At 42.2% G+C, this 72,089-nt stretch overlaps 5 protein-coding genes across 5 annotated transcripts; 2 read left to right on the plus strand and 3 right to left on the minus strand.

Annotated features, from left to right (window-relative positions):
• Positions 1–12,626: 12,626 nt before the first annotated feature.
• On the plus strand, positions 12,627–19,505 carry LOC308282698 (stonustoxin subunit alpha-like; the record flags this gene model as incomplete). Its single annotated transcript, XM_080723086.1, has 3 exons — positions 12,627–12,711; positions 17,814–19,006; positions 19,440–19,505. 3 exons carry the CDS (start codon positions 12,627–12,629, stop codon positions 19,503–19,505), a joined length of 1,344 nt encoding a protein of 447 aa, XP_080579212.1.
• Positions 19,506–19,669: 164 nt separating this feature from the next.
• On the plus strand, positions 19,670–24,478 carry LOC308282699 (interferon-induced very large GTPase 1-like; the record flags this gene model as incomplete). Its single annotated transcript, XM_080723087.1, has 1 exon — positions 19,670–24,478. The coding sequence occupies one exon, from the start codon at positions 19,670–19,672 to the stop codon at positions 24,476–24,478; it is 4,809 nt and encodes a 1,602-aa protein (XP_080579213.1).
• A 22,562-nt stretch (positions 24,479–47,040) lies between these two features.
• On the minus strand, positions 47,041–48,354 carry LOC308282700 (tRNA dimethylallyltransferase-like; the record flags this gene model as incomplete). The annotated part of the gene is made up of 1 exon (XM_080723088.1): positions 47,041–48,354. One exon carries the CDS (start codon positions 48,352–48,354, stop codon positions 47,041–47,043), a length of 1,314 nt encoding a protein of 437 aa, XP_080579214.1.
• A 989-nt stretch (positions 48,355–49,343) lies between these two features.
• LOC308283260 (tricarboxylate transport protein B, mitochondrial-like) lies at positions 49,344–50,300 on the minus strand (the record flags this gene model as incomplete). Its single annotated transcript, XM_080723650.1, has 1 exon — positions 49,344–50,300. The coding sequence occupies one exon, from the start codon at positions 50,298–50,300 to the stop codon at positions 49,344–49,346; it is 957 nt and encodes a 318-aa protein (XP_080579776.1).
• Positions 50,301–54,659: 4,359 nt separating this feature from the next.
• LOC308283612 (NAD-dependent malic enzyme, mitochondrial-like) lies at positions 54,660–57,037 on the minus strand (the record flags this gene model as incomplete). The annotated part of the gene is made up of 2 exons (XM_080724075.1): positions 54,660–56,318; positions 56,948–57,037. 2 exons carry the CDS (start codon positions 57,035–57,037, stop codon positions 54,660–54,662), a joined length of 1,749 nt encoding a protein of 582 aa, XP_080580201.1.
• Positions 57,038–72,089: the final 15,052 nt, after the last annotated feature.

Consider the following 72,089-nt stretch of genomic DNA (forward strand, 5'->3'; position numbering starts at 1 on the left):
AGCACAAATTGGCCTCTACACAACATGTATGCAAAAGACTATATATGCAACAGACATAAAATACTGTGATACTATTCACCTGGACAGTTTATGATGCTGTACATGATATCATTGTAATCCTTGGCCATCACAACATAGGTGTAGACATCACATAGTTTGTATTATAATGCTTGGTTCAGGAGTTATGATGCAAAATACATTATTTGGTAATGTCGGATATTAAAATAGGCATCAAGGAGGGGCATTTTGGGGAAGCGGCTCCATATCAGACAATGTTCAGGGACCCAAACTGTACAAGTCTACCAAATTTCATGGTTTTATGCTTGTATCAACACCAGGCAGGATTTCATCCACCAACCTGCTGCATGAAAAGCATATGCTCTAACCACTACGCTAGACAGCCACAGGTTCTGTCAGTCATGTCTGTTAAAAATAAATACAAAAAACAGTTCTATGTAGGCGGAGTGCCACAGTATTTTATTGATTTTATCTTTCATATTTTGGACACTTGGGGTAAAAGTAATCTGAGTAAATGTAATCTGAGTATTTCTGAAATTTTCGAGTGATCGTATTTTCTTTCACTCAGAACAGAAAAATTACGGACGGTAGAGAAGGGCTTGTTTTAAACATGATCGTGATCTGGAGCAGATTACGAGATAAAAACACTTTTGTGAATTTCATAACACTGGCCTCTATAGGACTTCTCTTCAGTCGCGCCAGCCCCATACAGTTTAATATAAAACCTCATCAGACGTGTCAACATTAAATAAAGAGTCTGACATATGCACACGCCATGGGCATCCAGGATGTTAACATCAACTCAACCTTCCACATATGAGGCATAGGCACTAACCACTACACTATGGCTGCCACACATAATTGCCCAGTCATGTTTTAAAAAAAAGTTTCATGTAATGTACTTGACACACTGAGTGCCTTTTATTAAACAATGATTTAATAGCAGAGTGCCACAATATTTTAATGATTTTTCCATATTTTGGAGGCTCGGAGTAAAAGTAATCAGAGTAAATGTAAGCGAGTGTTTCTGGACTTTTCCTGCAATCTTATTTTATTTCAAAATGATATAGGGACTAGACAAGTAAAGCTGATTTATTTATGTCAGTTGAGATAAAGTGCTTCAAAGTGTCCAATAGTAACAATAACAACTACATTAATAAGACTCAACAATCATAATCCATGAGGCACAGCCTCACCATCAGTCCTCCTCATCTCTGCATCAAACTATTGTGACACTGCATTCCTTTCAATCCTGGCTGTCATGCCCTTAATTAATCACTCATCATGCACATAATTATCTGTTTGGACTATCAAGTCCATTGGTTCCATTGTTGGAACCTTAGACTTTCTCACCAATAAAGACTACAGCACCTGTTCACTTTCATGGAAACCACAACTATTAAAGCTGCGTTGACAAACTAGTTTAGCTGGTAGAACTTCTTGTGTCTTCAAGTAACACTGTCATCTGAAAAGCCATCTGTCAATAAATAATGTCAATAATATAATTCTTATGGAAAGGAAAACCTCAGAGAATAAAGAAAGAGTTCCTACAGAGGCACAGCTCTGAAGGTGGCTTGGCACTCCCTAACCTCAGAAATTATTATTGGGCAGCTAACATGCACAAAATGTTACTCTGGATACAGGAACCTACATTGGATTGGTGTGTACTTGAAGCCAATTCATGCCCATCCACATCACTCTTAGCATTACTCACAACCAAATTGCCAGTTCAACCTAAACACTTGGGTTCTCTTGCTCAGCTCTCATCGAAGGCAGTCGCACCTCTCTAGCTCTCTCTTATCTCTCCCTACCTCGTGTGTCTACCCGCTGCTTACGGAGAGTTTCTCCTTCTCATTGTCTTCGAAACTTGGAGCGTATCTGAACTCTGTCTCTACTCTCGCAGCTATTTGGACCTATTTGGAAGCAAACGTGGATCTGGTGAGCTATGCACTGACTGCCATGGATACTATCTTTTCATCACGAAAATCTGGTTCGGAGGAATCCAGTTGTCCCGACGGAACCTACCCATCGGGGTACGTGATGGACTACCGGCAACGGTGGAATATGATGTGCCTTACGTTTTTTTCCGTTGAGGACGTGGAAGATATTTATCTTTTCGCTTTTATGGTAACAGGGTTTCTGCTGATTGGCATGGGCATTGCCTTGGTTTATCGAAAAATCTGCAAGATGGGTGGACCCCCAGGAGCCCCAAAACTGCCCGTCATGATATTGGAACTGCATAAGGTTGCTTGTGCCCAGACTGTTGCGTTTAATGAACTCAAACGCGATGTTAACATCTTGCTGGAGCAAAACACCGCTATGCTAAGAGGGCCAAAACATGGACTTTAGAGGGAAATACTCTAACTCTCTGTATCCCCTCGCTCGAATTATTACGACCGGACTGGCACGACCTTGGAATACCGCACTCCTCCTGTGAGAGAGGAATCTGTGTTGTGTGCGCTCGCCCCCCCCCCCCCCCCCCCAACCTCAAGAAGGAAGACACTGTGAAAGAAGCCTTTCCCACCCCCACCCAACTCATGTCTACTCCCACCACGGACACCTGGTGTTTTGACTTTCGGGTTGGCTGGGCCAAGGACGTCTACATAGCTCTGCTGTGATATCGCATTGACACCAGCGAAAAGACATTTTGACCTAGCTACTATCTGGAAGCTTACAACCGGACTAACGCTAACACAAACACAATCGCAGACTTACACGCATGCACACACACAACCATTCACCTGCCTTCACCCCCCACCCCCCCCCCCCCCCCAATGTCTTGTCAGGGCCTCTTTTTTCTTTCTCCCAGGCAGTTCCTCAAATTAGTGGAACTGTATGGAAGCAATGTTTTTTTTAATAGCCCAAGCCTGCAACCCCCCATCACCCAAACGCAAAGCTTGTACTCCCCACTCCCAAATCCTTTTCTTTTTTTCAGCAAGAAAGGGCTATATTGGCAGCGCCGTGATATGGCAGCAGCCGTGCACCCTTAAATGCACAAATACATTTCGTTGTACTGTGAATGTACTTGTATGTGTACTGTTCTTTGTAAATGAGTTGATCGTTGACAAATGAAACTGTGCCTGCTGTACCTGTACTGTATTGTTACAATGACAAATAAACTCTAATCTAATCTAATCTAATCTAAACAATTCTCAGCCAACCCAATTGTTATCTCGACGTTGAGAATCTGGTCTCAATTTAGAGCTACCCTACGGTAGGTCTCATAGGAATATCCAATCATAGCCCTATTCAGAACAACCACCTTTTTCTCCCTCCCAACAATGATGCAGCCTATGCCTTGTGGCAGAGAGCAGGGTTAGTTAAGTTAAAGGATTTGTACAGAGATAACATATTTTGTAGCTTCAGTGAAATGTGTGAAAAGTTTAACCTTCCAAGATCTCATTTATTCCGATACTTCCAGGTTCGTGATTTTGTTCAAACATATAATACTTCCTTCCCAAATGCAATCCCCAACTCGCTAATTGACACAATATTGGACATTGCTAAAATTGGAAAAGGGCTAATCTCAAAGATTTATAGTTCTATTTCTAAATATACAGAAATTTCTTTGGACAAAATCAAAAAAGACTGGGAAAACGAACTAGGAGGGGTTATAGATGAGAATGTTTGGAAGGATACTCTAATGAGAGTGAATGATAGTACTTCATGCGCTAGGCTGAACTTAATACAATTTAAAGTTGTGCATCGCATCTACTTTACTAATTTTAAACTATCTAAAATATATCCTAGTGTCACAGACTCTTGTAATAGATGTCATATGTCCCCAGCGAACATGACACACATGTTCTGGTCATGTCCTCGCTTACGTGGCTACTGGTCTAACATTTTTAAACACCTAGCAGAAGCTTGGAACGTAGAGCTGTCACCGGGTGCAGAGTTGGCGCTGTTTGGAGTTGTACGTGATCACCAAATTAGAGGAAGTGGAATAAAGCAATGTCTTACATTTGCCTCTCTAAGAGCAAGAAGGAGGATTTTATTGGAGTGGAAATCATCTTTAGCCCCTAAAGCATCGATATGGCTTAAAGACCTCATGATGTATCTAAACTTGGAGAAAATCAAATTCAATTTAAGGGGAGCACCAAAGAAATTTGATCTGGTGTGGGGTTCTATGATTGAATATATAACTAAATTAAAGACATTGCAGCTGCCAACTCTGACACAGGGACAAGCTCCAAGCTAAGGTCATAGCCTACTTTAACTTGAATAATTATTATTATTATTATTTTTTACTATCTGGTTTGGTTTATTTCCATATGCGTAAATACACCATATCTGTGCCATATGGGGTGTGCCAGGAGGGATAACAAGGGTAAATGAGAGAAAAAAAAAAGAGAATAATCTTTGCAATGTAAGCTGTAGATGTGTATTGTTTGTAATGTGTTGTATGTTGTATATGGTATGTTGAAAGTGCACAGGAAAAAAAAACAAAAAAAAAACTTCTTGACACCCTATAAATTACAATTGCTCACTGTATTCATGTCAAAAAGCAATAAAGAAATTATATTAAAAAAAAATAATGTCAATAAAATAACCTTTTCAGTGTTGCAATGTGAAATGGTAGCACTGTCTATATCTATACCAATAAGATACAATCATTTAGATTTTTCTTTTACTTTTTTGATAAGGGTGTGTGGCACAGTGGAATAGTAGATGCTATATGTCACATCAAGAGTCCATTAGTACTGTATACACTTGGGGTTTGGCCTATTTGTTTTCCTGTAATAATATTACTGTGGTTGCTATAGCCAAAACACTATTGTTCTTGGTCCAAACATGTTTTGCTCGCAAAGTGAACCTGCTATTTGTAAACTTTCGCACAAACGAATTAAGCTTTTGGTCATGCTTCACACACTGTTGTCACTGTTGTCATGCTTCACATGACATCATAATTGCGACCGAAGGTCGCATTTACCCTGAAAAACCTTGTCGCTTGAGTGACCTTCCTTCTGTGACCTTCTTTCTGTGACCTTCCTTCTGTACAGGAAGTGATGTCAGTGTGATGTCAACGAGTTGTGACATCACTTCCTGTACGGGGCAGCTACACAAGACTAAAAAAGACTAAAAAAGAGAGGAGAAGGATACACAAGACTAAGAAAGACAAAAAAAGAAGAATAAAAAAGAAAAAAAGGAGGAGGAGGATAAAGATACCAAAAGGAGAGAGAAGAAACTGGGTGGATGAGGTACAATGTGCGATATCCTCCTCCGATCTGATACGGGGTGGCAGACTTAGATCACCTATGAAAGAATGTCCATCCACCTGGAGAAAAGAAAATGTAACAAGGAGGTGGCAACGGGGCGGCCAGATAAAGTTATTAGGCCTGGATCCGACTTTAAGTCGACGCACAGGATTCCAGAAGTGTAGCGCTTATTCACTTTTGTATCAAACCGGTACTCGAAACATACTTAGAATTTAACATATTTTCTAAAGTAAATATGGGGGCGGCTGTGTTAAGAACGTTGGGCATTTGGACCTATACATGGAGAAATGGAGCAAACCTGTTTGGCCTAAACATGGAGATGTGGAGAACTCTATATATGGAGATAGTCCAGTCCATCATGTCATGTGGGACTACCGTCATAGACAGTAGCCATTGTTAGGCCGGAGTCAATGGCTGTCTGTCTGACTGTCTGTACAGGAAGTGATGTCACATGACATACTTTTTATGCCCATATATGAGTCATTCTGTACCACATCTTAGAGCTTAAAAGTTCAGCCCGAGCCCGACGGGACCCGACGGGTCGGCGCGTTGGAAAATGGTAGAATGACACTGTTCTTAACGAATCACCAATATTGTATGAGGAAAAAAAGGCTGCTGCCGTCTGCATCATATAAGCTTGTTTAGAATGTCGGTCTTCGGGCTGGGCCGGTCTCCAATTGTCAATTATGTATCGGGCTTGGGCTCGGTCCGGGCTGAAATTCTCTAGGGCTGGGTTGGGCCGGGCTCACTTTTTTAGGCCCGATTTAAGCTCTATACCACATCTCCATGTTTAGGCAAACTCCACACAGAAAGGCCCTATCGCCCACACCCTAGGCGATAGGGCTAACATGAACAAACTCCCCCAAGAATGACAACAACTAGAATCGTCAGAGAAACGCTGTGGTTGGCCAGATGGTCAAGAATTGGCGCGACGCATGTCACCCTGAGGTTGCATGTCACCCTCAGGTGTCTTACTAGTATATAATACTAGTATGACGCCTCAGGGCGACATGCAGCGCCAATTCTTTGCCATCTGGCCAGTGATGTATATCGTTGCGGTTACCTGGCTAGCGGTTACCCACATATATGAAGATCCCTGGTACCCATATATGGAGATCCATGTACTGTACATGGAGATATGCTGTGAGAGCCCAAACATGCTTACTCAGTTATTTGTTATGTGAAAGTCCTATGATGTCTATGACATCTGACATCATACCCTTTTATGCCCATACATGGAGATCCCAAGTGCCCACATGTCCCTACCCAATGAGCAATTTGAGGGCTAAATTACGTAATTTGAACGTTTAAAAGTCAACTAGACGTCTAGCTAAAACTAGTTTATCAAGGGTTTAGATTGGCAATTTCTTTCAACGTCTATACATAGACTAGACATTGTATCATATTTAAATGGCTACATTTCGCCTTTAGCGGCCGCCGAAAGTAGTGAAAATGATGGCAGCCAGCAGGGTTTAAAAACACAATTTCTTGGTTTTGAGATCCTGTTCCCTACACGTTTTACCGCGGCTGATCGAATTTATTGCGCAAGTAAATGCTATTGGTGTTTAACATAGGTAGCCACCCAGGTTCGTACTTGCAATCATTTGGTTACCAGACCTGTACACTAACAACTAGACCATGGCCACTGATACAATCGAGGAAGTATCCTGCACTATTAGTATCTGACATATCGCCTCCAGCTGTTCGTTTTAGGTCGGTGCATTTTGTTTGACAACGCAAACTACTTTATATTGATGCATAGCTATAAAACGATTTTATTTAATCATTATCATTGACTAATTGTGGGGATGTGGGGAGACAGCCGTGTGTTTATGTGTGTGTTGCTGTGCTGTCAGAATGAATTATGTAACTCAGAGAAGTAATAGTATGCTGTCTAGTGTCATTAGTGCGAAATGCCGTTATTTAACGCTTTTTCTTTTTCTTTCATAATGACAATTAAAACGTCCAATAAACGTCTATTAGCAAGAAAACTTCTCATGAGTATATATGCCATTATTTAGCTATAACAGTGAGATCTAATCAATTAATCCATAATATTAGCATCCGATAATGAACAAATTTGCACAACATCGATATAAATGTTTAATGGTTTAAAAATCGTATAAACCAAGACGGTGAAATATGGTTGAACTATAAACGTATAAATCGCGGCTAAAACTAACTAGACCATATATTGATCATTGGCTCTTAAAATGATTTTAGTCCAATATTTGAAAGTCAGGTGTCTATATTAAATGTGTTTTTTTCATCGACTAGTGTAGAATAATGCATTAATTGCGATGGGCTAGATTTGGTCTATGTTTCGACCTCATTTCAACCGGTTGAAATGAGGTCTAACCAGAAACCAGACGGCTAGATGGGGTCTAGTGCTCACTGGGTAGTGCTGTGTTGTCCAGGTGGCCACCTCTCCAAGTGCCCACATGTCCCTAGTGGCCAGTTGTCCAGGTGGCCACCGCTCCAAGTGCCCACATGTCCCTAGTGGCCAGTTGTCCAGGTAGTCACCGCTCCAAGCGCCCACATGTCCCTAGTGGCCAGTTTTCCAGGTGGCCACCGCAAGTGCCCCCATGCCCCTAGTGCCCAGGTGTCTGTCTGTCCGTCCGTCCGTCCGTCCGTCCGTCCGTCCGTCCGTCCGTCCGTCCGTCCGTCCGTCCGTCCGTCCATCCTACCCTTTTATGCCCATACATGGAGATCCCTGTCTGTAGAACCAGCCACACAGATATGGGCTGTCTTGGCCATCTGTCTTGGCCATATATGGATTTTGTTAGTGTGGTATGTGAACAATGTGGCCTCCATATATGGGCATTCCCATATGAAGTCCTGTTAGATATGGGCTTAATATTGATGACATCAGGGAACACCATATTATGGGCATAAAAGGGATTCTGTTAGTGTGCCATCGCAGTGAAGCCAGAGCGTGATGTCAGAGCGGTTCCCCTGAAATCACTGTTGTGAAGTCACAGTGATGTGTCAGGGGAACTACAGTGTCAGGCGTGACCTACAGTTATACATGGATAGCCAGTTTTCATAGTTCACTGGTCGCAATATGTTAAGACAGAATTCAGTTCCCAGTGGATTCCTCACGACTGACGTGCAACCACACTTTCTAGGTGATCACTTGTCATTAATGTCCGTGGCAAAAATGTAATGACTAATACTATATTAACACTCCACAATCATAATCAGTGCAAACCCTTGATCCACAGCCTTTAGGGTCCACAATCACCATCAGACCTCCAGCTTATACATTTGCTCACCTCTTATCTGATTAAAGTGAGAGAGAGAGAGAGAGAGAGAGAGAGAGAGAGAGAGAGAGAGAGAGAGAGAGGCTTCCCCTATTGGAAGAGATTTCACACTGTAAGCTATAAAAGAAGCAGAAACCCCCATAGACGTGTTAGTCTGAGTATCCTGTCTCCAGACATACATTAAGATTTCTACATTTAAGCAGGTAAGAGACTTAGACTTCTTGTCTTTTATCCACATGTAGACAGTAAAGTGTGAATTAAGCTCTTCATTTGGTTAAAAACTGCAAATGAAAATTGAGATTGTTGTTTACACTTGTGATGTGTTTGCCTATAATTCGATTAATTGGTTACTTAAAGGATTGCTGGTGAAGTTACCGTAACACCTGTGTCTCAATGAAACAACTTCATTTTTGCACACACACATCGGTTGTGTGAAAGGAATAAAGATCAGTAGCCTAATAGACTGGGGACAAAATTAGGCTACTAATATTTATGCTGGAATTACATTAAATGTATTTCTACATTTAAAGTAGAAATACAGTACAGGCATGAAGGAATTGTCCCCACAATCTTCTCCCCTCCAATAAATTAACTCTCTTAAGTTGAATACATTACCTGTGTTGCACATTTGCTATACTTTACCAATATGACAGTTTTCACAAATGTTTGGTGAAAATGGTACAAAGATGTGTAAATCTAATCAATACTATTAACAATAATGAATTATTGTTTGCTTTCACTGAACAATCTTTTTCCATTTTAAGGTCTCCAGTCAAATAAATTCTGTTCAGTTACTACTATGACTACATACTCCCCCACCAATGCAAAATGGTTTAGTAAAATAAAATACGATTTTTTTTTACGGAAGAACAATGCTATTATGCATGAACTGTTACTGTACAGATACATTTAACTTTATATATACATCAGTGCTATTGAACACCCTTTAGGTCTGTGTGTGGGTTTCACAAATATTGAACCAATGACAATGAAAAGTATTAAAAAGTGCTTCAGGGCTCCAGTGTAGCCTGACAGCAAGTCGCAGGTTCGGATACCGTTCCCTGCGACCTTTGCTGCGCGTCACTCCCTTTGTCAGCTCTCTCCATGGCTGCTGTCATTCTCTACAATACCCCATCAATAAAGGTAGAAAGCCACCAAAAAAAGGTAGAAAAGGGTAAAAAACCTCCTAACTCAAAGAACACGTTCAAGTATCTGGCAATGTATAAAGTCACTGTACCAACTTTGATGAGGCAGTGTTTTGTTGTTTAAAAAAAATCCCCCTGGATATATATATATATATATATATATATATTAAGGCTGGGACTTTAACTGATTAATTGCGATTAATTAATTACAGAAAATTAACGTGATTAAAAAAATTAACGCATTTTAATCACACTTAGTTTTTGCACCACAGAACCTTAAGTTTCGGGCATACCGATCATAGCGATGCACCAACCAAGAAGAGACAACAAACGCAAAGGAAGTAGCCGATCAGAGCGCTTTGCTTGGCCCAGTGGATGCAAAATTTAGATAAAAAAAAACTCACTCGTTAATTCACTTGTACAACAAAATGTGTTTTACTTGAAAAAAAATGCTTCTCAGGTCAAATATCGATGTGCGATTAAAATGCAATTAACTCATTGAGTGCCTATCCCGAATTAGTTCGGGATATATGATCGTATCACAGGGTGCCTATCCCGAACAAGTTCGGGATATAAAAAAAAAAAAAAAAAAATTTGAAAAAATTTTTTTTGAATTTTTTTTTTTTTTTTTTGGACCCCATCAAATCTGGTGAACATGATTTCAATTGCGATTTTGCATGTTCCACCCCCATACAACCCCATCTAACATACAGGGCAGCCATTTTTGTTTACATTACATGTAAAACATAAGGGCGATTATCTCAAGAATGCCTGAACGGATTTCCAATCGGATTTTTTTGTTTGAAAGCTGTGAACAAACTGCACAAATCCACTCTGGATTGCATTGGATTTTTCAGAGCTCATTCTTCTCTGTTTTTTTCCCATACATGAGGTGTGCAAGGTTTAATCATGGCTAAGTTGACGAAAATAAGGCTTCTAAAATGCTTGGTAGCCAATAGCTAACTTCAAGCTAACTTCATCCTCTTCCCGTACATGCAGTCATGCACAAAGGAAAGTGTTCAGGCAAGTCATGGCTGCAGGGCTTCTGCATATACCAGCATATCTCTATGGGATTTTCTCTGGCCACTGGGCGCCCTCTAGTGGTGAAAGGGGTGGCACTAAATGAGTTAATTAATCACAGAGCCTGTAATTAAGTAGATTAAAATTTTTAATCGCATTCCAGCCCTAATATATATATATGTATATATATATACATTTCTTGTACACGCTGCCTGTACGCCAAGGAAATACATCCTTGAAAATGTGCTGTTTTGAACTATTTCACTTTTGATTGTATTATTAATGGAGTAAGGATTTGTCTGAACGTTTCTCCATTAATGGAGGTGAATGTTGTCAAAGTACTGATGTCAAAGTACAGGATAAGCATACGCATGTACTCAAGTACATTATTTATGTTCTCAATACTGACTTGTGAATGAAACACTGTGAAACACTGTCAATGCGTGAATAGAAGACTTCACATAGCTGTCTCCTTGTGAAATACGGCATGGCTTTCAGCTCATTGTTTGGAGCTGTGGTAATTTGTGTCTCACTTGTTTCCCCTGTATTCTTACGTTGCAGTTCTGGTGTCATTCTTACGCTCCAGAATCCAGACGTTCCAAGATGTAAACTCCAGTCTGTGCTTTAAGCGCATAAAGGTAAACCATTAAGGCTCATAGAGGTACCCATGAGTTTCTTGTTAGATTAAACAATTTAATCTGATTAAATAGCCAATCTACAAGCTCGGCAAGCTTGTAGATACATTTTGTTGATACATTCTAAACATTATTCTATACATATTTTGTATGAGTTAAAAAAGGGACCCCAATTTAAACCACCCCAAAGGCTTTCTAGTGGCCTACGCAAACTTCTAATAAAGTATTCAATCAAGGCAGAGGCACCCTATAGTAAACCCTGCTGTATGGACACTGATGGCTCGTTGAAGGAGGTCTCCCACAACCAAGGCCGTCATGTTTCAGGACTAGTGCGGCACAAGGCATTTAACAGGACTTCCCTGGCTGCTGTGGTCATGTTGCATGCACTGTCAGTGGTGCTTGACGCCTGAACTCATGTGCGTTTCCAAATAACGCGTCATGGACCATATTCACCTGGCGGCCATGTTTGAATTTTGTGTTGAAAACTGTACCTATACCGGGTGGCAACTGGGGTGGCATTTCATTGAATTAATGGCAAGATGACCACCATGTGAAATGGTCAATTGATCAGTGTGCTGAGTCTGACTTTATTTCCAATGTTCCACTGTCGGGCTACTTGCGTCGCCAAGGCGTTAGCCGGCAGACAAGGACAGTCTCACTGGAGACTGGACTTCACTCTAACTCAGTATCACATTGCACTGGGGACTTAAAAGTCCCCACTCCCAGTCAAAATAATAAACTGTGACCTGGAGGTAACTGTGATTAGTCCAATAGTCTCCAGTGAACGCAACTCTGGTCTGCCCCAAACCCCTCCTTTCCAAACTTTCAGTCACTCAGATATGTGTATAGTACTTTTTTAGATTTAAACTTTCCTCTACCCAGTTCTAAGATTACACTAATTAACTACACCTGCCCCTTTTCCAAAATTAGGTAAATCTCAATGATCTATTATAATGAGCAGTGTGAGGACCAATTATAAGAGATAAGGTTGAAAATCAGTGAAGTGGTCCTTTAACACTAACATACTCACACTACAAACATTCTTAGCTACTACATACTGTCTACCAACATAGCAAGCCCACACTGTTTCTTTAGGAACAGTATTTTCTGGTTACTATTATTATTATTACCCTTATCATTATTATTATTATTATTATTATTACCCCTACTACTACTATTACCACTGTTACGCTACTATTACCATTAGAAAAGTCACTAGAATGAAAGAACTGAATGAGAAGCAAGAGGCCGCAGAGCTCTTCAGCCACGATGCAAATCGAATGAAAGAACAAATCAATGTGAATTTCCTTCATTGCAGTGTGAGCCATGGCGACTATAGACCTGGCAGCTCTTGGTCGACCCTTCAGTCTGGGCATGCTATATGACTGTCGGCGAGATTCACTAGTCCCAGGTAAATTGTAATAATGCTCTATGACTGTCTGGTAAAGCTTCAAATGTTGTGATTGTAGGTCACTGGCTTTTACTGTTTACATAAATGGAAATCTATTCTTGCAAATATGAGTTTACACAAAAAAACTTGTGTATGACTACAGTAGGCTATATCAATCATCATTGTCTGCCATGGTGTTGACTCCTGTTGCCCTGAGTGCCCTCCACTTGAATTAGAACCATTTTAGTCTTTATAGTTATACTGTGAACGACCCTCATCTCTCCACAGCTACATATTACATTAGGTATGGGGAATGACCTGACCTCGCATGTTACATGGATAATAATTGTTTAAGACAGGCATAATAATTGTTTGCTGACGATGTTGGTAGGCTTACCTACAAGGCATCTCTGCCTGACGCATCTCTGACGGTGCCTAGTAGTGATGCGCGGGTCAGGTTTTTGAGCGGTGGTAGACCGCTCCATAGCATGGCCGTGTGTGTATCCGTGTATGTATCCATGTATCCGTGTATGTATGTATGTACAGTATGTATGTGTGTATGTAGCCTGAATACCACTGGTGGCCAGAGAGGGTGCTGCTGAGTCTAGCCTGATCATCAAAACTGCAATAGGCCTACACACACTATCTCTCTCTCACTCTCTTGCAAAATGCGGCCTCCACGCGCGCGCGCACACACACACACACACACACACACACACACACACACACACACACACACACACACACACACACACACACACACACACACACACACACACACACACACACACACACACACACACACACACACACACACACACACACACAGTAGTGCTGTTGCGTAGCCTCCACGACCACCGCTCAGTTCACACGGGTGTGATTTTTCATAACCCGCCCCGCAGCCCGCACGGAACCTAACCCACCCGCACCGCCCCGCAGAACAATATACAAATCAACGAATCCGCCCGCTCCACGACCCGCATTAAAAAAAAAAGATAATCCTCACCACAATAACTCGTCTTTATATACCGCTCCTATAAGTACCCAAAGTCTTTTTACAGAAAGGTCTACAGTAGCACAATATTGTCATAGGCTAAATAAACAAACATGTTGTTCAAAATGGGGTTCTTTACTATTATTTGACAGCAAAAAGACATGTTGGCTTTTCAAGTTTTGTGTCAATCATATTTATACAGCACCTCGCACTTCAGACAGCAAAACACGGACAATATCAAATCTAGTTGGTTATTGATTAATCACCAGATTCGAGAGATGGGGGCGACACGAGGTGAGTTGGTTCATTCAGTCAAAATCCATCTCACTTGCAAAAGTTTAAGTGAATTCCTGATCAGGGACACGCGCTGCGAATTGTTTGTGCATTCTGCTATGCTTGGCATGTCTGTCTGCATGTGTCAGCTAGCGTGTGTGCAAGGTGCAATACAGACATGTGGTTCGCGGCCCCAACAGGAGCTGAATTGGAACCAAGGACGGTCCTCGCACCAAGTCCAAGCCTCTCTGGCACAATTAAAACTTGCTTGCTCATGCTCAATTCAAGTGTCAAACCTATATGCCCTGATGAAGACCCCGAGAGGGTCGAAACATGTCTGCTTTTATTATTATGTCTTGAAATAAAGTACACTGCTTTTACGTCCGTTCCCCTCCTTTTTACTTTTTGAGTGCTCGGATCCTCCTTCTCTTTTTTCAAGTTTTATCCCATTGATCCTAGTAGCACCCACCACACGTTTTTAACTTTGCTGCTACCTCCTGAGCACCTAGTTTTTCTTGTTCTCTGCTTCAAGTGTCAAACCATTGTATTCTTATTCTTATTATTAGCCTACTCTTATTAAGAATAAAAGGCAAATAAGAGCAGGTGATAATTTTATTTATTTTTTGCACATTAGAGTGGTGATAATTAACCCGCCCACCTGCCGACCGCCAATTGAGTGTGAAATCTTGACCGGCCCACCCGCACCACGGTCAAACTGCGTGGTCTGTGGTCAACGAGTCGGCCCGCGCATCACTAGTGCCTAGGCCCCAGCTGCAGGGATCTTCAACTGGGAGCCATCCTTGCCTGGTGTTTTTCTTGCTCACCACTGAGTGACCCTAGACTCTGCACGGCAGGGGCGTCCTCCTCCCTTATTATTTTCAGAAACTTCCCTTTATGCTTCTTCTGTAGAGATCCTTTAGGACCTCCTCGACCTTTGCTGCCGTGAAGCCAATGTCCCTCAACAAGCATCAGCCAACAGGTTGTTGCTCTCCAGCGTTTCTCTTGGCACGTATCCAGAGCTTCCCAGTTGGGTTGGAAATATTTGTACCGGCCCACGTTAGGGAAAACGTGTGCTAAAATTTGGTTCGTTTCGGGTGTGTCCAGGTCGGTTCTGGTGTGCGTAACAATGAGTTAAAGCACAAAGTGCAGCACGTACATATACGCACACTACACACACATGCATACTACCAGGACAGTGTTCTATTTCACCAACAGTGTGTGTTGGGTTTTACAGTAGAATAGCCTTGTTATATGCAACACATATAGCTGTTCAATGACACACGCATACATTTAAAACACCATAAAGGCCCAATTAAGCCTCAGTTACTTACAAACAACACAACACTAATAGAATACAAATATACAAAGACAAAATAATTGCACATGGATATGAAATGGATAATATGCTTTGCATGGCCGATGATCCATATAGCAACTTTTTGTCTTATTTAGTTTTAAAGGACAACTTTGTTTTTTACAACGATTCATATTTTAGATTGTAATTAGAGAAAAGAAAATATGGGTGTTAAAATGTTTTCAATTGCAGCTTTCTATTGTTTTAGCGATTTTAGTATTTTGATTCCAGTGGGTGGGGGCATGCGTACAAGTGGCTAAATATGTCTTTTTAGACACAATAAGCCAAAAATGTCTTTGTTGGATATTTACACCAGCCCCCATAAGTCACATGCTCACATCTGTCCATGAAAGATTGTGGTGCATCTTGGGAATGGGCTTATCTTGTCTAAAAAATACACATTTAGCCACTTGCATGCATTCCCCCAACCTGGGGGCATGCATACAAATCAAAATCGTTAAAATAACTAACGATAGAAAGAAGTAAATGAAAACATTACTCATCTTTTCTTTTCTCTAATGACTATCTAAAATATAAATAAGTTGTCCTTTAAAGGTTCTACACCATGCATTTAAAAATAATTTGTGTCCCAAAAACATTTTTCAAAAGGTTTGAGGCTAAATTACCACTCCAGAATATCCCCTGTCATTTCTGCCTGGCTTTCAGAGCATTTTCAGCTGCAGTACCACCTCTGCCTTGTGTAGGGCTCTTTCATGAGGATTTCCTTTTCTCTTCTACTCTTGGCTTTGGGCATGTGTTCCTTCATCTTCCCATTTGTACCTAGTCTTGGAGGATTCGTCTCGATACATGGGTAACCTCCAGCTCCATCTTTGCCTCCAGTTACCCATACTTCTGCGGCTCAGAGCTGACTTCCGGGGCTGACTCCCCCCCCCCCCCAGTGGTGAAAAAAATGGTGTTCTTTTCCTGCCAGGCTCTTTCTCCTTCCTTCTGTCCTCGGTTGTTGGGGTCCTTTCTTCTGCTTGAGAGTTCACCAGGGAGTTGGTGTTAGGGGGTTCTGGTGGAATTTGCCCATCTGCAACAGTGGGCTCATTAGCGCTGTGATGACAGGCAGATGTTGGTACCTGCAAGGCATCTCTGCCTGACGCACCTCCGACGGTACCTAAGCCCATCCGGGAGCCATCCTGGCCTTGTGTTTTGCTCCTTGCTCACCAGGGTCAAGGACGTCCTCCTCCCATATGGCAGATTGGTGTTGGAACCTCTTGGGACACTTCTGTCAGGTCCACTCCAGCCAGTACCTAAATAGCAGTAGTACTGGCTCGCACATGTAAACTAGAGGAGATGCAATTTTCTGAAATTGCGAGTGTGGTTGCCCAACTCATGTGATTGATTCCCTACTGATTCCCTATCCCCACTGATTCCTAACCCCATTGATTCCCTATTGATTCCCATTCCCATTGATTCCATCAATTTCCAATGACGGAAAAGTTACCCTAGTAATCAATAAGGTTACGTCATTGATGATGAAACTTTCGTCATTTCTGAGAAGGGTTACATGTCTCCATTCCGACATGTCTCCTTTCCGACTGCCCATTCCAATGGCAGCGGAAGAAAACTCTATAAAAAGTTACAGGTTACCCTAGAACTCTATAAAGTTTCGCAATAACTATAATGTGGTTGCCCTGTCAGGCAACCACACTAATAAGGCACAGGTGTGTGTGTGATCATTCTGAATTTTCCTGAGCAGTCTAAGACATGGTTCTAAGCAGTGCAGGGTAAAGTACTAATTGGGATATTTAGACAGCCGTCTAAGCCACAGCATAGTAGTGAGGTAGTGTCTGAGAATGACTGTTGTCCTGGCTTTTTTGTTGGTTAAAAGAGATCAATTCCGTGGTGGAATCCAGCGCAGTCATCCAGCGCACCATATGTGAATATTGGGAAATATCAGAGCCAGGTTATCATCTTTCTTTTACTTAATATTTCTTCATTAAAGTTTACATACAAATGTATAACTGATTTACGAAGTGAGGTGGCGACGCCATGGCACCGGGCTGCCAGTAGCCTATATGCTTTGTGTGACAGTACTACTGGTGTGCCTTAAATAATTGTCACACCAATAAATAAAATGTCACATGCTACTGTACAGTAGGTGGGCTCATTCCCCATTCATTGTATTAATATGTAGCTGTGGAGAGAGGGTCTTTTCATTCAGAAATCAATGGTCACAATGTGACCAAATGTTTCACTCTGTTATGAGTCTATGGTTGGTGTAGTAACAGATCAAATTTTTTCTATTAAGCTTACTTTATTTATTTCAAATAAATGTAATTGAAAGTGATTCACGTATAAAATGAATAAAGAATGGAAAAATACTCAATTGGAAAACAAGTTCAAGTGTTTAAAATAAGAAGACATTACACAGCAATGATAATGTAAAATGTAGAACAAGGGTGAATAATAATATGCAAAATAAGAAATACAGTATACTGTATAAAACATTTATAAAATAAAATGTCACCATTCAATATGTTCATTCTATTGCAGGGCTTACATTGTGGGATCGTGAAGTTCTGGAAAATAATGCAAAGATCCGACCCAAACCCAGCACTGAATTTGAGATTGTTGCATCTGAATCAATTGAGGACAAAACTTTAGCACTGAATGTTGACGCATCCTTGAAAGCAAGTTTCTTTAGTGGACTGGTAACAGTTGATGGCTCTGCCAAATATCTCAATGATTCTAAGACTTCACAAAATCAGGCCAGAGTAACTTTGAAATATAAAGCTACCACAGAGTTCCACCAACTGTCAATGAATCATCTTGGAAGAGGCAATGTGAAACATCAAGATGTCTTTGATTCAGGCACAGCGACACATGTGGTGACAGGTATCCTTTATGGAGCACAAGCATTCTTTGTATTTGACCGTGACATTTCTGATGTAAAGACTCGTCAAGAAATTGAAGGCAACCTGAAGGCAGTAATCAATAAGATTCCCACGATCACAATAGACGGTCAAGCTGCTGTAAAAATGGAAGACACAGACATTAAAAAGGTAGAGAATCTCACATGCAAATTCCATGGGGACTTTTCACTGCAGAAAAGTCCAGTGTCTTTCGAAGAAGCAATAAAACTCTACCAAAGCCTGCCAGAATTGCTGGGTGCAAATGGAGAGAATGCTGTACCACTGAAGGTCTGGCTGATGCCTTTAAAGGATTTAAACTCTTCTGCTGCTCAGATTGTCCGTCAGATAAGCATCGGATTGGTGAGGAAAGCTCAAAGTGTCCTGGAGGACTTCAGTGAACTGGAACTGAGGTGCAACGATGCACTAAAAAGCCCGGTCTCTCAACAGTTCCCACAGATTGGTGAAAAGCTGCAAACCTTTAAAGATCACTGTAACCAGTACAAACTAGAGTTTCAGAAAAACTTGTCCATTAGACTTCCTTTAATCAGAGGAGGTGGGGAAGAGGAGAGTGTGCTTGCAGAGTTCCTAAAAACAAGACACTCTTCTCCTTTCAACAACAAAGACCTAACTCAGTGGATGGATTGCATAGAGAGAGAAATAAACATCACAAGCTCTCTCTCTAAGATGATGAAAAATGCAAAGATTGTCTCTTCGAATGAATTAGAAACAATATTGCTCAATTCAGATGCTGTATGCTTTGCTTTCACGTCACTGCAATCCTCTGAACCATATATGTCAGCTTTATCAAACTACTTAAGCGAAACACCCAAACTAGTAAGCGATCAAGAAACTGCAATGCATACCCATCATTTAGGAGAGGAAAAATGGTACTCTTCAGAAATGTCAGAAGTGAGAAGGAAAGCAAATCTTTTCAATGATTTCTCAGAGGCTAACAAAGACAACAAGAATATCCAGTTCCTCATCATATCTACAGCAAATGAGAGTCAAAGGGGAGCAAGTGTCTACCTTTATGAAAATGGGTTGTTGGTCAATGATAATTTTCAACCACCTTCAAAGCCTAAGAAATTAGCAGCAAGTGACACAACCCACAACAGCGTGACACTGAAGATGTACCCACCAGAATTTGGGGCAGAATATGTCAGCCACTACTCTATTGAGTACTGTGTCACTGGACAAGATGTCTGGCAACCACTCACATCATCTAAAGCTGATGAAGTTACCTTGTCAGATTTGTCTCCTTACACAGATTACATGTTCAGATGCAGAGCAGTGTGTCCAGTTGGCAGTGGGCCAGCCCTTGAAGTGTCCATGAAAACTTTACCCACAAGTCCACCAGGAATACCTAGAGTCTCACCATACTCACATGGTCTATCAGTTACATGGGAGAAACCCACTGAGATTGGGAATGGGGTGACTGTGGCGTGCTACAGTGTAGAGTATGCAAAACTATCCAACAAACTGCAATGGAACAAAGTGATGTCAAAAGTTGAAAAAGCCATAATTTCTGGGCTTGAGCCAAAGACAGAATATGCAGTTCGAGTCACATGTGAATGCGGTGTAGCTGTCAAAAGCAAGGAAAGCAGTACAGTCACTGTTCAGACAACAGGTGACTTTAAGTCATTTCTGAGAGACCTGGGATTGGAGGATCACTACAGAGAGAAGCTATCCTTGAGCACAGTACTCCAGATTGATAAGAGGACCGTTACAGATGAACCTGCTACTTGTCATTCAGATCTTGCATGGCATTTTCTGAAGAAGTTAATGATGGTTAATGTAACAGCTAGGAATGTGAAATGTTCACCAGGGTGTAAACCAAGCAGGGATGCTTCCTCTGGCACAGATTTCGATCTTGCTAGTCTGCTAGCCAGTCAGGACTCAAATGATATGATTCACCCCTTAGACATTGTGACTGCTCTTTTTCTGTGCTCCAATGGTTTGCTACAGCAGGAAATGGCGTCGAAAATGTCCATGTGTCAGTTTCCATTACCGCTGCTGCTTCCAAATAGTGACACAGGTCAGTGTCAGTTCCTGCTTTGGACAATGAGAGACATAATCAAGAGGTTCAGACCTCATTCACTTTCAGATCCGAAAGGCTTTATTGAAGACAGAATTGTTCTCACTAAACTTCCAATGGTGTCTTTTGTAAGACTGGGTGAGTGCTCCTTGTCCAAGTCAAAGATGCTCAATAATCTACTGAGTAATCCCCAACAGTATCATGACACCTTTGTTCACCGAGACATGGAAGGTGGTGATCGTCCAAGGGCAATATCTGATGGATTGGTTGAAATGAGTTGGTATCTTCCGTGTGGAAACACTAACATTGACATTTTTGGAGAGCCAGTAGCCATAGCTAACCTGCGAGGTGACATCAAATCCTTTGAAAAACAATATGAATTTCTTTGCCAGACATCGGCAGCAGTTTTTGTGTTCTTTGACAACTTAGACTCTCTGTACGAACTACTGAGCAGCCAAAACAACAAAGCACAGCTGTTCTTGGTGGGTAACCCCCAGAGCAAAGGTTTCAGTCCTAAAGCTCTTGAAAAAGTGGCAGTGAAGTTTAACCTGAAGAACAACAACTTCATTTTAAAGACCCAAAAGATGAATGATGCAGACTTCGTCACAAAGCTGACAGAAAAAGTCACCAATGTGGTCAACAGCTCAACAATGAGGATGAAGATGAAGAACATGACTGCTGTTGCCAAACAACTTGGAATTGCCGTTGATGAGGACTCCCCAGAGTGTCAGAACGCCAAGAGAAATGCAGATGCCATCACCTCAGACATACAAGACATTCTTAAGTACAAGGAAGATCAGCTTCCCCTGCAGGGACAGATATTGAAAGAATTAGCTTGTTTAGAGAAGGAGGGATTCAGGCTTAAGAATGCTGGCGAGAAAAACATTGAAAATTACAAAGGTGAACTCCTACAGAAGAAAATGAAACTTAGAGAACAACAAAACCAGCATGGCATGTCAGAGGCCATGGCCCGCTTCATAAGTGCATTATCAAGCCCAGAGATAGAGAGGGTGTACTTTTTGAAGTGGATGCGAATGAACCTTGATAACTTGTCCCGAGAAAAACTCTCTTGTCTCCGTGAACAGTATAAAGAGAAATGTCAGAGTTCTGAAAACAAAGGTGAAATTAAAGAGCTTGATAGACAACTTTCCAACAGTTCACTGGGAATTGAACACTTCTTACGTGAAATGGGTCAGCTATATGAGTCAGCAATGTCCCTACCGGAACATTGTGAAGAACGTCGACAGCTTCACCATCTTCCCAAATTGTGTGCAGAATTGCTCATTGAAGGATTTCCCATGGAGTTGGTGGACGGTGATTCATCCACCATTCCTCTTACGTGGGTGAAGGATGTTCTCACTCAACTAAATGCCTTGGTAGCACCGAAGAACAAACTCCTGGTCGTCACAGTTCTTGGAGTTCAGAGCACAGGAAAGTCCACACTCCTTAACACCATGTTTGGAGTGCAGTTTGCGGTCAGCAGCGGTCGATGCACTCGAGGTGCCTTTATGTTGCTCGTCAGAGTGGAAGAAGACTACAAGAGTGTTCTGAACTGTGACTTTGTGCTAATCATTGACACTGAGGGTCTGAAGTCACCAGAACTTGCACAATTGGACAATAGCTATGAGTATGACAATGAGCTTGCAACACTTGTTGTAGGGCTAAGTGATGTCACTATAATCAATATTGCGATGGAGAATATGTCAGAGATGAAAGACATCCTGCAAATTGTCGTCCATGCTTTCCTCAGGATGAGCGAAGTGGGGAAGTCACCCAACTGTCAGTTTGTTCATCAGAATGTGTCAGATGTAGCAGCCCCAGACAATAACCTACGGGACAGGAATCTACTGTTGCAACAGTTGAATGAGATGACTCAAGCTGCTGCCAGAATGGAGAAAAAGGAGGACACCAAGAACTTCACAGATGTGATGGAATACAATCCAGACACTGGGAACTGGTACATTCCTGGACTCTGGCATGGGAACCCACCAATGGCACCAGTAAATGCAGGGTACAGTGAGGCTGTTTATGAGTTCAAGAGAAACATAATCCAAATTCTGGCAAGCAGAAAGGTATCTGCTAATGCAGTACTGGACTTTCTGGAATGGACAAAAAGCCTGTGGACTGCCGTACAACATGAGAACTTCATCTTCAGTTTCCGAAACAGCCTTGTGGCCGACGCCTACATGAAGCTGTGCAAAGAATTCAGTGAATTGGAATGGAACTTCAAAAAACACATGTACACATGGGTTACACACGCTGAAACAAAGATCTCAAACTTTGGAACTGTGGAATCTGACATACCAAACCTGGAAAGTTTACTGGATCATTTGAACGGTGAAGCCGTCAAAGAGCTGTCTACACAGGAGACACAACTCCTTCAGCGTTTAACTGAGTATTTTGATCAAAAAGAAGGACACATCTATCTTGTTGAGAGATACAAAGAGGACTTCTCAAACAGTGTGAAAAGCCTTCGAAGAGAAATTCAGAACTCTGTACACAATCAATTGGAAGCTGCTGTGGAAATCAGACGAGGGATGAGAAGTCTTGACAGTATGAAGAAGTCCTTTACAAAGAAATTAGAGGACAAGGTGCTTAAGTTAATTGAGGAATGCCGCAAGAGTGACACTAAGAGAGATAGGATTTCATCTTCACTAGACAAACAATTTGACGAGCTGTGGAAACAAACTGTTAGTGAATTAACATTAATGCCGTTAAAAGACATTGACATCAATGGAAAAGTCGGACGTCAGCTGTGGTCGAACCTCGCGTCAAAGGCCCATGCTAGTGAATTGCTGGCACAAAGAACCCTGGAACAATGTGGATACGGTGACTTCAAAGTGAAACCTGCTGATGGATTCCTTGCCTCTACTACACGCAAGGTGAGAAAATTGTTTCACCAAGAAGATCTGATCTTAGCTGCACAGAATCTAGCTGACAGGATTATAAAGGATTGCAAAAAGTATGTGTCCGAGAAAGTGGAAATGAAAACCAATTACCATGACACTTACATCTCAGAGATCCTACACAAGATTGATAACATGCTGGAAAATGGAAATGCTAAGACAGATATTGAATTTGAAGTTGACTTAAAACTACACCTTTGTGGTGTGTCAGCTCGAGAGTTTCAGAAAATGCACAACGACTTCAAAGACAATAATGACCCGCAGGTTTGTCTAAATCAACAGAAAGACAAGTACTTTTCTACTTTTAAAGATGTGTTCTATGAACGTGACCAGTGTCAGCAAAAAGCACATGATTTCACAAACCTCTGCCTGAGACCTGCAGTGGAAGAATATGTCACCAATTCCTTGGGTCCAGAAATTGTTGATGCAATGCTGAAAGGCAAAAATGCTGGTCGTTATTGCACAAGGTCATTCTTCCAGCACTCACTTTTGGACTATTTGCTGTCAGAGGACCGTTTTGAAACCTATTTCAGCTACATAAACTCATATGAGTATTTTGTTCAAGGCTGGATATTTGACCAAATTGTGGAACAATTCTCAAGTGGAAGTGAGATGTCTGAATTGGAAGAACAACATATAGAGGCAAACATCAAGTACATAACCAGCGCTATCACAAATGCCCAAAAGGAGAACATCACTGTTGAGACATTCGTCCAAAATATTTGTAATGGAATTGGTGATAAACTGGTCATTCCAAAGGATGCTCTGGAAACTGTCTTGATCCTGAACAAATCAAACCAGAAGGATTTTGCTCATTGGCTCTCCGTGTCTGTGAAAGAAATGGGTCAGATGCTTAGGAAGACATTCAAAGAACGTAACCTGCAAACAAAACTGACGAAACTTCGTGTCAAACCCCAGAATGAGCTGTTCAACAGACTCTTTGGATGTGGAAAACAGTGTCCATTCTGCAAAGTACCTTGTGAGGCAGGAGGCAAAGGACACGAGGAACACTTTGCCTCAATCCACAGACCACAGGGTCTTGGTAGTTATAGGCGGAAAGTGACCAGCGATCTCTCTACTGTTATATGTTCTTCTTCAGTAACTAGTGAGGCTAAATTCTGCTGTCCTGAGACAGAGGGTACGTATCACCCTTGTAAAGAGTACAGGAAATTTTTCCCCAGCTGGAAAATTCAACCAGACCAAAGCATTGAGGCATCAAACTACTGGAAATATGTGATTGTAAAATTCAACAAAGAATTTGCCAAAGAATATGATGCAAAAGCTGCTCATATCCCTGAAGCTTGGAAGACAATTTCCAAAAAACAGGCAAAGAATAGCCTTGATGAGTCCTTTAATATCAAATGAGACTCTACTGTGTTTAGGAGTTCATTTGTTAGAAAAGCTCCAAGCATAATCTAAGTTCACTATTATTATTGTTGCCTATTATTTACCACCTTAATAACAATTAAGAGTAATATGTACCTGCCACCTTAAGTCAAGTGCGCAATGCATTATGGGTCCTTCTCATTCATTCCAGTAGTAACTCAGAAGAGCAGTGAATGCAAGTTAAGTCCACATTCATCTCGCTACAAACCTTTGTATCATTGTGTGCGTCTTTGACTTAGTAACCACTTTCACACTGTCATATAGTCACACTCAGTGCTGTACCATCAGTCAATCCTGCAAACCCATGCACGTATGCCTGTACCTACCTGTGCCTACAACCTGCCAGTAAAGCTGCCATAAACCCTCATCAATCTTCTGTCCAATGTGTCCTGACCGACGCCCCTGGGGCGAGTGAAGCATAAAACCATATAGAATAAGTACTTTTACAGTCATGCAACAAACCCTGCAAAGATTTGGTCCTTCGAGCCAGAACCTTTATTTACCCCTGGACAACATGGAGTTTGAAGGCCACAGAGCATGGCGTCAGACATGCCCACCAAGCAGCTTCAACTAGTAATAGTTAACTTAGTTAACTAAGTTAACTATTAATGTGGCACAGTCAACGAAACAGGCATGTGTACAAAGAAGAGTGGCCATCTCACGAGGAGGGAGCGCCCCAGATAACCCCCCTCTACTCCACTCCCACTCCCTACATCGATCAGCCACTGACCACCATCCTGTCCACATTAAGGATGCAGAGGACTGTCCTGACCCCTGTCATGGCCAGAGATCAGCCGATGAAGAGCCAAGCCATGTCAGCTTGCCACCGCAAAGAGTCACCACTAACGGGCGGCAGTCAACCACCGCACCTCCAAGCCAAGCAGTTAAACAGAGAGCCATATCCTCCCGAAATGGCTTCCACCTTCACCGCACCCCGGTGCCATCTAAAGGAACCTACCTCACAACCTCCACTACACAGGGCATTGACCTACACATCAGGCTATCCATCTCAGCAGCCTCTGCACCACTTCCAACCCTACCGACCTACTGAGGCCTACATACTAAGTAGCAGCGCCGACACCGCAGCAGCTGCCTTACCAGTACCAGTATGTGTCCCAGACTATCCATCAGGGCTTTGTCCTACGCAGCCACGTATGCACATCAGCAGCCTCTAAATCACCACCATCTGGTGTATGCACAGTCTCTACCCCCTAGAGCCCTGTCCTATGCAGCAACCTATACCCTTCGACAGCCTGAACACCTTCCATTCTCTATGAAAAAAGCCTCATGGATGCAGAGACAGGGCCTGCAGATCAGTGTCCCACCACACCATGACCCAGCAGCCACAGCTGAAAGGACCCTCCATGTGGACGTAGCAAGAGTCATTCGCTATGCCATGCCCCTTCTTCATAAGGGAGACATACCTCTCCTTCATGCGCCCAAAGAAGCCGCCATGCTGAGTCTGTGGAGCACAGAACGATGGCTGGCTAAAGATCCAGAATATGCCACAGCACAGAGATCCTGGAGTTGGTGGATGCAGGTTCCCTCACAGTCATTTTTCCGGCTCAGTCCAGAGTTACACCCAAGTGACTCCTACCCTTGGACCAGTCCAGAGTTGCTCCTATGCGACCCATCTCCCTGCCCAGACTAATGCTGGCCTTACATTAACAGATAATCGGGCACGATTTAATCGGGAGCATTAAACACTACAGGATAATTGTTTAAGATTATCTGACCAGATAATCTAAACAGGCTCACACTAGCCATTTTGAAAATCCGGGGACTCCGCACGCTACAGGATTCTATCCCGATTGAGTCGGGCCCGAACACAGCAATAATAAATAATATAATGAATACAAAATATCACAGGTGCTGTTCTGAGAGTTTCGCCTTGCATTGATGATAATATGAGTTCACTTTGACACGTTTCATGTCCATCCATGGATCAACTGACTTTCCCCCTTTCTCCACTGCTAAACTCATGGTTCATGGTTTAGCAGTGGAGTGGTGCCTGATTTATGATTAGTCATATGACTGTGTAGCGCACAGACGAATAGATCTTCAAGACCAAACTGTGTCCCTCCGCGCCACGCTGTAGGGCTTGTAGATCAGGCTGGGCGTGTACTTTGACTTGCAAAGCGAGATGTGTGCTGTTCGCAGTCTGTGACTGACTGCAGTGACTGGTAGCGGTTAAAATGTTGCCAACTAATCATCAAGGACGATGATACACGAAAGAAGATGAAGAAGACTGGTAACGGTTATTTCTGCTGTTTGTGTTTGATATAGGCCTAAAACAAACCCCCTACCGTTGAGTTTTAATTCCGGCCAAAGAACTGTCACTGGAGCCCACCTGGTTGAGCTCATAGAGAATGAGCTCACGCTGAAGATCAATCAGACCATCCTGTGGACAGACTCCATAACGGTGCTGACGTGGCTGCAGTCAGTGTCCTGCTGCTTCGAAATCTTCAGTGGCACCAGAGTGGCAGAAATAAAGAAACTAACCAGCCCACATGCCTGGCAATACGTAGAGTCAGCGAGGAACCCCACAGACAATAGCACAAGGGCCCTGCAAGACCTTGTGCAGCCCAGCAGTTGGAGCCAAGGGCCTCCGTCCCTCATTCAACCCCCAGATAAGTTGCCTGTCAAGCCCAACGGCGAAACCTCTGAGCTGCGGAAGGTGTCCGTGGTGTCACTTCGACCACACTAGACACAGAAGTGAAGCAGTATGACACCTGGAAGGAGCTGCCAGAAGCTAAAATGCAGGAGCTTCATGAGATGGCAGATCCAGTGTGTTGTTGATGGGGAGGCCGGATGGATCCATACCCCAGATCGTGTACCCAGAGACCAAACTACTGAGAACTACAAAGTTATGCCAGAAAGCTTCTGGTCCAGTCCCCTGTTGAACTATCTACACAGCCTGCAGACTCGACAGAAGTGTCACTCTACACCAGTCAACCTCACAAGGGACTCTGTCATGATGTTAGTGGACCCCCAGCTTCCACTGGCTGGGGGTCACCAAGGTCCACCCCAGCCCTGATGGCCACAAGTATTCAGCACATCTGAGGATCGTAGATTGTGACTACACCAGACCAGTAGCCAGGCTGATCGTCCTGCCAGCTGTCCCGACCGGAGACGAGGAGGGCAGCACTATACATCACCACCACTAATAGTAAGGGAAAGTTAGCATATTGCTACATCAATCTGGGAACTAAATCTAAATCACTAGCTTTCTTCACAAATGTGTTCATAAAGGTGTCTACTATCACCTCTGAACTTTGTCAAACCCAACTCCCTTGACATACTTTGTGAGAGCCAATCAAAGTTGGGGGTATCGGGATACCCAGGGCCTGGGATTAAAGGGTGAAAAATAAAAAATGGCCAATATGAACGTATGAAGTGTGTAATTAGGGTATTGTTGGGCTGCTGGATCCATTCCAACCATTAGTTATAAGTACAAATGACTCCTTGGCCGTAAAAAAGGCCTAATTGGCTAAGGCTTAGCCAATCATGTCATTCGAGTTCACCTGTGTCCTGTTAGTCCCTATGTTTTAAACCCTGTGTTTGAATGTTCCTTGTCAGATTGTATCATGTTCTCATGTGTCATGTGTGATTACCCACCTGATCTTGAATAGTTTTCATGAATTCAAACACTATCCAACCTTTTTTTTTATTGCCAATATTATATGTCTCATGGACACACAAAAGTAGGTGTGGCCTATTTTATGGCCAAGGAGTCATTTTAACTGAAAACGAATGGTTGGAATGGATTCAGCAGCCCAAAAATACCCAAATTACACACCTCATACGCTCATATTGGCCATTTGTTATTTTCCCCCCTTTAATCCCAGGCCCTCGGGATACCCAATAACTTTGATTGGCTCCCACAAAGTATGTCAAGGGAGTTGGGTTTGACAAAGTTCAGAGGTGATAGTAGACACCGTAATGAACACATTTGTGAAGAAAGCTAGTGATTTAGATTTAGTTCCCAGATTGATGTAGCAATAGGCTAACTTTCTCTTACTATAACCCTGGTATTGGCCAGTCAATCTAAGCAAAAAAAGGGCCTGACCCAAAAGAAATTGCAATAGTAATGGTACAAGGTTTTTTATGATCCTTAAAGTCATCCAAAAAACATGTTAAAAGTTTTCCATTTTATTCTTAGTGGATCAAGGTGAATTCAGGGGATTCAAGTTTGGGTCCCTTCACTTACTATACAGGAAAAAAGACCCCCCAAAAATCTTCTTTAAGTAGCATGTGAGGGGTCTAACCAGGGGTTTTTCGTGATCCTGAATCCATTCCAAGCATTTGTTTTGCATGAAAAACATTCCTCTGGCTAAAAACGGACCCCCAAAACTATGGTTTAGTGATGAGTCATCACTTTTCTGGGGTCAGCTCAGTTTTAGCCCGAGAAATGTTTTTTGTGCAAAACAAATGCTTGCAATGGATTCAGGATCATGAAAAACCCCTAGTTAGACCCCTCACATGCTACTTAAAGAAGATTCTTTTTAGGTCTTTTCTTTCCTGTATAGTAAGTGAAGGGACCCAAACTTGAACCCCATGACTTGACCTTGATCCACTAAGAATAAAATGGAAAACTTTTAACATGTTTTTTGGATGACCCTAAGGATCATAAAAAACCTTGAACCATTACTATTGCAATTTATTTTGGGTCAAACCTCAGATTGCCTGGGCTATGTAAGACACCAGAGACTTGTCACCTTTTGTTGGGGCAAATGTACCCTGTACATTCAGGGACGGCTGTTAGAAAGGTTCCAAGCTTAATCTAAGTTCTTATTATTGCCTATTATTTACCATCTTAAAGGGATATTTCACTTTAAAAAAAAACTGTTGGTCATTTTATCATCTACTCAGGCTTTTATGAACACCCTGAACAGTTTTTAATTTGCTTGATTCAATACTTAGATATTTGATGTAAATGTTATCAGACCCTCCAGGCCCAGGGCCTCTTCCCATACACACCCATTGTAACTTCAAGCTCCATTTTAACCATAAGAGATTCATTAAAAACACCCATTATTTTTCTAGGGACTCACAATACCCTCCTAATATGTGAGCTGTCCGTGTTTTTTTTTTATAGCTTTTTTCATTTATTTTTAATAATTCTTTGGGAAAATGGAAAAACTTGAATACAATAAAAACGTATAAGAAATCAATGAAAAAAAGTTATCAAAAAAACACGGCCAGCTCACGTTTTAGGAGGAGGGTATTATGAGTCACCAGAAAAAATAGTGGGTGTTTTTATCATGGTTAAAATGGAGCTTGAAGTTACAATGGGTGTGTATGGGGAGAGGCCCCAATATCTAAATATTGAATGAAGCAAAGTAAAAACTGTCCAGGGTGTTCATCAAAGCCTGATTAGACGATAAAATTACGATTTTTAAGTGAAATTATCTCTTTAAGAACTGTTAAGAGTAATATGTACCAGTACCTGCCACCTTAAAGGGGAAGACCACCCATTTTCAATATTGAACTATGTCATTAATATAACTTAGAGGAGTTGTGTGGAAATAGAAAAAAAGTTCCCCCACTTCTGTGTTGCCTAGAACTGGAAGATTGATTTTGGGGTTTGTATTGTAAAGTACAACGGCGTGATGTCATCAAGTATCTTCCAGTTCTAGGCAACACAGAAGTGGGGGAACTTTTTTTCTATTTCCACACAACTCCTCTAAGTCTAAGGTATATTAATGACATAGTCCAATATTGAAAATGGGTGGTCTTCCCCTTTAAGTCAAGTGTGCAATGCATTATGGGTCCTTCTCATTGATTGATTGATTGATTGATCATTTATTTGGACAATCATGAGAAACAAGACAATTACAGACAACACAAGTATAGGCAGTGCAGCACAGGCCGGTTAAACATCCTGGCCAAAAAGGAACATCCCAAATAAGACCTTTTACGGCTTTGTACGTTGGACGTTACATGTCTTAAGGGAAATAAGTTGCTTTTCCATGAAGCTTATTCGAAGAAGGAAGTGAATTATCATTAAGTCGAAAAAAGAAAATGCGCATTTTGCCTGTTTCCATTTAGTTAATAAAATGCGATTCTTGGAAGATAGTTCATGAAATAAGCAGTCGGACAGGCGCTATTTTTCCAGTCAAGTGAGACACATTATTGAACATGCACTCTAACCCAGGACTCTTTAGCCTTCCCTAGTGGCGAAAAAAAGAACTTCTGGGAACTCAGATTACTTCAGCCTTAGTTCGGGGCCTTAAGGTGAGAAACTGGTCATTTCGTGCAAATCAGTCTAAAAGCACCAAATTTTGTCGGCCTTCGGGGTCGCCACAGCGGCCAAATCAAGTCGGGCTCCCATCGACTTTCTATACAGGAGGAACCCAGAAAATAATTCTGCTTTAAGTAGGATGTGAGGGGTCTAACTTCTTTGGGCTAGAAATGGCCGCACAAAACACCCACAAAACTGTGAAAAGTGATGACTCATCACTAAACCATCGTTTTGTGGAGCAAAGTCCACATTCACCTCGCTACAAACCTTTATATCATTGTGCAGCAATGCAGTGCCAGTGTGTGTCGTTGACTTAGTAATTCACATTGTCATATGGTGTCACAGTGCTATACACCACCAGTCAATACTATGAACCCATGCCTGTATTAAATTCCCATAAATGATACAATGCAAACATTTTATTGCCATAAATCAGCGGAAGCATTTTTTTTGTGCTGTATGAAAGAAATGGGGGGGAAAATGAAACAAAAATAAAAACATTGTTTATTACTTGTCTGTTGTCTCTACCTTGAGGGCATGTGATTAAAGAGATCAAATCAGCATACACTGCATATGAATGTCTTTAGTGTTTCAGCAGTGTATTAAGGGCCAAAGGAAACAGAAATACTCCTTTACTTGAGAAAATAAATCACCTGCTGTTGTTTTTTTTTTTAAATACATATCTTTGAATTATTTTCCAGGGTTTCTTAATCCAACAATGTATTATATGTGTCAGTAATGTCTTTGTATATGTAACAGGTTTTTGGGGAGAGTTCATTGACAGACAATGAACTGTATAAAATATATTCCTTTTATTACAATATCTAGATAAAATACAATACAACAACTCAATGCAATAAAGGGTACCTTTTTCAAAACAATATGACAAGCAACCTTTTCAATTCAACAATGCAACAATAATAAAGCAAGCAACATTTGATATAAAACTGGGAGGAAGGGAGGAAAGCAAGATTAAGAATACCGACAGTTCAGTCCAGGATCCGATCCAAGTTTTGAGTCTCACCACCCTAGTGGTGAGTAGAGGGCCAGTATACTACAGTAGTAGTAGGACAGTTCAGTCCGCGAAATCCAGTGCGGGACGTCCGTGTCGCCGCTCCCCAGCGTCCTGCATGCAGCTCTGCCAGGGACGTGCTGGCCATTGGGAAAAGCGGGACAACTCCCGAACGGCCGGTTCATTCCCGGCCGGTCCAGGCCGGCCATTAGGAAAAATAAATAAATAAAATGTCAGCCTTCGTTCCATTTTGGGGGCTGGGCGGCCAACAAAGTAAATCGTCACTGTCGGGCAGAAACGTTGTATCTCCAAGTTTCAATTGTATAAGCAAAGCCCTGCTTCATCATATAAGGCCGTTGCACAAAAGTAGTGAAAACAGCAGATCTACCCCACAACGCCTCGCACCGCGAGGTGTTGTGTGCTTGTAGATCGGCTGTTTTCACTAGAAATGGCAAATCTTTGAGTAGCAGCAGCACTATAGAGAGAGAGATCTCTCTCTATAGCACGCAATGAGGGCCTCTACAAGTACAACTCTTTTTCCAGGGCTGAATCAGGGGCCCATTACGTCCCTGAGCTCTGCTGTGGAGGAGGAGGAGAACGGTACAATGAATTGATTGATTGAAGACTTTATTAGAAGTTTGCATAGGAAAGGTACAGTTTCATGACGGTACAGTTCACTGGTACAAGGTCTAATAAAAGGAGATCCTAGAAAAGACTAAGCCTATTTCCACAGGAAACCATTTAAGTATCCAGTGGCGGCTGGTGATTTTCCCTCCAGGGTGTGCGCTATTTAAAAAAATAATAATAATAAAAAACTCCAAATAGAACGACTCAGAAGGAAAATGTCCTTAGTTCACTGTGCCCTTTGCATAAGGGTGTTTTTAACTTCTTGTGAATGAATCAAATGAGTCTTAAATAGGTTAATGAAGATGCAACTTAACAAATATTCTCCTTGACTTTGACACAGTTCCTTATAAGCTTCACTCTGTCACCTTTAACTATTCACTTTAGTGACCGACCTTAAAACGTCTTCTTCAGAATGAAGCCTTGTTATGTGGTTAAACTTAAACAATGCCTGTGTCTGTGTGTGTGCTGCTGTCTTGGTGAGCCGTCCATGGGCATGGAGTTAATGTCCACCAGCACGCAGCATAGACCTCGCATGTTTCCTAAACCCACCAGGATTGAGTTAAGACCCGCCTCGCAGAGAACTTCTAGGAGTGGCTGAAATCCTTGCCGGACACATGGAGGGTGGATAAAGTCAGTAAAGGCATGAAGACAATCTTAAAACGTGTAGCCTACTAAGAAAAGCCTGCATTTGCACAATGCACAGCTATTAATTTGTCACTACAGTGCTCAAAATAAACTGTGCTAAACAAAAAACCTGAAACTTACTTTGTACTGTGCTTAAAAAAGGGAAACTTTGTAACTTTGCAAAAGAGAAAAACGTACTGAGAAAGCTATTAATTTGTCACTACTGTGCTCAAAATAAAAACTCGTACTAATTATCAGTTACATTGATTGTTATAGTTTGGATATGGTTTGGGTGCATTACGCTGCGTGTAGCCTATTATTGTAATGGATCGGTATCAGGTTGGGAAGGTAGTAGGTACAGCATTGCTTTGCACTAAGAGCACTATAAAAGTTCATTTATGCACTTTCATACTTAAGATTATTGAGAGGGGCGTTTCCGCGAGGCGGGTCTTAACGCAATCCTGGTGGGTTTAGGAAACACGCACCTTATTCACACCGCAGCCATCTTGGATCACATGACTTCCTGGGATAGCAGCCTGCATTACAAACCATTGTGAAAAATGGAGCGATGGTCCCAAAATAAGAGTTCTATTCAACCCATTTCTTTTGACCAAATTGACAAATGGGCAGATGACAACATCAACATTCCCAAAATGATTAAATAGAAGGGCTACAGTAGATTGATTACATCCATGGTAACGATATTCAAGGTAAGTTAGGTTGCAACCTACTGTGTACAAAGACTTGCTATCTGTGCAGTGCTTGCTCCACCATGATATTAACTATCTGTTGTTAGATTGTTCCTGATTAATATGCAAAAATCACGATACAGTAAATATGATGGCAGAGCATGCTCTAGTCTGCACAGATACTGTAGCAAGTCTTTGTACAAAGTAACAGTGTAACCTAACTACCATGAATATTGTGGATGTACCTTTCAATTTAATCATTTTGGGGATGTTGATGTTGTCATCTGCCCATTTGTCGATTTGGTCAAAAGAAAATGGTTGAATAGCACTCATATTTTGGGACCATCGCTCCATTGTTCACAATGGTTTGTAATGCAGGCTGCGATCCTATGCTGGATCCGGTTTGCGCAGTAGAGAGCCGTTCATTTTGGGTTAGGGTTAGGGGGGGGGGGAGTCCCCTAGCCTGATGCGACTACCTGTAGTCTAATTTATTAACTATTTAATTGGGTACTTAAGTAATTTTAATTCAACTGGCTGTGCCTCCATATAAACTTAGAGAATATAATCAAATACTCCTCAAAAGTACTGTATGTAAATTGTCTCTTGCTTTTAACGCCTTTTTAAATTACTTATTTACCATACATGAACTAAATAGTACCAAACATGAATTATAATACCAAACATGAATTCTCTGTGAGCTATTATGACACAACAAGGTTACTTTAACCATAACTACCCAACGTAGGCAGGAATATTTATTACACACAAAAGCAATAAAATATGAATAGTGTCTCAAAATGCAGTATGGAAAATAAAATAAAAAGGAAAAGGATTGTGAATGTGGATACACAAGGATAAACAGGTCACAAATAAATGGGCCCCACTCACACTCTCACACACACACCTGACTGCAACTGTAAGTGACCCTAACTGAACGCTCGTTGCAGGCCTGAGTCGTGGCTTGGGTGCGTTGAGGCCTACACACTGTAGTGGCCACTTAACTTGATCTCACAAGCAGAAAATAAAATGCACGTGCTCAATGTACAGTACTCACAACGCCATGGTTACGTAGGAGGTTACGTTTGATGAGGGGTTACTGCATGATGGGGGGAATGCAGCAAAGGGAACAGCAACACAGGTCAATGTCCAGAAGAACACTCCAGGAGAAACTCAGTCCAGAAGAAGAAACAGTAGGGACCTCACTCTACAGCTGGGCAAAGTGTTCCACGCTCACTTGCAGTGTCCTCTTGTAGATCAATAATGTTCACACCAAACAGGATAACTGGTCGTCAACCAAGGTTACAAACATGTATGTCTTGACTCTTGACACAAGCTTCACTGAACAAACTGTGACTTTTCACTCTGGCTGTCTGAGTTGGAATGACTGATTAGAGAGAAAAGGACTGATCTAGTTAGTACACCTGTTCCCCTAGCAGCTAGCAGGATCTGAGAACCCACCCTTCCAACTGGAACTGGACTCATGATTGGCTGTCAATTAAGCAGGAACAAATCAAAAACAAAAGAAACACAAGATTGACACATGCTGCTGCTGCTCACGTAGCGGCTGTGAGACTGCAATCATGTGCTGGGCATGTACTGTACACTTCAAACAAACTATGCCCTTCTGCATGCATTATGAGGTTTTAACTCAAAAGACTATGAAATTATGAATTAGTTTCCCAGTTTTTATACATGAAATCCTTCCATATATTTCACCTTATTTTAACCCCATTCAAACAATATGAACTCAGTCTTTTTAGCACAATGTTTTAAATGTTTTTACCCATTTATTTATTGCATGAATTAAAGCCAGTAGCCTAAATTAAATGGTGAGTGAGATTTAGCCAGGGCTACACGTGGACTCATACATGTGTTGAAATTGACCATCGGGGCGATCCTCTGTAGGAAACGAGTTTGTTGGTTGATTTTATTTATTACCTTAGAAGTCATCTTTTAGCTGGAAATATTAGCTTCAAGGATACATCCTAAGTAGCCTAGTAAACGACCAACTTCCGTTCTCCAGGAGGATTCGGTTTCCGGAAGAGGGCGGGTACGAGGCTACATCCTAAGTAGAAGATTTCGTTTTTAGGGCTTGTGGGGCGTCACGATACCATACATGGACTCATACATGTGTTGAAATTGACCATCGGGGCGATCCTCTGTAGGAAACAAGTTTGTTGGTTGATTTTATTTATTACCTTAGAAGTCATCTTTTAGCTGGAAATATTAGCTTCAAGGATACAGCCTAAGTAGGAGATTTCGTTTTTTCGTGTTATGACCTTGTCACCCACTTTGATTGTGAAGTTATCGACTTTGTTCAGGTTATGATTTGATCCAAAGAGGATGGATTCAGTTTTTCCCAGGTGAATTGATAATTTGTTGTCGTTAAGCCATGTGCAGATCTTACTTAGTTCAGAGTTAAGTGTCTTTTCAACCTGCAAGTGGTCCTTGCCCGAGTCATCCGCGAACAGGAACAGGTTGCAGTCACAAGCAGATGCCATGTTGTTTACATACGGTATATTAGGAACAACAGAGGCCCCGGTATGCTACCTTGAACAGTCCTCTAAAGCAACCGGGACTTTTAAACTGTGACAAGACACGCACGCTGGCGTGATAACTTTCCTTTATCAGGAGTAGTTTAGGCCAATCAATAAATCACTGCATTTCTTGCTCTGCTCGTCTGCCGTCGTCACGTCACTCGTCTGGCCTCAGCAGCACCTCGACACACAACAGGACTCTAATTACTCCCGAAAATAGTGCTCGTAAAGAGCCTTTTAAACACGCCAGAGATGGAAAATAGTTACTTTCCTTAACTGGACAATAGAGAGTGTTGAACACTGCAGATATCATCGGCGAGGGGAACTGGAGGAGACGGTCGGACCCACGGCTCGCAGACTAGGTGAGGAGTGAGGTTTGGTCTGGAACACTGGTAAAGCATGGAGAGAAGAGACTTTCTTGCTTACAACAAGTAGGGAGAAGAGTAGAAGAAAGGCGGCAGCGGCGTGCAATTGATAGCAGCGGCAGCAGGAATCTGTCTGGGTGGTGAGAGAGAGCCCGAGGTAGGAACTGACGTTGCTTTTATTTGGGCGTGGAGTTTTCACTGGCGAATGAATGCCTTGCTTTCTGTCCCATGTCTGATTCTCTGCACACGGCTCTGTTACACCTGTAACACCTGACAGGTAAGGAATACTGTGGCATAAAAGTTCATTGTCTATCGCTGTCATAGCGCACAGTACACGTCAAAATATAACACACAGAAATCAATAAACCATAATCAAAATCACAGCAAACTATAATAAACTCACAATATAAAATAACCAAGTCAGAATGCTTAAAAACCAATGGCATTATTCATCCTATGACAAACTTACGTTGTTATTTGTCCTATATCTGCCCTGTGCAAGTTTTGATTACAAACCTAAAAGTCCAAAGATAAATATTCATATGTTCCACTGTTCAATGTAACAAAAACTCATAATTGTGTTGGGATGACATTCTCATGAATAAGTTGCAGGAGATTTGTGTTATTGTACATGCATCAGGTGAGAACAAGACAGCTACAACTACTGTAATGTTTGATAATAACTACCTTTATTCCCTGAAAATAGTTAAACATGTATTTAATCCTTTGTTGGAGAAGGTTTTTAGGAGAATGGATTTATATGTGGTCAGAAAAATAAGCAACTAAAGTCAATTCAATTTCAATTCAAAGGAACTTTATTGGTATGAGAAAAATACATTTACATTGCCAAAACAAGTGTCAAAATAAAATAATAACAGTCAAAAATGGGGAACATAGCGTTTGAGATATTGAGATGCCTATAATTGAGATTGTCAGATTCTACCCAGGTTTTGTTCATCTCACTCACGTCACTTTGTTTACTGATCTCACTCAGCAACAAAATAAAAATAAAACCATTCACAGGAGGCAAGCAGTGGTCACCCCATGATGTGCACTGCAATGTAGTTTCAAATGCACTACATTGCAGGCGCTTTTTCGAGAGTGAAAAACAAAAAAAAGAAGACACGTGTGACATGCAGTGTTGGGTATCGTTACTTTTTATAGTAATCTGTTACCCACTGAGAAAAGTACATGTAACTTGTTTGGTTACTTTTTCCATTACCGACCATTAAAACCCACCTGCGAGGGAGTTTGGTAAACATAAAATAGAGTGCAGCCTACCGGAGTGTTGTGGAGCTGTCAGCTGTGCTTGGCTGCGTGCAGCTTCAACGTGGATAATGTAATGATGTTGATCTATCCTTTCACCAGTAAATCCAAATATAGTGTGAATCCTTCCCCAGCCTTACAAAAGTGCTTCTCTCAAGCCCTGCCATGTCGTGAGCGACTGTAAATTAATGTAAACAAGACACGTGCACAAATAAGTTCTCCTTTGATTGATTGACTGAAGACTTTATTAGAAATTTGCATAGAAAAAAGTACAGTTTCATGACGGTACAGTTCACTGCTACAAGGTCAACTAAAAGGAGATCCTAGGAAAGCACTTGGCTTATTTACACAGGAAACCATTGAAGTATCTCATATAACGTTGAATGACAGACGGATAGAACACAGTACTATGCAGTAGATATGGTCAGGAAAAAAAAAGAAAAAAACATATACAATAGGTAAATACAAAGAAGGGTCAGGGGAGGGTAAGGCTGGGCTAGGTTTGTTATTGCCAGTTGCGAACGGCTGCCGCCTTTAAGTGTTTTTTCATGGCGATTTTAAAGGATGCTAGGGAACCACACTCCTTTAAGGCCTTCGGTAAGGCGGTCCACATTTTGGTGGTATAGCAGAAGAACGAGTTTGACCCCTTGTTTGATTTGACTCTGGGTTGAACGTGATCTGTGGCGCTGCCTCTGGTGTCGTAATTGTGGACGTCCTTAACGTTTATAAAGTATTTTGACAGGTACATGGGTATCTTAGTGGTGTAGTGTATCTTGTACACCAGGCCCATTGCAAGTTGCTGTACTCTGTCATCTACTCTGAGCCACCCCACTCTTAACTGGTGAGTAGCGGTGAGGTGAGTCTGATAGGGAAGGTTAAGCAGGACCCTAATTAGTTTGTTTTGGGCTGTTTGGAGTTTAGTTTTCAGGGCTTGTGGGGCGTCACGATACCATACGTGGACTCCGTAGTCAAAGAGGGGCTGAATTATTGCACCAGCTATGGGTCTTCAGTGTGCTGAAGTTGACCATGACCTTATGTCGCTAATAGATGACCGCGGGTAACCTGGTGTTACACCAAATTTCGTAACCTGTCGTAAACTGTAGAATGACTACGCAACCACCACAGACTGCAACACATTGGTGGTCTGTCACCTGTGTAAAAAGTGGGGCCATGCTGCATGCATGCAGGCTCCACTGACAGAGAGAGAAGAGCTCATTCATTCAGGAAACAGCGCAAATGTGTCAGATAGATTATTTTTCCTTTGTGGCAACAGAAAGAACAGGTAATTATGGGTCTTAAATACAGTGTTGTAGTGCTAAATTTGGAAGTGAGGGGACGCCTCACGCACATGTGTGCATGTGACATTTTCGGTGGGTTAAAACAGGTCTGCGCGGCGGCAGAAATAGCCTTGATATAGACCAGTGGTTCTCAACCAATAATTTGATGACCGGATCAAGTTGCACAACTGGATATTTCCAATTAATTAATCCATTCTCAAATCTTCTATTACCATCTGCTGTCAGTCATGCTCATTTCAGCAAGTTAAGTTACTCCGTTATCACCAAACTTAACAACGAAGTAACGCTGGCAGTCATCTGCTGTAAGTCATGCACATTTCAGCACGGCTGGCGAGCCTATTTCAACCAATTGCTGGGTCAGAACGACCTGTAATATAATATCAATATTTCCTATAGAGACATTTCACAAGAGAGATTTCACACGGTTAATGCACGGTGGTATAACAGAACCGTTTTAGGCCTAATATATTAGGTTTAATATAGGCATGATGTCTTACCTAACACTACGTAACGCTGTTAGTTATAACGGCATTACACCCAACACTGGTGACATGTGTGATCTTGGCAGGTTGCCCCAGAAAACTAACACTATATACAGTTGGAGGGAGTACAGCATATGTAAACAGATCTATGTCGTATTGTGTCATTTTATATACAGGGTATAAAGTCAATGGTACTACAATGAAAAATGGTGAAGGAAAAGATCAAACACGATCTGTTCAGAAGGATCTATTTTTTACAAAAGCAAAGGAGGGCAGTACTGGACCAGTAAAGCTTGTTGAAAAAGATTTTCACCCTTGAGAGAAAGTGTTTGAAAGTGTCCAAAAAATAAAAATTTCAGACCTCCAGCTTATATATTTGCACACCTCTGATTAAAGTTGAGGCATTGCATGAAAGTAGAGACAATGCATTCCTTTAAATCCTGTCATGTCCTTTATAATGATCTGATCACACGTCATGTACCCATCATGTACAGTACATGAACCTTTCTATTTCCATTGTTCCACATATCTTACATTACAACTATGCAAGGTCTAAGCCTTTCTCACCAGGATAGAAGATTTCTCATCAAGATATCAACGTAATGGAAAGACAACTGTGATATCTTGTCAGTTCGAGGACATGGTGATTGCAGTCAGTTTGAGGACATGGGAAGGGTCCAGTATAACTCTGGAACAATTTGAAGACATTTGTTGAGGTTGTGGACAGGGTTGTATTGCAGCTTTTTCTTTTCATACTGTGGTCTAATTAGTTTTGTCCCTTGTTAAACCTATTGTTGATCTTGTGGTAGCATACAGCAATTGTTGGAGGTCTGTTTTTGAGGAAAATAAAGTCTTCACACTGGAGTACCACAAGTGATTTTTGTATTGAACCATCATAGATGTCAAATAATAACACAAAGGGAAACATATGTAACCTAACCTATTAAAGGTGCCTCATGAATAAAGAGGTGCATGGCATAAACAGTGAAAACGGCAAGATCACAGTGTCTTGAAATCCTATACAGCCTATTCAAAGGGGGGGCATTGACTAGAGAATGCAAATCTGAATCTTTATTTAGCACTTTTGAGTGCAATGTGTCAAAATGCTTCTCTTTTGACTGAATTACCGTTAAGTGGATACCATGTCGTGTGCAATGTGCTGCCACTAGGCTTTTAATATCATGGTTCCTTATAGTGGATCTAGTCAAGGTCCTTGTTTTAAGTGATCTGGTTATATCTTGGTTAAACCACATGGACACTCCTAAACACGCGGATCACATTATTGATGTTACATTTTATGACATGTTAAAAGGTTAAGATGTTTACATCTAGTCTGAGCGGTAGTTGTTTTCTCAAATTAGGTGTATTTTATTTTATTAGTTTTCAAATTCGAGGAGGTACAGTAAAATATTTAACCACATAAACCCTCTATTAGTCAACGGACCTGAGTTGCAAACTGTACTCATACACTATTTTTTCCCCTAACTTGACACCAAATTTCTTCACCAAAAATAAACAATCTACAAACTCACAATGCGTTGTGACCCGGGGGGAACATTTTTTCCCAAACAAATAGCAGATCCCCCTTCAGTGGGATGGGATAAAAAGATTGACCATGTAACAGAATGTATAACTTTACGGTATAAGTTGGCATTATAGACCAGGCTATCTAAAAAGTGTATCTGGTGAATTTCAGATGGGGACTATTAGTGTTGATAAAGTTAATTGAAACTCCATCAGTTGTGTTTCAGATGCTTTCTGAGTAAAGAAAATATCAATATGCCTCTTCCAGTTGAAACTAAAACTAAATGGCAGGGATGGATTGGTGATTAAAGATGATCTCTTCTTAACGCTTCCAGTGCCAGCCCCTAGATGGCGCCGTTGGAATGCCAGACTTTCTCCCATAGGCGAGCGCTTCAGCATCCAGGGGCTCACGTTGCAGTGACGCGCGTGCTCACGTTCGTGCACATCATGGAAAGGTCCCGGATGTTAATGCTAACAGAATAGCTATTCCCATCTAGTCATTTTAAAGATCATTTTTAGGCGATGTCGCCGTAAATAAACCTCGGCGCGCATCCCTAAAAACACAATCCAGAGATATGGGCCTCCAAAGATGTGGTTTTTCATTGGATTCGGCGGCGATTCGCGGCTACGTTCGCGGCTCACGGCCAGCATGGCTTCCCCAGGATTTGGACCACTGGATTTTACATTTAGGCCCAGGCTTCAGAAGGCTTCGGATCATTTTATTCATTTAATTAAATGTCCCGAACATGTTCGGGATAGGCACACTGGACTACGTTCCGGAAGCGGCGCTGAACATTTGGTGAACATTGGGGGTCTCAAAAATGTATTTTAAACCATTTTTAACTCACTTAGCGCCGAGCGAGCCAGATTTCAATATGAATCTGCGCTTATAACGCCAGGAAATAGCTATATTGAATCCCCAAAATCACATTACATAAACAGGTACACGTGCCTGCGGATGCCACAAGATGACCACTAGAGTGAGCCATAGCTCATAGACTTTCCATGGTCCCATGTTAAGTCAGAATAAAAAACAAGGTTCATGACATAACAGGATGGTACAATGACATGCTCTCCATTGACATTCAATGGACAGGCCGCGGGCCGCCATTTGAGCTCAATACTGCTCAATTCGTGCTTGATCGTCTCAAACCACCATTGGTATGGGCATCGGAACGTATATAGATGCCACACAGAAAGTTTCCGAATCAAAATCCGACCTAGTGAAGCTACGTGAGGGTCGGATGGTTTGCATTGAGCCTAGCGGCTAACAGAGGCCTACGTAAACAGGAAGCTATGGCTTAAAGGTGACGTCATAATCGTATCCTTTTTTTTCACGGTTTTCATCTGTATGCTAGTCGAAGGTAAGCTAACCGTTCCGCTCCGTCTATCAACCCAAATTAAAAGCTTAAACAATGCTTTTATATAAAAGTCGCTCCGAGTCGCTCGGCACTAAACGCCATCATTAGTTAGTCGCCCCGAAAGTCGCTCGGCGCTAAGTGAGTTAATGGAATATATCGTCGGACCATGTAAAATGGCTAGCTGGCTAGCGTAGGACGAGCCAGGACCACCCACGACTATACAAGCAGCTCAGGGTAAGTCAATTAATAAAAAAAAAATTGTATTGGACTGAAAATATCCCGAACATGTTCGGGATAGGCACAGAATGAGTTAAAAGAAGCCACAGTACATTTCTGCCCCCATGATCATCATGCCTGACTGTCATTTAGTGTCATTCTTTGTGTTTCAACATGACCAAGTGTCTCCGTCTCCTAATTAACACGCAGAGGAATATGTTTTGTCTTAACTGGAATAACAGATGCTGTAGCACAAAATACTGTCCATACAATAAAGTGTTTGCTTTGTGTTCGTCAAATTCATTTGGATATCTAATGTGAGTTAGCCTACTGTAACTGTCAGGTTGAGGGTTGTCAACTGTCATATACCTTTGGTGTAAGACAAAACCTTTTTGTCAGTCTCTCATACTAGACTAGTAAAACATAAAATACACACTGGTTATCAGCTCCTCCTTTTTATTGCTGCTTTCAGAGTTTCGATCTTCATCAGTTATTGTAACTCAGTAGTTCTCACACTCCCTGGGTTCGAGTTAGTGAATGTAAAATATGAAACAGTAACTGGTGACTGTCAATTACTGTGTAAATGAAGACGGTGTGGATTTCCTGACATCATGCCTATGTTATGTTGACATTAATTTCAAACCTGATTTGAATTATAGAGACCTGTCTATTATATACATAATATTGGAAATATATATTTGAATACATTTGACTTGCAGGACATAATGCCTTTGCAGGATGATTCCAGAAGATGGCGACAAACGCCATGTTTACTCTTTAGAAGAGCACTAGACAACATGGTGGTCGCCAATAAATTCAGGCACGAAAGTTGGTGTAACAATTCAATGACGTGTAACAGCGCAGTGTGGAACAGTGTTGCGGTCTTGGTTCGCGCGCCCCAGACGACCCAAACCTTTTCTGAGCTGGGGTCTCGCACCCCCCGAAGTTCACACCTCGACAACTGTTTAACAAAGAAACTATTTGCATATCCATAGACCTGTATAGTTGGTGTCGAGCGACGTTTGCTGATCTACAAGCTCACAATGCCTCGCATCCGCGACGCTTGTGAGCTTGTAGATCTGCTATTTTCCAGGGGCAGAAACATGCAGAATGATGAGCCAGTAATAAACGTGCAGAATGATGAGCGAGTAACTGTGTCAGACCTCAGACGTCCAGCGCAGCACACGTTATTATTTTTATTATTTAATAATCAACGTAGCCTACAATTGAAACGCTTTCACAAGCCACAGTGTGGCTTAATATTCACATTAATGGCACGTCAAGCAGGCACAGCAGTGCTATAACATCGAAACAAAAGTCAGGGATAAAGGAATACTCTTAGGCTATTTTCTATCAACAGCGGAAGTCATTTTCGGTTTGTTTTCATGGTTTAACTTGTAGGCTAGTGCTTTCTCTTTCTGCTTTTCTTTCCCGACGGGCGACAGCAGGAGTAGCTGCTACGCATCACGCACACGCATGCATGCACGCACGCACCAACCCCCGCTGTAAATCTGATCCTAGAGCAGCATTATCATCTCACAGTTAAGCCATACATGTCGCTGCCTCGCGGCTAATAACGGACCTGAATCTGATCCTAGGTCATCCTAAACAGCACAGCAGTGACAGCACACAACTACACGCATTGATTGATTGCTTGCTTTACGGTTTGCATAAAAAGCAAAAAGTACACACACGTCACACACACAGTACGGGTCCTATTGGGTCCTCTCGGGTTATATACATGATGATTACAGTCCCGTGTTCCGAATGTTTTAACGGACCGCCGGTTCTGGCCGTTCCGTCTCACTTTCACCCCTGCGCTCAGTGCGCTGGTGCGAGACAATAAATAACTGTTCGCCAATTGCTACTTCTCTCAATTGGAAGTACATGACACCAGTCCAGCGCACCGCATTAGTAGGCTAACTGGTGATATAAAAAAAGAATTTTAGAAGACAGCCCTACAAGCAAGCAATCTCTCTGTGAGACGAAGTCGCTGATCCCATGGCCATGTCGACAACTGTTATTACCCAGTGTTTATTTGTGCCGACGCCTGACTCGTCGACATTATATGAGGTCACGTTCAACATCAATACCGTTTTTGAGGTCGGTTGCTTCACACTGCAGCTCACCGGTCTCGAGGTTGCACAATGCAGTCTCGAGACTACCTCTTGAGGTGGTTTCGAGGCTATCCATTTCTGAGGAAAACCGCAGGCTTCACACTGTCAAAACCGGTCTAAACATCTGCCAAGTAGCCTCAAGACCGGTCCCGAGACCGCAGTGTGAATCCGCCCTAAATCTCAAAGTACCACAGGTGTTTTGCGAGGTTGTTGATTTCGACAGCAAATTTTGATTTAGTTTTAGTATTTTGAATACATTTAGGGCGGATTCACACTGCAATCCGTTTGATTAGAACTGATTCTGAAACCGGTTGCTGGTTCACGCTGGCCAGCATTCACATTGGCAGACCTTCTGGCCTCCCTGGAGATCACTAGCACTATACAGCCCGGTCCTATAGGTGGCGGTATGCACATAGTGTCATCAACTATGCGACATTGCTGATGGTGGTTGCCAATAAATTCAGGCACGAAAGTTGGTGTAACAATTCAATGACGCGCGACAGCGCAGTGTGGAACATTGTTGCAGTGGTCTTGGGTCTCGCACCCCCCACACCTCGACAAGACAAACAAGCCTATTTGCATATCAATTGACCTGTGTCGCTGATCTACAAGCTCACACTGACCTTGCATCCGCGACGCGTTGTGAGCTTGTAGATCTGCTATTTTCCAGGCGCATAAACGTGCAGAATGATGAGCGAGACATGCAGCGCAGCGCACGTTATTATTTTAATTATTTAATAATCAACATGGCTGAAACGCTTGTGGCTTAATATTCACATTAATGGCACGTCAAGCAGGCACAGCAGTGCACAAGCAGTGCCAAGGAATCTATAACATCGAAACAAAAGTCAGGGATAAAGGAATACTTTTAGGCTATTTTCTATCAACAGCGGTAAGTCATTTTCGGTTTGTTTTCATGGTTTAACAGTTCATGGTTTAACTTGTAGGCTAGTGCTTTCTCTTTCTGCTTTTCTTTCCCGACGGGCGACAGCGCACACACATGCATGCACGCACGCACCAAGCCCCCCCCCCCCCTCCCGCTGTAAATCTGATCCCAGAGCAGCATAACCATCATCTCACAGTTACAGCCATACTTCATGTCGCTGCCTCGCGGCTAATAACGGACCTGAATCTGATCCTAGGTCAGCCTAGATTACAGTCCCGTGTTCCGAATGTTTTAACGGAGCGCCGGTTCTGGCCGTCCCGTCTCACTTTCACCCCTGCCTCAGTGCGCTGGTGCGAGACAATAAATAACTGTTCGCCAATTGCTACTTCTCCCAATTGGAAGTACATGACACCAGTCCAGCGCACCACAGTAGTAGGCTAACTGGTGATATAAAACATATAAACGAATTTTAGAAGACAGTCCTACAAGCAAGCAATCTCTCTGTGAGATGAAGTCGCTGATCCCATGGCCATGTCTACAACTGTTACCCAGTGTTTATTTGTGCCGACGGCTGACTCGTCGACATTATATGAGGTCACGTTCAACATCAATACCGTTTTTGAGGCCGGTTGCTTCACACTGCGGCTCACCGGTCTCGAGGTCGCACAATGCAGTCTCGAGACTACCTCTTGAGGTGGTTTCGAGGCTATCCGTTTCTGAGGAAGACCGCACGCTTCACACTGTCAAAACCGGTTTAAACATCTGCCAAGTAGTCTCGAGACCGGTCTCGAGACCGCAGTGTGAATCCGCCCTCAGTTTCAGTCATATATTATTAACAATCTAAAATGTTTTACTTTTAGTCTAGTTTTAGTCAACTAAAAATACATTTTAGTGCCTCACAAAATACACATTAGTCGACTAAATCTACAGTTGATTTATTGACGAAAGCAAACCTTTGTCAAGCCTTGATGGTGTCGTAATGGCTGATTTTACACTTGGTTGCATGCTGAAAATAGCCAATCTACAAGCTCACAACAGGGCGTGCTGCAATGCGTTTGTAGATCTGCTATTTTCAGAGCGCAACCAAGCATAAAATAAAATGATGTCTTTTAGTTCTACTGGATCTCTTCTTCACTAGTATCTCCTTAACATTTCAGTCTAGTTTTTAGTTGTTGACAAAATTATCAGTATATTTAGTCTTATTTAGTTATAAGAGCTTAGTTTTTATTCAGTTTTCGTCAGTGAAAAAAGGTAGTCGACGAACATTCTTAGTCATAGTTTAAGTCGAGGAAATCAACTCTGGGCTGCATCAGATTTCCTTTTCTTCTTCACTTGGTGGTGGTGCTTCTTGGACTTCAGGTGGGCTGTCCACTCCACGTCGCCCATGATGACCTTGTCACAGAACTCACAGGTGTGGCGGCTTCGCTTGTTGCTGTGCTGCGCCCCCTCTGCTCTGATTGGCTCAACAGCAGGCCGCTCCCCCTTTCTCAGACAGTCCAGTATCTGCAGCGCGGGGGCCAGCGCCGTCTCCTCCCACCGCGACGCGTCTGTCACGTCCAGACCGTACACCGCGGGAACGTTGCCTCCCGGCCGTTCGAGGAAACGGCTGCGGACCCATTTGTTCTGTTTTCGGGCGTAGCGTCTCGTGGCGACCTTCAACGCTACGATACCTCTGTGTCTGAGGAGGTCCATCTCCTGCTGGCTGACGCTCCCTGGAGCGGTCAGGTACTCATGGAACTCCTTAAAACCTATGGACTGGAAGATCCCGTGCTGATAGTCCTGACTGTGTTCCTGGACTTTCTGTTTGTTGAAGCGCAGGTGAAAGTCTCTGAGCTCCTCCATCAGTCCTGCAGACAGCATGTCGTCCACGCGGGCATCCAACCTCTTGTCCAGGGCATCCGCGCGGGCACGCAGCCAGAAGATACAGGGGTCTGGGTACCTCAGTGGGCCCCCCAGCCCTCCGCCTCCCTCCTGTGCCTTCTGCTGCTCCAGCCAATAGCTGTGCGGCATGCCCGTTTCCTCGTGCACCTGCAGGCTCCTGGCAACCTTGCGCGTGTCGTTGGGGTGCAACGTGGCAGCCATGGCAGGATCCACCCGTGTCAGCCTCTGGTGCAGCTTGGCTCCGCCCAGTTTTTCAAGCTCCACCTTCCTGTCGGGAGACCAGCTGCTTCCCAGTCCTTTCTTTGACGACTTCCCAGCTCCGTCGTTCCCCAGCTCCGCGTCCACCAATACCTTCCACAGCAGGGACTCGATATAATAATTAGTTCCTCCGACGATGATTGGCAGCTTGTCTCTGCTGTGCAGGTCATCGATTAGTGCCAGCGCCTTGTTCCTGAAGTCGATCACCGTGTAGCTGCTCACCAGGGGGTCCACGAAGCTGATCATGTGATGTCTGCATTGGGCGAGCTCCTCTGATGTCACCTTGTTGGTGATAATGTCCAAGCCTCGATACACCTGCATGGAATCGGCGCTGATTATTTCGCCTTGAAGTTGTTTGCCAATTTCAATGGCTAGTTTAGACTTTCCAGTGCCAGTAGCTCCCAAAATCACAACTAAAGGAGGTATGATGTGTCTCTGCACAGCATATTGCACACTGCGAGCGGACATGTCATGATGCTGTCCTTCCAGTCACTGTAAAGGCTGGCCCAATAAGTGTCTGGAAATGTCTCTATGAGTCAGTCATCCATATATGGAGTCCCAATGTCGGTCATGCTCAATGATAGACTCTATGATGTCAGACTATGTCAGTTGTCTTCATGTATGGCGTTCCTTGTATTAACTTTCATCACACACTGTGGATTTCCTAATTCTGTAATAGCCACATGAAGACATTACCAGGAATGCTTTTATATCCGAAACATCACCAGTGGTAAAATGGACATGTACACACACAAATGGAGAGATTGAAAAGCCGGTACATTCTATGGATTTAATATTGGCATCTGATGTGTTAATGAAGACAATACCAGGAATACTCTCTGCTGACATCCCCAGTGGTAGGATGGATAATTAAAGGATGGATAATTAAAGGAGTTCCATGTACAACATTTGTAAAGAGAAAAATACAAGCACACACTGTAAAGCTGAACAAGCTGAAGTTTGTAATCTGTAGCTCTAAAAAACTATTAGCGTGCAGAAAAAAGATCTGGGGACAACTACCGTAGTTTCCTGTTGAGATTGGCACATTTCCTGGGGCAAGCTGCCCAGATATCACATGTCACACGTGTCTTATTTTTTTCACTCTCAAAAAGCGCCTGCAACGTAGTGCATTTGAAACTACATTGCAGTGCACATCATGGGGTAATCACTGCTTGCCTCCTGTGACATTTTATTTTAATTTTTGTTTATTTTCAGTTTATTTCATTGCTGAGTGAGGTCAGCAGACAAAGTGACGTGAGTGAGATGAAAAAACCTGGGTGAAATGTGCCAATCTCAACAGGAAACAATTAACTCATATAAATAGCACCGCTCACTTGATTTTTGTATTAGGTGTTGATTTTTGTATTAGGTGTTAAAAGTCCTTAAATTGTTACCCCCAAAAGAAGGAAATAAAATAAAATCATGTGGGGTCCGGACCCACAGGTTGAAGACCCCTGTCATGTCTTCCACACAGCGTTCAGAAGCTTCACCACCTCATCGTAGATGATGAAGACCACGGCCACGTCGGCACACACCCGGCCCAGACGAGGAACCGTTCCCTTGTAGAAGGCCGCTGGGCCCTCGTGCCTCCAGATCTTTACAGCGCAGTCCAGAGTGCTCCGGTACTGGTGAGCCTCCAGGCCTTGCATCCTGGTCTTCACCACGTCCAGCGGAGTGTTCCCAAACACGCTGGCGGCGCCGGCCACGGCTCCAAACGCTCCGGTCACCAGGGGGCCGGCGGCTCTGTCGGGGTCGTCGCCTTTGTACCAGTTCCGGAGCGACGTCATGGTGTAGAAACGGATGGCCTGGTTGGAGCCCTGCTTGAGGACGGTGGCCGTCAGGCCCTGGTACGTCCCCCTCAGGCCCTGGCTCCTGACGATCTCTCGCACTCCGTGGAAGAAGCCCCGGTACGCGGGCTTGGCCGACGTCTGGTCGTGGATGAACTTGACCTTGACGGTCTCCATGGGGCACACCACCAGCACGGCCTCCGCCACGCCAGCGCCCAGCCCGCACAGCAGGCCCCTGGCGGCGCTCAGGCGCCCGTTCTCGTCCCGGGCACGGTTGCTGAGGAACTCGAACACTCCGAAGCGGACGGCCGACTTGGGCACGGATCCGTAGAGCAGAGAGCTCAGGCCTCGGTACAGGCCTCTGACGCCGTGAGACCTCACGGTCTGCCGGACACAGTCGGCCACCCCCTGGAAGCGCGGCGGCTGCGCCCTCCCGTCCAGCTGCAGCTGGGTCTTCACGTACTCCGTGGGGAAGGTGAGGCAGATCTCCAGGCCGCCCGCGATGCCGCCCGCCAAGATGGCTTTCCCTGGGTGAGTTAACTTGGGTGTCTCTCCCGCCGCCGCTGCCGCTAGACATGATGGTCTGCGGAAGGGGCTGACAAATGGTTTGCTACATCCTCCTGACATCTTAACTCAAGACCACACCTCACAGGAAGTGGTGGTCCTTTGGAAAAACAGCAACTTGTCAGGATAGTTTAGCAGACTAATGATCTAGACTAAGCCACGGGGGGCCATAAAGCTCCAAGATTATGAATAATCTGTGAAGCAAAACTACAGAGTCTGTTGGTGACAGGTCCATCAATTATAAAGTGGTAAAGCAATTAAATCCGCGGGAACATATCAGACAGCCAATCAGAGCAGGTTAAGGTGTTTAGTTAGTGGTTGCTCTTGGCCTTTGACCAGACTGACCCAACATGACCAGTTTGGCCTGGTCAGACAGAGAACATCGGACGTTGTCTCTATCTTTACCTTATATGGTCGGACCAGAGCTCAGTGTGCTCAGTCATACACAACACAAACTGTTACCATGGTTACCCTAGATCATTTTTGGGCACATAATGTTCATGAAAGAAACAATAAAACATTCACCATGACGCTGGATGGCAGGCGCAGGACCAACAGGGGAATAGTATGATCTATAGGGCTACCAAGTTGCCTATTTTATGCCAAAACACTTCTTTATGCAAAACACTGTGATGCGATGTGAGCTTGTAGATAAGCTATTATGGGCATGAATATGTGGTGTTGCAGGAGAGTGCCTAAGATTTCGGAGTAATTTTCATTTTTGGTTAACAAGTTAAAGCGCTATATAGAGTGTTTGTTCTGTAATAGTCTCTTTGTCTCTCCAGCTATTTAATAAATAGAAAACACATTTTCTAGTGGATTGCAAATTTCAGGCAATCGTGAAAGTGTAGGGATGGGAACCGTTTTAAACGGTAACTGTTGAGTTGGTACTTTGTTTTACTCCTAAAATAATGCCTAGAAGTGGTCGCTCTCGCGTATATATGACTTTAATTATTACAAAATTACTAAGAAAACGTAATTATTTAAATGAAATGAAATTATTGCTACTGGAATGGTTGTCTTAATTTACTCGCCAAACATTGTCCACATTTGGATATTCTGGGTTCCTGTGTAACAGTTTAATGACCATAGTCTAATGGTAATCAGTGACTCCCAGACATCCATCCCTTCCATGTGGTATGACAATCATATTCGGAAGAAAACCTGGAGACGTGACATTCAGTAATTAACTGGGTATTATGATCAAAATAATAACATTTAAATGGTGTGTAAAAAAAGAAAATCTCAAATCTGCCACGAACAAGGCCAAGACTTTGCCACAGGTTTGTCCTTGTATGGACATGTCGATGACCCCTGCTATGGTGATTGGTTAAGAGAATTATTTAATATGTGTCCTGTATCTGTGTTCTCTCTCCTGATTGGTTTGAATTGATTTCGACTAGAAAATGCATCTTCTTTTTAATAAAGAGCTGGAGAGAGAGAGAGACTCTGTTCCAGTAAAACTATGTCTCAATTGTTGTCATTGCAGGAATGGAGTACTGGAAGGCAGATGCCAAAAAGGTGTATGCACTGCCAGAGCAGCGGTTCGAACAGCTGCATACTAAGAAGAGGAGGGTGAGGTAACTGAACTGTAGATCCCAACGTATTATGTATTTTTGAAGCGGTGAAAACCGCTTCCAATGAGTGGCTTTGTGTGTATCACGCCCATATATGGTGATTTTAGTCCAGAATGAACAGGCTTTTTCAAAAACAGAATGTCCGTTTAATTACCATATGGTGATCTCAGTCCAGAATGAACAGGGTTTTTCAAAAACACAATGTATGTCACCTCATGTCCATATATGGTCACTCCAGGCCAGAATGAACAGGTTTTTCCTGTCCCGTACGTGCAAAATATCAGTCCAGAATGAATAGGCTTTTTCAAAAAGCAAAATGTGTGTCCCATGTCCATATATGGTCATTTCAGTTCAGAATGAATAGGCTTTATCTGTCCTGTACGTCCAGAATATGTGTGCGGTATCCCTCCCGGTCAGATGAATGGATACTTTGAGGATTGGTCAAGCTTCACATGATATTTTGGCCTTCAGGTTTTATCTGTCTTGTACATGCAATAGGTCTCACCTATTGCAGCAATGACAAATAGCCGCATAAGAGCAAATACATTGAAAATCTAGCAGAAGTTGAGAAGGTTTGAGAACCACTGACATAGTAGTCTCTCAAGAACAGACTAACTGAGCTCCAGTTAAGTGAAAAGGACCTTTTCTTTGACGATGGCTAGCCAGATTGCTGACATAGAAACATAGGGTTTTCAGTAGGCCACAAAGATAACAGAAACTGAAATAATTATAGAGGGATGCAGTTGACAAACAACTAAGAGACCAGCAAGCAGGATTTTTTATATACCTTTTTAAAACCTATTATACCGGCTGTCATACCGGCTCTCCAGACAATTCTATACTAAGATTCACCGCTTCACTTCGAACCGAGGTTTGATTTTTGAAGCGGTGAAAACCGCTTCCAATGAGTGGCTTTGTGTGTATCACGCCCATATATGGTCATTTTAGTCCAGAATGAACAGGCTTTTTCAAAAACAGAATGTCCGTTTAATTACCATATATGGTGATCTCAGTCCAGAATGAACAGGGTTTTTGAGCGGTGGTCACACCGTCTCCATAGCGTGGCCGTGTGTGTAGGTATGTTTGTTTGTTTGTATGTGGGTCTGTATGTAGCCTCAAGCCTGTGGTGTAGTACCTTTTCTGACCACACATGTTAAGGGAGGGGCGCTGTTGTTCAGGCCAGGCCACACACACACACACACACACACACACACACACACACACACACACACACACACACACACACACGGGGGGGGGGGGGGGGGGGGGGGGGGGGACCACCGCTCAGTTCACACGGGTGTGATTTTTTAAAAACACAATGTATGTCACCTCATGTCCATATATGGTCACTCCAGGCCAGAATGAACAGGTTTTTTCTGTCCCGTACGTGCAAAATATCAGTCCAGAATGAATAGGCTTTTTCAAAAAGCAAAATGTGTGTCCCATGTCCATATATGGTCATTTCAGTTCAGAATGAATAGGCTTTATCTGTACATCCAGAATATGTGTGCGATGTCCCTCCCGGTCAGATGAATGGATACTTTGAGGATTGGTCAAGCTTCACATGATAATTTGGCCTTCAGGTTTTATCTGTCTTGTACATGCAATAGGTCTCACCTATTGCAGCAATGACAAATAGCCGCATAAGAGCAAAAGCAAAGGCACAATAAGAATATACAGATGCTAACAGAATGGTAAAAAGGAGCATTAAGGCAGACAAGAGTAAATACATTGAAAATCTAGCAGAAGTTGAAAAATTTAGTAGGCCACAAAGATAACAGAAACTGAAATAACTATAGAGGGATGCAGTTGACAAACAACTAAGAGACCAGCAAGCAGAACTTTTTATATATTTTTTAAAAACCTATTATACCGGCTGTCATACCGGCTCTCCAGACAATTCTATACTAAGATTCACCGCTTCACTTCGAACCGAGGTTTGATTTTTTACATACTGTACATGTCCTGTATATTTTGGCAGACTATTTTGATCAGTTGATCTGATTGATCTGTATTGAAGTGTATTGTGTATCACATTTCAGTGTGTTGTTACTGTGTGCATGAAACACAGTAAAATTTTAACTGTGTTACACGTAAAATACGTTACCCGGCCATCCGGCAAGAAGACACAGGCCTCCAAGAAGTTGTTGGCGACATCGATGAGCTGGTTGAAGCCCAGGGCCTGAATGCAGTAGCGACCACCACAAGGGAGCTGTGAGTGAATCTGCAAATTCAACCTTGACTTCCACACTGTTACTTTCAGAGGCTGAAGTGGCTGCAGTCAGAGCTGCATTTGGCTGTCTCATCTAAGGTTAGTACATTTTCCAGTGGGTCCTTCATCTTCTTGAGGTTTCACTGGAACCCCAAATCTGTCGCTCCCGTAAGGTGAAGGCCATACCTTTGTTGGTGCAAGGATTAAGCACAATGGGTTTTCCCTTCTCTTTGGTGTGTGTGCCCATCTTTAAGCAGAGACACAGGGTTTCAGGGACAGGGTTGACTGGACAACATGCCGGATAATCACTCGTCTGGTCTGAATTTATAGTTTAAAATGCATATTTTTTCAAGGTTTCAAAAGACAACTATTCGACTGCTTCCTTCTTTGATAGCGCACAGTGGAATATGTTGCATCGGAATCAGCTAAAAATGTAATCTGGACTCCATTAACTTTCATTGTGTACATTAAACGCCCTTGTTTATTGCTATTCCAACATTTCACAGATCAAATGAGAGTATGCCATTGACCTACAAAGCCGTTTGAGCAGACTTGTTGAAAGTAATAAAATGGGGAGGGACAGCTGCTGCTCGAGGCGTCCGCCAAATGGGTGACACCTACAGACTCTCCCGTTTAGGTTTTAGGGTTGAAGTTGACGCCGGGCCAGTCGTAGATGTCCGGAAGAAAAGAGTCATAGTTGGTGTTCCAGACAGTAGAGCGCACAAAGTTGTCCTTGTCCAAAGGCTCAGGGTAGCGGAATGCCATGCCATTAGCATAGACATATTCCACCAGCGTGACAGCAATCTGGACCGTGACCTCCCTGATGTTAGACAGAGGAGGGTAGAGTCTGCCTTCTGCAAGCTCTTTGTCTGTCACTTGCTCAGCCAATACCTTTGCCGCCTCCAAGAAGACAGTGTCCTGGATGTGTCTCACTCCACTCAGCATCACGCCTAGGGCAACAGCTGGAAAGATGTACGCGTTATTCCCTTGACCAGGAGTGAAGACACGACCATCGCTCAGAGTCACTGGATCAAACGGACTGCCACTGGCAAACAGACATCTACCGTTAGTGAGTGTGTAGGCATCCTCTGCAGTGCATTCAGCTTTGGCGGTGGGATTGCTGAGGGCAAAGATGATTGGTTTTTCATTCAGGTTTCCCATGGCCTTGATGACATCGTGGGTGAACAGTCGTCCGGCTCCTGACGCCCCAATGATGGTGGTGGGCTTGATTATGTTGACAGCATCCAGGAAGCTCCGAACATTCCCTGGACTGTCATGGACAAATGCTTCCTGGTTTCCATCAGTCTCCTGGGGTCTGTTTTTTACTAGTAGTCCATGTATGTCATACATCCAGATTTTCTTCCTGGCCTCAGCCTGGGTCATCCCTCTTTCCATCATTGCCATCACAAGCAGGTTGGCAATGCCCAGGGCAGCCTCTCCAGCTCCCAGGAAAAGCACCCGGTGTTCAATGATGGGTTTACCAGTAGCTCTCTGCGCTGCCAACAATCCAGCCAAGGCTACTGCTGCAGTGCCTTGAATGTCGTCATTGAAAGTGCAGTATTTCTCCCTGTACTTCCGCAATAAGCGAAAGGCATTGCGGTTCCCAAAGTCCTCAAACTGGATCAACGTTTCATGGCCATATTTGTCAACCACAGCCTCCATAAACTCATCCATCAGGTCGTCATACGCTTGAGAGCGGTCCCGCTTCTGGTACAAACCCATGTACAACGGATCCCTCAGGAGGGTCTCGTTGTCTGTGCCAACATCTATCACCACCGGTAGACACCTCTCAGGTTTTATTCCAGCGCAGGCTGTGTAGAGGCACAGCTTTCCAACAGGGATGCCCATTCCGTACACACCCAGGTCCCCTAAACCTAAGATGCGCTCTCCGTCAGTTACCACTATCGCTGCAACATTAGTCTCTGGCCAGTTGTCTAGTATGGAGCGGACGTGGCCTTTGTCATGAATGGAGATGAACAAGCCCTTGGGTTTCCTGAAGATGTGTCCATACTGTGTGCAGGCCAGGCCTACAGTGGGAGTGTAGACTATGGGCATCAGCTCCTCTATGTTCTCCATTAACACTCGATAGAACAGCCTTTCATTCCTCTCCTGGATGTCCATCAGGTAGATATACTTTTCTAGTGGGTCCTTCATCTTCTTGAGGTTTCGCTGGAAGCGCATGGCTTGATCGTCCTGAGTCTCCACCTTTGGAGGCAACAGCCCCTGCATCCCCAACACCTGTCGCTCCCGTAAGGTGAAGGCCATACCTTTGTTGGTGCGAGGATTAATAATAATAATAATAATAATAATAATAATAAAACTTTATTTGTATAGCACCTTTCATGACATGAAATGCAGCTCAAAGTGCTTTACAGAGCATAAAATGAAGCACACGTGCTTAACAGAGAAAAAGTAAAATAGAAATAAAAAATACATAAAAAAGAGATAAGTAAAATGATTACAATAAAGCAAGAAAAAATAAAAGCATAGAACATTGAAGAACAATTTCAGAGCCGTGCGGACGTCAATAGCAGCATAGGGATTAAAACATTTAGCTAAAAGCAAGAGTAAAGAAATAGGTCTTGAGCTGTGCTTTAAAGCTATCCACTGAGGCTGCCTGTCTTAGGTGTAGTGGTAGTTTATTCCAAGCTGTCGGTCCATAGAAGCAGAAAGCTGCTTCACCATATTTTTTATATGTCATTGTTGGCACCTCAAGTAGGTCTGCACTAGAGGACCTGAGTGGGCGGGTTGGAACATATCTATGCAGGCAGTTATAGAGGTACGAAGGTGCCAGACCATTTAGAGCTTTATAAACAAGTAAAAGAATTTTAAAATCAATCCTAAAAACAACCGGGAGCCAGTGTAGCGACGCTAAAACTGGAGTAATATGTTCTCTTATCTTAGTTTTTGTTAAAAAGCATAAGGGGTTTTCCCTTCTCTTTGGTGTGTGCCCATCTGTACGCAGAGACACAGGGTCTCAGGGACAGGGTTAGCCGTAGCCTGGACAACATACCGGATAATCACTGGTCTGGTCTCCAGTTGAATATGGTTGTATAACTGTCCTTTTCACTGTAAATGTATAGCTTAAATTAAAATGCATAACTTCTTCAAGTTCTCGACCACTTGCTTCTTTCCTTGACAGCGCACAGTGGAATAGGTCGCACCGAAATCAGCCAAAAACCTTATCCGGAGACCATTAACTCTCATAGTGTACATAGGCAGTGTGATGAAGATATTGTTGTTATATTATTATTCCGTAGGGCTGGTTTATAGGTGGGTGAGTGTCGGTCAGTCACACTGTCCACATTGTCTCCTTCTGGAGATTGCGGTTATAATGCTCAATGACGATGTCTGGAATTAGGTGGGATAACGGAGTTGAATGACACGTATGATTCTGTTGAATACCGGTTTGACTGTGTCAAATGCTGGTTCAGACTCTAGTATCAAATAATAACTCAATAAATCTTCTCCTGCATCTGGTATAGGAGTGTAGGTGTGTGACGTCATGCTGGCATTCTGCCAAATAAGGCGATCTCACGTTAGGCTCTGTGCCCTTTGTAACAGATAGGCTGTGGAGTGCTGAGTGATGAAATCTCGCTACTACTACGTGTCATCATTTCGACAACGGAGCGTCGGGAGGGTTAGCGACTCACCCCACGGAGGTTAGGGTTAGGGTTAGGTTTGGGTGTCGAAAAGATGACACGTAGTAACAGCGAAACGCTCCCGTGCTGAGTCATGTTTATCAAACTGTTGTGAAACATTTTTTCTTCTGCACTGCTCAGTAACACAGGCGTGCCAATAAACACGATAACCTACACCCTCTTGTGTAATATTGCTTAATTAAATCATGGATAAATGCAATGCAATAGAGCCTCAGTCCAGCTCCTCCCGCCCAACACTCACAGTGGATTCTAACCCACAATCTTCATGGTAGCAGGCAGGCAGGGACCATTGCACCACCCAAGCCCCCCACACAATTAGTTTACCACTTTTACCCAATTTGAAACAGACAATCTATACAATCTCTCTCACGGCGTGTCAAATCGTGACACGTTACTTTGTGGATCAGCTATTTTCTAAATAAATCTTGAAATAAAAATTGAAAACACAAATCTTGCGTGGCGGTCTCCAACATATTTTCAGATGGGGGTCTGTGGCTTGCATGGCCAAATACATACATAATTAAGTGTGCCTATGCATAGCATGGGCAGACTATTGTAATCGCTCATATTTAAGCCAAGCAGGCAGACATGGTTTCGCCACAAAAGTTTGGCACGCTACTCCTCCCACAGTTTTGGCACCACACACTCGCGCCATATGTCAAATCGACCGGCTTACTCGGGAATCGTGTGCTATTAACTTGCTAAGAGAAAGGTTCTATAGTTTAATTGATATTAATTTATTAGTGAATTAATTTTCCCCATTGACTTATAATGGGAATCACAAAACTTAATTTTCTCTCGCAAACCATAGGGGCTACAGTTTCAAGACTTGGAGAGGAGGTTCATAATGATTTCAAGGATTAAATAAAAAATAATAGTGTCATTTGGCCTCATGGTGGCGCTATAACAGCCCAGTTTACGTTTTGGCCCGTAACTGTTGAACCGTAGGTCGGAAAATTAAAATTATTTTTTCCCTGGATTCCTTGGGTCAAGACGCATCTCCCGATATAGGCCACGCCCATTTGCGCCAGGATAGATTTTCCGCCATCTTGAATTTTCTCCAAAACACACTTTTTGCTCCTTTTCCTACATATTTTCTTCAAATGTCTTAAAAACCGGTACACATGATCTATGAAGCCACGCCATAAACATAGTCAAAGGATATTTCGATAGTCCATACCGTTCGTTCGTAACGCGCTTCCAAAGTTAGCGGGAGGGGCACGTTTCGTACACAATAGCCATAAATCACAAACAATAGGTCGAGTCAACACTGAATTTCAACCACAGGTCAGGGGTGGCATACTCAACGAATCCCCAAAAGCATTTCCACTTCGACCCCTAGGGGGCGTCACAAACGCGCGAAACGTAACCGTTTCGTGCCAGAGCGCGTTTTTCACGGGGACCGACCCTCTCACGACAAAACGCGGACGACTCGGCGGACGGTCTCATGGTCCGAACCGCTGCACGAGGTCGCGCATTTAGCGAGCTGCAGGCACACTTGTCAAAATTGACTCTGTCAATTCTAGTTAATTATGTGTTCTTTGTTTGAGAAGCACTGACCAGAGGAACCACATACAAGTAGAAGAAAATCAACAGAGAAAGTTTAATCACACAAACATTATGGGATCATGGTCAATATTCAACTGCAATTCCATAAAATCAAAGCAGAGAGACACTTTAATGAATTGATAATAATGAATGAAAAGGCATTCTTAAACATACCTTGTGCAAACACACGCACGTACACAAACACACACACTTCCTCCAATCATGATCGAGTGAGGCGGGCCTTACGCACACCAAGGCCTGCCCCCACCCACTCAATCATGATTGGAGGAAGGCCTGCTCTATCCTGATTGGAGGAAGGTGTCACCTACACTCTATAGTAACTAGTATCATACTAACTGCGACCTACAGTTGCAACTATCAGAACAAAGACCCATTTTGTTATTATTTGAATTAAATGCAATCACTTACCCTACCTTTAAGTCCCTATCTATCGATAAAAATCAAACCTCGGTTCGAAGTGAAGCGGTGAAATTCTATTCTATGTGTTCTAGAGCTATGAAATCTGTGTTCTAGATCTATACATTCTGTGTTCTAGATCTATACTTTCTATGTGCTTTAGTTCTATATTTTTATGAATTCTGAATGAATGAATGATTTTGTCTGGAGGGCCAAATTGTCATGTGAAGCTTGACCAATCCTCAATTTCACCGCTTCAAACAAACCACACAAATATGATGTTTATAGGCACTTTTGATAGCACGTGAAACCAAGTGAGGTGGTCAAGCTGTCCATGAATAATGGAAGTATGTTCCGCTCGATGATGACTGTAGCGAAGGGTCCAATATGTATATATAATATATTTGTATTAATTCTGAGTGGATGAATGGTTTTATCTGGAGGGCCAAATTGTCATGTGAAGCTTGACCAGTCCTCACATCGGGACGCACGAGACGGACAAAGCCACTTCTTGGAAGCGGTTTTCACCGCTTCAAAAAAAAAGGTTTATTAATGTTATATTATTAAAATCATATAGTGTTGTGCTAATTATTTGGGGGCCCACTTGCAATACCCTCGTGCCCACAGGTTGGGGATCACTGCACTACCCATAGGACCCCCCTTAAAGCTCCATCTTTGTTAGAACAGGCTTCCTCTCTCTTTTCTTCTTTCTCTTCTTCTTGTCTTCTTTGTGGAAGACCTTCCCATCAGACTGCTCCACCCACTTCAGTTTGATGTCTGCCGTTCCCCCCTCGTCCTTCAGGCTCTGTTTGACCTGACAGATACACACCAGAATTATTCTCCTGATCTGAGCAGGTCATCTCTTGGTTCTGAAACGTTATTTGACGAGGTCCCACATAATCTCTCAGAGTGTATACACCATGGGTCCAATTGGTTCCTTTTAGACTCTCAGGAGTTACAGACCTGTTACAAACCTGCAAGCTACTCAAGGAACCCTGAGGGTCCTCAGACCCCACTTTGAGAACCCCCGCTTTGTCCCATTTTTATCTTTCACTGAAAGAAGGTTTGTTCAGCAAACTAGATAATGTACAATATTCAATATAATAATGGGTGGTAAAGGAGGCAATGGTACACACACACACACACACACACACACACACACACACACACACACACACACACACACACACACACACACACACACACACACACACACACACACACTTCATTCTACAGTTTGACTTGTGTTTCAATAGATAGGCATTACTTGTACCTGCTCCAAAATGGCCTCCTTCACATCAGGGTTGTTCAGATCCAGGGAGGAGTTTTTTCTGGTCACTTTTATTCTCACCACTTTCTTCACAGAGACTTCTGGGACTTTGAAAACAAACATTAATAGGTTTCAGTTTTATTAATGTGTGGGCTCCCTTTAGCCAGCAAGCCTACTCACTTCACTCTTTATTATTATACTACCTAATATGCTTCTTTGCTATGAGTTTCTGACATATTGAACTTATTAGTATTTATTTGTTTAGCTTTTTTCATATTCAAGTCTATGGTACCTCCAGGCTATGCTATAGTAGAGTAAAATCCTGGTTGCCCTGACAATGAATGAATTAACCATTTAAAGAGTTACTACGGGATCAAGAAACAGCTTCTGAGTATGACGCTTGCAATCACCCTCTCAATACAAACGGATGCTCACTCAAACAAGAATGGGGCATCTCTTGCAGTCTGTTGAGTAGAGAGTGAGCTTGCTTTGTGAGAGAGAGAGTGCACCACACCACAACACACTATATGAAAAAATAAAATAATAATACGATATTTTTGGAGTGGAATGAGGAGATCGTAGGCTGCAGGAACAGCTCGCGGCTCCATGTTGCGAACTTGTACAACGGCTGTTTTCACTACTTATGTCTGTCTGTCATTCCAAGTCGTTTCAGCTGCAATACCAAAATGCCCTTTGTTGGCAAAGGGGCGCTATTGAGGGAGTTTTCAGCACTGCTTTCGTAACTACAGCCTGTAGTGTAATATTGCTTAATTGATGTGTTTGGTGTCTTATAGGGATGGGGTCTTATGTCAAGACATAAATGACCTACGAAACGGATTAAAACATCTTTATTTCAACACACTTACTAGAACCATGGATGTTGTTTGTTGAGACTATGGGTGGAGATGTTGTAGGTGCAGTATTTGGTATTCCTGGCGGTGGTGATGTTGTAGTTAGTGTATTTGGAGGAGGTTGAGTGGTTGTTGTGTCGGAAGGTGGTGTTTTAGTTTCAATGGCAGTAGTGATAGCAGTTGTAGTAGCTGTAGTAGAAGTGGGTGGTGTTGTGGTTGTAGTAGCTGTTGTAGAAGTGGGTGGTGTTGTGGATGTAATAGTTGTCAGAGTGGTGGTGGTTGTAGTTGTAGTAATTGGTGTGGTTGTAATAGTAGTTGTAATCAGTGGAGTGGTTGTAGCTGCTGTTGTCATAGAGGTGGGTTGGCTGGTTGTAGTTGGTTGTATTGAAGTCGGGGTCGTGGTTGTTGTTGCTGCAGGTGGAGAACATAATAAGAAAAAGGAATTAATTATTTTATGATATTCCAATGTATAAAACTATGTGAACCATTTAGCAAAAGATCAGCCTTAAGCATTAAGCTAGCCAGTTTTGGTCAAAATGAGAAGAACCAAATGCCTTGGGGTAAATTGAACCTATTATCATAATAAGAATCATCATTCATATTTTGTATTAGGTATGTGCTACTCAAATTATGCTGAATGATCTTTCATTTTGATGAATACATTCATTTAAGAGAAGTTTTCAATATTATATTAATATTTGCAAATATTAAAAGGTTCTGAATAACAAACTTTATTTAATTGGTTTTAATATTTTTTCTTACAGTTTAAATAACCATAATAAAATAAATAAGTCCATTTTCAAAAGGGAAATGTGTTATTGAAAAATATTTCTGATGAGTAAATACATTGTTTGTTCAAGTTTAAAAGCACTGAGCCTTGGGGGACACCATGGGGGACAGGAGACATAAAAGATTGGCAGTTGTTTATAGAGATGAATTGAACTCTGTCAGAGAGGTACGATTTGAACCAGGAGAGGGCAGTGTCAGTGATTCTGAGGGTGTATTTGGGCCATGAGATGAGTGTAGAATGGTTTACTTTATGGTGTCAAAAGCAGCACTGGGGTCAAGGAGGACGAGGATATATATATTGATTGATTGATTGATTGATTGATTGATTTAAACTCATGTAACATTGACACTTACTAGAACCATGGATGTTGTTTGTTGAGACTATGGGTGGAGATGTTGTAGGTGCAGTATTTGGTATTCCTGGCGGCGGTGATGTTGTAGTTAGTGTAGTTGGAGGAGGTTGAGTGGTTGTTGTGTCGGAAGGTGGTGTTGTAGTTTCAATAGCAGTAGTGATAGCAGTTGTAGTAGCTGTAGTAGTAGTGGGTGGTGTTGTGGTTGTAGTAGCTGTAGTAGAAGTGGGTGGTGTTGTGGATGTAATAGTTGTCAGCGTGGTGGTTGTAGTTGTAGTAAGTGGTGTGGTTGTAATAGTAGTTGTAATCAGTGGAGTGGTTGTAGCTGCTGTTGTCATAGAGGTGGGTTGGCTGGTTGTAGTTGGTTGTATTGCAGTCGGGGTCGTGGTTGTTGTTGCTGCAGGTGGAGAACATAAAGAAAAAGGCATTAACCCTCTAAGGCCCGCATTAAGAAATACTTGAAATAAAAAATTGAAAAAAATCAGATGGTGTTGTAGGAGTCATATTAAGAGGAAAATGTAATGTTCTTTTCAAAAAAATGTTTTTGTAAGATTTTATAGCCATAAATCAAAAATCATAAATCATGCTCTAATTTACATATGGGGGATATTTTTCACAATAATAACATATGTACATGTTCTAGACATTCTAATGATCACCAAAAAAAATAGTACAGGCATTTTACTTATGTTTTTGTGAGGTATAGCTTCCATGAAAAAGTGAGATGTTGTTCGTCAAAACTCTGGAATTTCAGCGGGTGTGGCGGGTGTGAATGTCAGCCCCTGTGGGGGGTATTTATATGCAAATAGTGTGGCCAATGGCATTGTAATACTAAACAATAGAATCCAATGGTGGTGTTTAGGTGGTAGGGGGAGCTAAAATAAAATAATTTAAACCTTTTTTTGGATAAAATACAAACGTTGTAATATTACAACCGTGGGCCTTAGAGGGTTAAGCCACCTCAAACCATCGGAAAACAAAAAAAAAATAGTGTATCCCCTTTAACTCATTCTCTGCCATTTCAGCCGATAGTTTTAAGGCTTCTTTCAATCACCACTTACATTTTATTTGTATTTATTTTATTAAAGGGATATTCCACTTTCAGCAGGGAGCAGTGGTAGGGCTTCTCTCCACATACAAACCCATTGTAACTTCAAACTCCATTTTAACCATGATAGATTCATTAAAAACACACATTATTTTTTCTGGAGACTCATTTTACCTTCCTAATACGTGAGCAGGCCGTGTTTTTTCGATAACTTTTTTCATTTATTTTTGCCAGACCCATGAAATGGGTAGGCCTACATAAGCAAATGTCGGTCCGGGTTTTCTATATAAAGGGTATATATGATGATGACATGATGATGACATGCCTACAAAAGGCATGATGTCATAAATGATGATGACAGACAGGGGGTCTGGCACAACCAGGTTGACCTGGTCTAGTTAATAACTAGACCAGGTCAACCTGGTTGTGCCAGACCCCCTGTCTGTCATCATCATTTATGACATCATGCCTTTTGTAGGCATGTCATCATCATGTCATCATCATATATACCCTTTATATAGAAAAGGGACAGACCGACATTTGCTTATGTAGGCCTACCCATTTCATGGGTCTGGCAATTATTTGGAAAAATGGAAGAAATGAAATACAAAAAAATAATTATTAAAAATAAATGAAAAATGTTATCGAAAAAACACGGCCTGCTCACATATTAGGAGGGTAGTATGAATCACCAGAAAAAATAATGTGTGTTTTTAATGAATCTATCATGGTTTTTCATATTCAAGTCTATGGTACCTCCAGGCTATGTTATAGTAGAGTAAAATCCTGGTTGCCCTGACAATGAATTAACCATTTGCAGAGTTACTATGGGATCAAGAAACAGCTTCTGAGTATGACGCTTGCAATCACCCTCTCAATACAAACGGATGCTCACTCAAACAAGAATGGGGCATTTCTTGCTGTCTGTTGAGTAGAGAGAGCTTGCTTTGAGAGAGAGAGCGCACCACACCACAACACACTATATGAAAAAAAATTAAATAATAATACAATATTTTTGGAGTGGAATGAGGAGATCCTAGGCTGCAGGAACAGCTCGCGGCTCCATGTTGCGAACTTGTACAACGGCTGTTTTCACTACTTTCATGTTATGTCTGTCTGTCATTCCAAGTCGTTTCAGCTGCAATACCAAAATGCCCTTTGTTGGCAAAGGGAGTTTTCAGCAGTGCTTTCGTAACTACAGCCTGTAGTGTAATATTGCTTAATTGATGTGTTTGGTGTCTTATAGGGATGGGTTTTATGTCAAGACATAAATGAAAGACTGTAACTTACGAAACGGATTAAAACATCTTTATTTCAACACACTTACTAGAACCATGGATGTTGTTTGTTGAGACTATGGGTGGAGATGTTGTAGGTGCAGTATTTGGTATTCCTGGCGGTGGTGATGTTGTAGTTAGTGTAGTTGGAGGAGGTTGAGTGGTTGTTGTGTCGGAGGGTGGTGTTGTAGTTTCAATAGCAGTAGTGATAGCAGTTGTAGTAGCTGTAGTAGTAGTGGGTGGTGTTGTGGTTGTAGTAGCTGTAGTAGAAGTGGGTGGTGTTGTGGATGTAATAGTTGTCAGCGTGGTGGTTGTAGTAAGTGGTGTGGTTGTAATAGTAGTTGTAATCAGTGGAGTGGTTGTAGCTGCTGTTGTCATAGAGGTGGGTTGGCTGGTTGTAGTTGGTTGTATTGCAGTCGGGGTCGTGGTTGTTGTTGCTGCAGGTGGAGAACATAAAGAAAAAGGCATTAAGCCACCTCAAACCATCGGAAAACTAAAAAAAAATAGTGTAGCCCCTTTAACTCATTCTCTGCCATTCCAGTCGTTAGTTTTAAGGCTTCTTTCAATCACCACTTACGTTTTATTTTTATTTATTTTATTAAGCATTGACATTTGGTATTTTGGCAAGGGAACCCACAGTGAGCTCACTTCCAGGTTTTAGGAACAACTACTCTAAACGCAGCACTTTCAACCTAACCGATGCAACCACACAAGTCATCTCTTACCATTGCTGTGGCAGATGAATGCATGTGTCACGTCACAGTTCCAGTCTTCCCACTTGAACCCTGAGCCAGACGCCAAGGAGACACAGTTCTCCTTCTTAGCGGCATTATTTGGTTCCCCTGTATTCCAGTCCCTGAATGAGTAGCTGCTCCCATCAGACCACTTCCAGGAGTCTCGGTACAGGCCTATCCAGCACATCCAGTAGGAGCGGGGGATCTTCTTCCTTATCTTGTCATTCTCAGTCTGGTTCCTCACACTGGCCAGGTCTGTGTGTCTCTCCCTGCAGTGTGTCTGAGCCTCGTCCCATGTCAGACTCTCGTTAATGAAGATGTATTTCTCTATTGGCTCTGAAAATAATACTACAGTCAGTTTCTGTACAGAATGGCTCTATAGAACATGGGATGCTCTGGGTGGCTTAGTCTGAAAACACAAAAATATGCCTAAAAGAAGAAAAGAAATCACACCCAATGTGAAGTGAGCGGTGGTCGTGCTTGCATAACGTCTTCAGACTATAGGTCTAGGATGTAATTGGTGATGTAATACAGGATACACACACACACACACATTGCTATGGCAAAACGCTGAGGAAAAAGTGGCTACAGACACACGCACAGCCACTCTATGGAGCGGTTTACCACCGCTCAAAAATGTGAAATGACGTTATGTGATTTGGTGGCCATTTATTGCGACCGAAGGTGGCAGTTTACCATGAGAAATGTCACAGCTTGTCTCCGTGTGGCGCGTGTACAAATGTTTTCAGTCTATGGGTTGTTCCCTTGACACATCACTGTGACATCACAGGTGACATCACCTATACATGTATGGATATTCCCCAGAATCCCTTTTATGCCCATATATGAAGATCCCTGATGTCATCGATATATATCACTGGCCAGATGGCCAACACATGGCCCATATCTGTGTGGCTGGTTCAGATAGGGATCTCCATGTATGGGCATAAAATATATTGTATGTTGTGATGTCTTGGGAACCACTCTAAAATAATCACTTTTATGTCCATATGTGGAGATCCCTGATGTCATCAATATTAAGCCCAAAAAAATAAATAACATTTCCATATACAGTATGGGCATTCCCAGATGATGCCCAGCTAGGGTACCCCTTATGCCCATATATGGAGATCCCCAGGCATCAAACCCAGGCCCTAACTCGCCATGGCCCTGCTTGGCTTTACTATTTAACATACATTTTATGCCCATATATGGAGATCCCTGTCCCAATGTCATCAATATTAAGGACATATCTGGGAATGCCCATATTTGGTAATACCCATATATTGGCATGTTTTGACATAATTGTTGACTATCATGCAGGGGTCTCCACAAACTGATATGCGGTGAGAAACACGTCTCACCTGTATCGTCGAAGCAGATTGCACAGAAACGTTCTGGACAGTCTACATCGGTCCATGTACCTTCAGGATTCATGTTTGTACAATACTCTCCACTGCCCAGGTTGTTTGGTTCACCGGGAGCCCATTTCCTGAACTTGTGTTCCTGTTGATCTGCCAGTGACCATCTCCAGCTGTTGATGCCATCATACAAGCCTATCCAAACAAACTAAAAGAAAGTTTAACACTAAAGATCATTAAATTATAAAGGTAGTCGGTATGGCATAATGAATTGAGATTTGAACATGCCCAATAGGGGAGTTGACAGACACATGGGCAAAGTGGCAAGCATTTTTCTACACAGAAAAGTGTACACAGGTCTAAACTTATATGCATGTTGGTGATATTCAAGTGTATAAAGCTACAGTATGTGAACCATTTAGCAAAAGATCAGCCTTAAAGGAGTTCACCCCCAAAATGACTTTTTTTCTATTGATTAGTCTTAGTTTTTTGTCACATTCCTAAGACAAAAATGTGATATTAATAAATTTACCCCCATTCGTTCCGGATTCATCCGGAATCAATGGGGGTAAATTTACTCGAATCAAAATTTTGTCTTAGGAATGTGACAAAAACCCAAAAATATTATTGAACTCTACTCTCCATGGCATGAGTAATCAATAGGGAAAAAAAGTCATTTTGGGGGTGAACTACTCCTTTAAGCATTAAGCTAGCCAGGTTGTGTCAAAATGGTGGCCGTGTGGCAAGATGAACCAAATGCCTTGGGGTAAATTTAACCTATTATCATAATATGAATCATCATTCATATTTGTTATCAGGTATAAATTATGCTGAATGATCTTTCATTTTGATGAATACATTCATTTTGAGAAGTTTTCAATATTATATTAATATTTGCAAATATTAAAAGGTTCTGAATAACAAACTTTATTGAATTGGTTTTAATACTTTTTCTTACAGTTTAAATAACCATAAGAAAATAAATAAGTCAATTTTCAAAAGGAAAATGTGTCTGATGAGTAAATACATTGTTTGTTCAAGTTTAAACTGTTAAAGTTTAGAATATCATGTGGGTCAACTTACCACTTGACTTGGATAAACTTACCCCTAACCTGGAGCAAGTTGAGCCACATGACCACTTTTTTTTTACTAAGTCATATTTTGATAAGATAAAGTAAGGAAGGCAATGATGACGGTTTGGTGTGTAGCCAGCTTAACAGTGAAACCGGAGGCCATATCATGTCCGAGGGGCCTTGCAGGACACCATGGGTGACAGGAGACATAAATGATTGTCAGTTGTTTATAGAGATGAATTGAACTCTGTCAGAGAGGTACGATTTGAACCAGGAGAGGGCAGTGTCAGTGATTCTGAGGGTGATCTGGGCCGGGAGATGAGTGTAGAATGGTTTACTTTATGGCAGGGGTCAGCAACCTTTTTGAAATGAAGTGCCATGTTTTTATTTTGTAGATAGTCAGTGTGCCATGTCAACATACATTTTAAGACACCGCTTCAAAATTCAGACATTTTGATTGTCAGGACATTGTTATAATGATCATTAGACTCAGAGCGACTCAGACCTATCACCCCCGACTCCCTCCCCAGTCAAAGTTCATAATTTTAATGAATGTAGAATTGTGTGCAGGATGTAATTTGCTGCAAATTATGTGACTTAATGTAATTGACTTAAACAATAAAAATCCTGTCTCTCACACTTCTACCAGTGTGCCAGTGATCACCCTCCCCTGTGCCAGTGTTGGCACCCGTGCCTAAGGTTGCCTCCCCCTGCTTTATGGTATCAAAAGCAGCACTGAGGTCAAGGAGGATGAGGATATTGAGTGATTGATTGGTTGATTTAAACTCATATACAACATTGACCGACAGACAAATAAGTGAGCAGTAAGACTAGCACTTGGGAGGAAGCCATCATTTTGGCTTCTCTAACAGAATAGAAATTTTAAGAATAAATGTGGCCATGCAGGAGCGGATGTTATAACTATGTTTCCTTGATTTAATTGTGCTTTACTCTGTCATGAGAAAAATGCCGGCATAAATCAGGTGAAGTAAATCGTGTTTGCAAGGACACACAAAATTAACTTTCATCAATCAATTTCTGGAGTTACAGTAAGCCTAAAACCATACTTCTAGTGGGTCTAAATTACTATTAACTCAGCAAATGCTTTAACTATAAATACAATAAAGTGCCATAATTTAAAAGCTACCATGTGTGAGTGTTCCTATAAGCCTACTCCTTAGCCATTTAATCCTATGTTTTTTTGCTCAATGTGCCATAATCAAAAGGTATACAATTGTCTTTGGTATGGTGTGCAGTGACAACTCCACATGCAAAGGGTATTGCTTGGCGCATGACTATACCAACCAAATATATGGACATACAGGACCCTACTGTATGTACTGTGCAGTACTGTGCAGAGACAGACACATTCATACACATTCATACAGACCAGTATAGACTCAATATGGGGCCTGGACCTCAGGAGAATATTTAATATAGTTAACACATTTGTCAATATTTGTTGTCCTGATGTGTCATCCCCAATCTGCCTTCCCTCTCTTGACTCTTGTGACCATAAAATACATACATTATGACACAGTTGAAATTCCTCCAAATGAATCAGGAAGAAATTACTATGATGACTACAGTATATAACAGAAAGGTGAACATATTTACATGATTGCCCAGGCTGTGTAAGTCCACCATAGTATCATTCAGTGTCTTGACGTCCTCCAAGCTGCCTATAGTAGCCAGGTCTGTGAACTTGTCCCTGCAGTACTGTTGAGCATCAGTCCAGTTCATTTGGTCATATACAACATGGTACTGACGAGTGTGACATAAGGAGAGAATACACAGCCCTAGGATAGAACAGAATACAATAGAATATACTGTATACCTTATTGCACTGTTTTCCAAACAGTGGGTCACCACGGATCCATTTCCGTGGGTCGGGAGTGAATATCCCTTTATTTTTGTTTCTTAAATGTTGACATTAATTATTATTAATTGATTGATTTTCTAAAGATTTTCACAAAACAAATCACACATTGTCATGAGTTGGAAACAAATTCAAGCATTTTTCAAAAAAATATTTAATGAATAAAATAAGCATAATCAAAGGAATTCCCTAAAGTTAGAAAACAAATGTTTAAGTAGTAGTGAAAATAACAGATTGTAAGCTTGTAAGCTTGTATATCTGCTATTTTCACCAGTTTGGGTCCCGGCCAAACATCTGATTTATCATTTGGGTCTTGAGGCCAAATATGTTTTAGCTTAAGGTCTGAAAATGTGCATTGAACTTCACTGAGGTGAAAGTCAAATCAGACAAGTGTAAAAAAAAAACACCATATACTGTAAGTCATAAGGAAAACAAAGTATCGGGTTGTGCCTGGTTTGGTTCTTTTTTGCAATTTGAAACAGATTATCTGACTGCCACATTGATAGCAGACTATTAACAACACTTACCTGTTAATGTCACAATGCCCAGCAGAGCTGTTGGATTCATAGTTCTCAGATTCTGTGAATGCAGACACAGCAGTGCACAGAATTATACTGTAATAGTTGTTAACAGTTGCTAAGTCAGGACAATTTGATTATGCATTAGTTGCATCTGATGTCACAGAATAATTTGACTAGATAATCATAGATTTATATGTGTCATTTATTAGTCTGATAACAATTTGCTTACGGCACCTTTCATACAAAACAACTTCTACGTTTTTTCATTAAATAAAATATGAAAACAGAAATCATGATAGATGAAACTAAAGAAAAACAAAATGCTTTGCATTTTAAGAAAAAGATGGAATGATAGGCCTAATGAAGATTTTGAGAAATGAGAAATGAGAAATTGTGCTACAAGAACTAAAAGAATCTATATGCCTATGTCTCTTTAGGTAGCCTATAGGTGTTCTATAATTTAGGAACATAATTGAAGAAAACTGCATCTCCAATTGTTTTTTACTTTTATGGTTATGCATTATAAGCAAACCTGCCGTAGAGGATGTAAGCCACTGTTCTTTATGGGTTGCATACAGCATATCCCTGCTTTTTGTTTTCCAACATATACAGTATATTAAATAAAATCCTGAAGGATTCCTGAGAGAAGCAGTAGAAGAGTAGCAGAAGTGTATTTGAAGTTTGGGAACCACTGATCTGAGTATTAAGGCCTTATAAAGGGAGTGATGTAGATCGGCCCTAAAACCGTTGAGAGTTTTAGACTAGAGTATAGCTGTTGTTTTTTACCACTCTGGGAGATACATAATACTGTACTGATATTGGTGTGACCGTAATACAGTTTATGACGGCCATATCTAACTGACAAACAAATTACCTCCCACTTCCTCTACATTTGGACTATAAATGTAGATGAATATGTGTGCTCTGTATAGAGCACACATACTAATAAATAAAATGTAAAAATAAAATTCAATAAAAGTATAATAGTTATTGCCCCTTTACATTGGGCCCATACTTTTAATCTTTATCCGCTACTGTGACCAACGTTTTTTTTTTTTTTTTTTTACTTTTTACATGTCTGTCTCTCCCCTCACTTTCTCTCTGCTGTCTACGGACTGATTGCTGTCTCTATTGTCTGGCTGTGTAAACTGCATGTTGGTATAACTGCATGTAGTGTTCTTGAAATATTGGAAGGCACACTTCAATGCTATTTTGAGTAGCAATTTTTACGGGTCATCATGACTCGAATCAGCACACACACACACACACACACACACACACAC

Source organism: Nannobrachium achirus (genome assembly GCF_963921795.1).
Source record: "Nannobrachium achirus genome assembly, chromosome: 4".
NCBI classification, from domain to species: Eukaryota; Metazoa; Chordata; class Actinopteri; order Myctophiformes; family Myctophidae; genus Nannobrachium; species Nannobrachium achirus.